Genomic DNA, 72,089 nt, shown 5'->3' on the forward strand with positions numbered 1-72,089 from the left:
TGACAACACAGTACTGAAACACAGGAATAATTGCCCCAGAGGGGAGTAGGAACTGATGGACAGAAGGGAAGGAGGTCTAGTAGTGGGAAGAGGTATTCTTTGGGGCCACTTCGTCAACATCTTGATGCACCCATTTATCCCTGTGCTCAATAGCTACAAATGATCATCAAGGTTTGCCTGCTTTAGCAACAAACATGTTCTAGGATTTTTGGGGTGCTCAGGAGAAAGTTGGTGACAGATTTTAATAGGGCCTGTTGAAACTGGACAAGGGGTAATGGTTTTAAACTAAAAGAGGGTAAATTCAGGCCTGATATAACAATGAAATTTTTTACAATGAGGGTGGTGAAACATTGGAACAGGTTGCTCAGAGAGGCTGGAGATGCCCAATTGCCAAAAACATTCAAGGTCACTTTGGAAGAGGCATTGAGCAACCTAATCTAGCTGAAGATATCCCTACTTATTACCGGTTTGTTGGACTAGATGACCCTTAACGGTCCCTCCCAACCCAAACCATTCCATGATCCTATGGTTTCCGGGATAGGTTGTCACTAGATGGCACCAGCACAAGCGATTTCACAGAGTTTTGTGGGCGAGAGGCAGGATCACTGCATGCCTTGATGCTGTGGGCTCTGTCTGTTTTGGTGATGGTAGTGAGTGGGTGGGAAAGTGAGGACTCAAATGGCAAGGGAACAAATTTTCTTACACTTGCTAATATAGCAGGATTATTTATGGAGCCAGAGTCACCCCCTGAGGCCAGGCACTGCTGTCAGCTGAGCTCCTGGAATGCCAATTTGACTACAACTTAGTCCTGCCCACCTCTGTTCTGAGAGGGTGGCAAGTAATCTGGAGAAATGTATGATGATATTACACATATAATTTGAGGATATACACAGGGAAAGTGTTACTGGCTTCCCTTCTAAAGAGAAGCTGATTTACAGTGCCTAGAAATCATGTGATGCTTAGCAGAGGTGCAATAGTATTTTAAGTACCTGAATATCATGTAAAGGAGATAATGATGTGATTGATTGCACAGACATGTGAGAAACTAATCTGTGCACTAAAAGCTCTCCTGTAATCCATCATAAACAAAACTTATTCTGGACATTCAAAGAGCTAACCTAAAATATTTCTCTCAATAGTTTATGATAATTTTTTTACTTCATAGATTAATTTTCTGTCAGTTCTCCATCCATAAAAAATTTATTTTCTTTCGTAAAATCATTTTCTTGGAGAAAGCCAGCATTCAATGAAGGTTTGATATTTTGTGGCTTCTTGAATTGGAAAAAGGACCTTTTTTACTCCTGGGGCTAGGGTTTTAGGATGGGACATACAGCTCTTACTTATGACTGAGACAAGCTCTTGGAATTGGCACATTTGTTCAATAAAGCAGTTTTATGCCTTTTTTTGATCTAGTCATGTTTTCCTCTGAATTCTGAACATACTTGTGAGTTTTACTGATAGCGAATTATGTAAAGGTGAACTAGCTGTAATAATATCATTTTAATTTCTTCGTTTGCTTTTAATGACGCTGGCAATCTACTAGTATGGAATGGAGTAAAAGCTTTTCTATCAGGAATTTCAGATAGCTGCATTATTACTATAGCAAAGTCAGAAATAAACTGACTTTCATAATCACAGATGATCAAAACTTTTCTATACTTGCCACATGACATAATAAAACGCACTGGTTTTATAGACTGTCTTTGGACATTCATTATGTAGACTTTCTTAAAGCCTGTGGTGTCAAGATGGTTGTTATTAAAATATATTAGAGGTCTGTGCTTCAGAGTTATCATTCTGAATGCTTATTTGTCCATCTGGAGCTATAGCTCTGACAGAGACAAGATGAAACAAAATCTTTGCTTTAGAACACTTTCAAAGTGATCTAAAATCTATTTCTAAATAAATATAAAATAACACAGCATCTGGGAAATGGGGAAAAAAATACTGTCTGTGCTCTGGGATGGAGAAAATTACTAACTGTGTCGTGTCATTTCTGCAGTGTTTTGCCTTGTAGTGTGTACATGCTGTGCTAGGAGACTTGCCTTTCAGGCAGATCACAGAAAGTGAAAAGAAAGCGGAGGCAGAGGTCAAACTCAGCTGAAATCCCTGCTAGTGCTTCTGAGGTATATGCTGAAAACAGCATGCAAGAGCCAGATTAAGCAGGCAAGAAATTGTCACCCTGTGACAGAGGTTGCTGTTTCTGGAAGAATGCCAGTATTAGTTGATCCAGAGTTGCATTAGGATTTGTGCATGGGTTGAAAGGAATGACATTACCTCACATTTAGAACTTCCTCCAAAAGGATATGTTTTTTCTCTAGCTCCTAATCATATAGAAATGGTGAAGTTTCATTGCTTTTAAGATTTCCTGAAGATTCAATCAATATCACTTTACTTGACCCCCTAAGTAGTAGCATTTTTCTTCAACAAGCAAAATTCAGTCTCTATATGTGTTGCAGATATTTTCAAGTGCCTGCTGCTACCGAAGCTAACGGGTTACTTCTGTTTCTTACTCTTACTGCAATTTCCCAGTCGTATATCCTCCTCTTTTTCCATTTCATCACTTCAGTGCTTACATACACACAGAAAATCCAAAAGGAACAACCTTTCTCTTGAATAGTGAAACCAAAGTGATTGTATATTAGGAGCATAAAGACAAGTGCATCCAGCTCCTGGTAACTGAGATTTGTCTTGGTTAGTAGAGGCATAGAACAAAAGTGATCATGAATTTGCAAATGTAGCACTCAAGGCACCACACCTGGAAGAGAAGACATTTGGACTCCCACCCCCAATTCACTTAATAATTCACCAAATCATAGAACAGTTTGGCTTGGAAGGGACCTTTAAAGGTTATCTGGTCCAGCCTGACCTGGAATGAGCAGAGGCATCTTCAACCAGATCGGGTTGCTAGATTAATATAAAATGCATTATAGGCTTAGACCATTGGGCCAGAGCCCTGCTACTAGTTAAACTGTGCAGACAAAGTGACAGAAATATGGGGTGATTATACCCTATACTCCCTAATTTCCATACCACTGTTCTTGGAAGAGACTGCATCATATAAAAAATGTTTAGGGTGTTTTCTTAGGAACTGGGAATTATGAAGTCATGTTTTTTAGAGAAGGGATTAGCAAAGTCTGTGGCGGCTTCAAAGAAAAATTGCTGAAGTCATGAGCACATTACATCTGCTACCTTCCTTCTGTGACTGCTATTGGTGAAACCACGCTGAGGATAATGGATTTGGTTCTGGAAAACATAATTCAGAGAAAATCTAGGGAAAAAAAATCAACACATGCTTTCTATTCTTTTTAGTTAAAAAAAAAAAAAAAGAGTACTACTGTAACTTCATCTACATAGGAATCAATATGATGAATAATATTTTCATAGAAGGATTTTTGGTCAATCCAGGTAAATACGTAATGAAATCCAACATTGGTAATTTGAAGTCAGACAAATTAAAAACCAGGTGAATATGATTCACTGAGTAGCCACCTGATTAACTAAGCTGTTTGCGAAGGGCTACAGTGGATTTCTTCTACCCTTAGGTAAAGAGGGGATATTTTGATTAAGGTAGATTTAGGCCAAATGGAAGCATATTCTGTAGTTTTTCATAGGGGTGGGTGGATTGATGCCTAAAACCTTCCACCTATCTTCATGACCCAAAGGTGAACAAAATTAACTTATAACTGAGTAGCACATTGTATGTGAATGTGTCAACCTCTTCTTGACAAAGGGTTGATCTACATTCTTGAAAACAGAGGTCCCAAAAACTTAACCCAGGGAGGGTGTCTGAGCTGTGAAGGGCTCTCCCATAATGAAAAGTTCAAGTTACAGTACTTTTTCTGCCACGCTTCTTGCAGGACCTCCAGGCATGGCCTTTTCTGCTTGGCTGAGAAAAGTTGAGTGCCACTTATAAGAAGGATGGGAAAAGGAACTACAGCACATTTCCAGGCCTTCTCTTCTGCTGGGAGACAGAGGAGGCAGTGGCAGAAGAGGTATGGGAAATGAAGACTCAGGGACTCAATTAATATTACAGATTTCGTGATTCTATCAAGAGATAACCAATTTGATACTGGTTGGTCGGTTGGTTTTTTTCATAGAATGACATAATGTTAAACTGCACCTGTACTTGTGATGGCTTCTGCTCCAGGGCTTTCAGGCCCAGTGGTAGCGAATGATTGCATCCTCAGGCTATTCTCCTCTGGAGCAGACTGGGCACAACCGCATTGCGTAGCACCAAACCTCCCACCTTTATTCTCTTGTGCAGTTTTTCATTTCAAAGCAACTGACATAATGCCAGAGCTCTGCCACAACGCACCAGAAGGTTTTATAGCATGTTACTGAGGAAAGCACTGCTGTCTTGGATGTTGCGTAGCCAACTGATAGAGTGACGGAATGTTATGTAGCAAGAGGGAACCAAATGTGGTATGGTTTGGTTTGTGCTTTTCAGAAATGGACTCTTTTGGGAACTGTCCCAAGAACTGTACCTGAGTTTGGTGAAATGATGTTTATGCTGTGTGAGTAGACAGGGTGCAGAAATGAAGTGGGAACTGAGATCTGCCTAATAGGAAAGAAGCAGGAAGTGGTTTTCAGGAGAGCTGATCTTCCTCCCCTCAAGTTCTTCCCTTTCATATTAATAATTGAAGTATTAAATATTCATCAGACCCAGGACATCAACAACATGGGTTCACACATCCACCCTGACTTCTGTAAACGTCAGCATATACAACTGTCAATCTATCTGTCCTTCCCACCTTATTTTTTTAATCAGTTCAGTGATTCATGTTTGCAAATCCTAGAGTTTTAGGAAGTCTAGTTTTGAGTCTTTAATAACTGACTGCTTTTGTCTCACTAGATATCTTCTGTGAGCATGGCAAGAGCTTTTAACACTGGTCTCAATAAACTGCAAAATTTCAAATGGACAAACCAGAAAAAAATAACCCAATTTTTTCTTACTAGAAACTTTGTCTTGCTGATGCCTTTAGCCCATGGCAGTTATGACAACAATACCAGAAAAAGTGCATCTTTTCCATCTGCAGAAGTCCATCTGCAACTACACAATTGCATGGAGCTTTCCACTTCTACTGAGATCAAAGTTATTTCCTAAAGCCCATGATCTAATTTCTTCTACCATACTAGTTTCTGCTTGTAACTTCTTAAGCTGGTGAAGTTTTTAAGCAAACACCAAGAAAATCACGTATGTGATATTAATTACAGTGAGGTAGATGTAATAATTTTTATTTTATATTTTGTAGAAAAAAATCTGTGCAACGTACACTCTTCACCTGGAGTACTGTATTCAGTTTTGGAGCCCTCAGCACAGGAAGGACAAGAATCTGCTTGAGTGAGTCCAGAGGAGGGCCACAAAGATGGTCAGAGGGTTGGAGCACCTATTTGAGGACAGGATGAGAAAGCTGAGATTGTTCAGCCTAGAGAACAGAAGGGTCTGGGGAAACATGGTAGCAGCCTTCCAGTACTTAAAAGGGCCCTATAGGAAAGCTGAGGAGGGGCTCTTCAACAGGGAGTGCAGGGATAGGACAAGAGGAAATAGTTTTGAGCTGAAAGAGGGGAGTTAGTTGCCTTGTTTATTATGTTGTGTCTCGTAAATAATTGTGTGAATAGACACTCAGGAAGAGCTCAATGAGACCTAGAGGAAATTATTAAATTACCTCTCTAAATTACTTGACCACAAAAAAAGCAAAATGAAGTTTAATAGTGACACTTTGCAGTTTTCTAATGATGAAACACTGACGCAACTGCAATTATTCTGAAAACTCTTAAATAAATCTTCTTATTAATATGTCATGTTCATCTTCTAACACATAGACATACACTTCTATCTTCCACAGCTTTCAATTTTCCCATTGGATGTATTTTAACTCTGATCCTTTTTGTTGGTCTTTTAAGGGATTTTCTCAGATTGAGCTTTATCTTTCTTTAAGTTTTGTACCCAAAAATGAATGTAGGACTCCTGCACCATTACTAATGTCGAGAGAGCATATAGGTGCCCCTGAAGTTTAGGTAGTACTAAGAATTTCAAAACACAACCATCTGTATTTATCAATACAACTTTTGTTTAGCAGAGAGGTTTTGGGGAATCAAACAGACATATGTTATTTCTATCAGCCTGTGTGTCATTTACATCCATACTAGGGTATGGTGACTTACTGGGCACCAATATTCGTCTTTCCTCCCCTGAGCACCAGCCTATTGCACAGCTCTTGGATGATACAAAGTGGTCATAGTTGTCTCTAGCCTTGACATAACATTTTGTGAAGTTGAAGTCACAAAACTTTGTTACTGGTGGGGATTTGCTCTCCACCTAAATGAGGATTGTGCAGCTAATTATCTAGGCTCTCTTTACGGTTAGTGAAGAGTAATGGGTATTCCCAGAAGATTATTTAGCATATCTATTTTAAACATCCGCCTTGAGTGGGATGAGTCATCATTGCGAGGTGCCCATGTCTGTCCACTGACTACAGAGGAACCTAGATATCTACTTTACAGCTAGACGGCTAAGTCCTAGATGGCATAGGTTAAATGAGATGAATCATTACTGGTGACTGCAGAAACAGATGGGTCTATACCAGCAATAAGGAGAAGGTTTTGTGTTATGACTTTCTCTTGCAGTTTAACAGTCTTGCCACAGCAGTTATCCATGAAGGGGTCACTCCTCCCAGTCAGCTTCTCTCATTAAAGAGAAGTTCTTTTGTGGCAGCTTGAGGCCCCAGCTAGGTAGGTAGCCAGATGGAAAACTCACCCGTCCTCTCCCTTTGCTGAGCAAAGAAGGTCATCTTTGTTCTTTGCTTTTCAGAAAGGAAGAACATCACAGCAGTTTCGAATCCTGCCCAAGCAAGGACAGCAGACTGGCTGTAGGTCATCAGAGACCATCCATAAGCACTATGGTTGGGCTGGAGAGATCATTATGAAGATACTAAGGACAAAACAGGCATGTTGTAGAGGTGCTGCTATTGCTGTTGAGAGCAATCAGTAACATAGTTCGAATTCACAGAGAATGGTTCCAGATTAAGCACTAAAGGAGTCTAGTATAGGATCAAAGGAAATACAATGGTACTATGGCCATGGCTGCCCCTGCCAGCACCTGCACTCTGTCCAAACTGCCTTGCATAATGCTGGCTTTTGTGTAACATACCAATCATCACTAACTAAAAAGCACAGTGCTATATAAGCCTTTCTGCAAAACACAAGTTCTTGTAGTGTTCTCATAAAGGAACAATTCCCCATATGTTTCTTGACATTTGAAATAATGGATGTTTCCTGGGGAAGGACTATTAATGAACTAAAGAATTTAAATGCCTATAGACAATCCATTACTTAATAATACTCAAACTTCTGAAATGGTCTCCACTGTTATGTGGATGTGGGGATCTCTGGGAATGTCCCTAGTGAATCATAGAACTATAAAATATCTCACATTGGAAGTGATCCCTGAGGATCATCACAACTAACTCCATGCTCCTTGCAGGACTAAACCATATGACTAAGAGAGTTGTTCAAATGCTCCTTGAACTTTGACAAGCTTGGTGCCATGACCACCTCCCTGGGGATCCTGTTCCAGTGAGCAGCCACCCTGTCAGTGAAGAAGTGAAGGTATTAGTGAAGCTAGTTAATTCACTAGCTGTGTCATGTCCTATGGCTCGTTTGTGAACTTGTGATCTCTGTCTACTGGGGACTATCCCGACGAAGATGTCCAACCATGCTCTCTCTCCCACCTCATATTCTCAGAAGGTATCACCCCTTCCTGCAGAGCATTTGGATGAAGTGACAGCTGAGAAGGTTGTATTAGAGATGCTGTGGTTTTATTTTCCCTTGTGGAAAATAAACATTTTCTCATGAAGCAATGGCAGCTCACAAGAATTCAAGAGTTGAAAAACATTTCTTCTTCCTTTTTCCTAGATAGCTATTCATATAAATCTATGCTGCAGTACTACTTCTGCTTAACAAAATTATCATCTGTATTTTCAAGTACAGAATTCAGAATCATGAACAATTACTTTCTAAATTATCTAATTATCTGAATAAGCAGATGATAACATACTAACATTGGCAAAGAAAATATATGCTAACTTTGAACTGAAACGACTGTAGGCTCCCACCTTTGCATTCAATAGGGAAAACCGTTCAGTCCTGTCGGCTGCCTGTTCTTTCTGCTGCCAGCAGTGCTAACAGTTCACTTTGACTCAAGGATCCGTCTGCTAGCCAAGTAGTATAGCTTGGCTTGGAAACTAGAGCCTTCACCTAGCTTACAACTGATGCCCAGCTACTGAGATGATTTGGAGATCCAGTGCTATATCCTTACTGCTGACATTTGTTCCACGTGAACAAGTCGTATGAGGAGCGGCTGAGAGAGCTGGGGTTGTTTAGCCTGGAGAAGAGGAGGCTGAGGGGAGACCTTAATACTCTCTACAACTACCTGAAAGGAGGTTGTGGAGAGGAGGGAGCTGGCCTCTCCTCCCAAGTGACAGGGGACAGGACAAGAGGGAATGGCCTGAAGCTCCGTCAGGGGAGGTTCAGGTTGGATATCAGAAAAAAATTCTTCACAGTAAGAGTCATTGGGTACTGGAACAGGCTGCCCAGGGAGGTGGTCGAGTCGCCTTCCCTGGAGGTGTTTAAGGAACGGGTGGATGAAGTGCTGAGGGACATGGTTTAGGGAGTGTTAGGAATGGTTGGACTCGATGATCCAATGAGTCCTTTCAAACCTTGTGATTCTGTGGTTCTGTGATTCTGTGATGCTACCCACCCAACCTGAGTCTGGTCACTGTAGCACCGAGGAGCCCAACCACACTTACTTCTGAAAGAGTTTAGATTTATCCTAACAGTGATACTCTCCAGGAGCGTAAAACACAGGGAAGCCAGGTACTAACCAATGACATTTTCTATGGTCTTGTATAGTAACTCCGTGCTAATGGTTAAATTGCTTTTGGCTTTATCTTCCCAGCTATACGTGCCTGAGGCAGCATAAGCATTTGTCTTTATGTCAACAAAGAAGCCATTTGCCCCAGTTTCTGCCTTCTGCACATGAACTGAAAAGCCTTCTGGCTCCTGATGCCAGTTTCCATGGGTTCGTAGAGTTCAATAACCTTTTACTGGCTGCACATATTATCATCAAAAGAAACTGTGAGTGTGAGCCTTCACTTGGACATTGATAGGTAATTGCCTGCTTCCTCCCAGCAATGTTCTTCTCTTATGTTCCAGTCACCTACCATTTGTGATCTTAATAACTTTCTCTTCTGCTGTCCTCTCCCATTTTCCCTCAGACAATGCGTGTCTTTTCTTTCACCTCTACCCACATTTTCTTCCCATAGCATAGTGACAGCTTACATCAAGCTGCAAATTTTCCACTTTTTCTTCCTAGCTTTTAAAAGAAGCCTTTGTGTTAAATGAAGGAAATAATTCTGTCACCATGACCTGTAATGAGAACACAAACCACTTTGACTTAACAGTACTACACAGTCGGAAGGATATGTCTTTTTTTTTTTCAATTTTAAGTAACTAAAACCTTGAGAGTTTGAAAAGGAATTGGGGATCAGAAGAGGGAGATCAGGCAAAAGCCTGTGTTGTCTTGCCTACCTTGTTATTCAACATGTTTTCCAGAAGTAAAATATCTGCTACAGTTGCCTTAGTCGAGTATTCCCACCATCAGATTTGGCCAAGCAGTAGGGAGACCACAGCATATGTTCAACAAAGCTACTGCACTCAGCGTCATGACTGTTTTTTCTTTGTGCTAATCTCTACCAAGGGCAAAATACAATCCAGAGCCAAACCTAAGCTCAAAATGTCTTTACAGTTGTAGAAGCAGCAAGCTTACTGTTTAAAATTTTATACCTGTGTTTGATTAAGAAGTAGAGCAAACAGACCTGTGACAACAATATCCCTTCCTTTCTCCTTAGACAGCTGCAGACAGCTCCAATGTGACTTGGTGCCTGCCAAGGACTAAAATTTTCTTCAGTCTAGCTCATGGGTTAGTATGAGAGATGACTAGGTCCCTGCTCCAGGGCCTCCTGGCCAGCCATCAGAGCTCTCAGCAATAATGCCCTGCAACAGGAGAGCAAAAGTGAGTGTTGTGGATACTTAGGAAGGAGAGCAGAGACAGTGATAGCAGTGAATGTAAAACAAGATCAGGTGTGTGCACATCTGTTTTATATTACATTACACCCTGCTAATACAGTTTCTCCTTGCTAGGAAAAAAAAAGTTATAAACAAATAAATATAGCACATGCTGCTTATCACCCCTTACTGCTTAAAGTAATGTTTCCTCTTCTACTAAGATAAGTCTTCTGGTAGAGGCATTTTCCAAGCTATTTCTTTCAGTACCTCATCACTTTTGTCTGGTCTTTAATATGTATTTTTTCTTCACCACAGAAGAAGTGTAATTTAAAATTAAAACAGATATTTTGTTGATGTATCCTATTCAGCATCAAGTAGTTCAAGACTGAAGAGATTAACTGGTGAAAACAGGGCTTGAAGAGAACGAACGTTCACCTGGCCTTGCTTGTGACCCCCCGCACATTCAATGAGACCAAAACGATTCCTGGAAATGTTTTTCTAACCTATTCTTTAAAAGCACTGGAGATTGCAATTCTACAACCACTCTAGGCTGTGTACATCAGCACTTCACCAACCATATGATTAGAAACTCCTCTTTTAAGGTGAGAACTGCATTTCCCATCACTACAATTACTCCCTTTATTCTCATTGTACATAGGGAATAATATACAACTGCCCTCTGTATGAAAACTACTTGGAGACTATTATTGTGCCTTTTAGTCTTTTCCAGACTGAACAATTTCTTCTGGTTCTTCATCACAAGCCCTGTCTCCTAATCCATCAATCTTTTTATTTTTCTCCCAACCCTTTTTTTCTCTATTTATTCCAGGTGGTCTAAATAATTCCCAGAACTAGTTCAGTTCAGCAAAATATAGAGTTCAGCTCTAGATTTAATTCCACATTCAGACACCTAGATTTATTTGTCCATAACGTGTGCCTTCAAAAGTCATGAAAGTGTCTAACCCTCTCATAGTCTATGAAAATCTAGTTAGTCTGGTCAGTGGAGTCCAGAGAGTTATTCAGTTTATCCTAAAGTAGGCATATTTAGTCAAATAAATGGCTTTGAAGGCTCCACTGTGTTCACTGCAGTTGCTGCAACATTGGATGTCTAGTGCTATTTGAGATGCCTCTGAATATCCTGCTCGAAATCCAGCTATTATTCCAGAAGGATACAGTCTCCAATAGTCTCCATGTCACATCACCAGCCCCATCTCTAAGATGTCTTACGACATCTCAATGTGTAGAGATGGTCTCTCAGATGTTTATATTTAGGCAGCTAAACTGAGCTCACTACTGACATGTAAATTCTTACACTGCAAAGTCAAGGTCAGGTACAGATTCAGAACCTTACTGTATAACAGTAAAAGCTACACATGATGCCAGAAGCTGTGCACACAGCCTATAATGATAAATGCAAGGATGTTCATTATGTATTTATGGAAAAATATTGTAGTGCCCATAAGTAGTTAATCTTATCAGAGGAGAAGAATGTTTGAGGTTTGTTGCTGTTTCTTTTTTTTTCTTTTCATTCTGGATGTGATATGTGAATTCTGACATCCTGTGTAAAACTATGCTGTAAGCAGAAAGGGACTCCAGAATCTAAAATTGTATTATTATTATTTTTTATTAACTTATTATTATTATTATCATTATTATTATTATTATTAAATGAGGAGGCAAATATGTTTGCTGGTGCAATAAAATGCAGTATTACCTGACTTTTCCATCTTTTACCTAACAAAATGTCAGATGCTTTCAAACCCTCTTCTTCTTGCTGCGCAAATATATACATGAGTTGAATGATTGCTTGCAGCTTCTGTGTTTTCACTTTAAAGATGCCATGTATATAAATTGATGGCCTGTCAAAGTTTCATTCAATATGGAGAAATTCATTTCTCCAAGGGCTGGAAAGTGGAATTGGGAAGACCATTTGTGCTAGTGGTGCATATGATGTAATGGATGAGTGAAAGTTACTACTCAATAAAAAGTAATTTTATCTGGGCTGGAAAATCCCTCCTTATATAATTTCATTTTCATGTGAGAAAGTGTAGACAAGATGACTAAAACAGGGAGAACAGAAAGGAGTGTTGGAGCTATGACAATCTCAAACTACTAAAAAGCCTGCAGAGCCCCTCTAAAACTACTGTAGATGCTCTGCTAAGTAGGAAGAGCCCTCCAAGGGTAGGAGGGAAGGAAGGTGATTTAGTAAGCAAACTGTTGCTGGATTATCTGGGTGAAAATTCTTGCTTTACTAACAGGGTATCAACTCTTCCACACAGATTTCATTTCTTTGCTTCACTCTGGATATTGGTTTGGGGCAGTTCAGGTAAAATCAACTGTTTTCTAGGAAAATTATGCTGTTTTGTGGGACCAGGGACCTGCAGTCAGCCTAAAGTAACAGGGCAGACCCCACAGCAGTCAGGCTTCTCACCAGTTTTGCTCGCTCTCTCCCTCTAAGGGTTGTTGCAAGTAATTTGTCCTCACCTTTTCTCCCTATTTGACCCAAAAAAAGTCAGTCTCATTCCTGTTCATCCTTCTGAGTGTATACAGCACTAGCAGTTAGCCAGGCAGTTCAGGTGGGTATCACTTTACCTCACCTTAAAGGACTCATTTCAAAACAAAACATCTGTCATGAAAAGCTAAGCTGTATTGACATTTGAGCTGATGCTCAAACACTAGACAAAAAAGGTAAGACACAGAATAATGGCTAAACGTTTGCTGAAGTAAAAAGGTTTTTCCACGTACTAGGAAGCCAATCAATAAAATTTGGCTCCATATTCCAAGGTGTCCATGCGTGCACTTGCTTTTCAGTCCTTGGCTGCCTATTTGATAACCCTCCCTACCTGATACATTGTGCAGTATTGTTGGTTAGCTCTAAGAAGAAACTTGATGTGGAAATGCTCAGTGAGACCGATTATATTCCCACTGGTTTAGCATGTTCTCCCGAGGCACAGTGAGCTAGACTTTGAATAGTGTTTCAGCTGTTATTACCTCTTTCCTTTTTTTTTCCTTCTTGACAGATGAATAACAAATACATAGTGGTGTCATAGTTCATTCTGTAAGCATCACAAGGCTAGAGCCTGTCTACCAACAATGATATTTCTTCTGTTTGTGACTAAATCAATGTAATGAATGTGTTAAATTTCTAGCCTATGATAGTAGACTCAATACCTGGGAATTAACACTGTCTTCAATCATTTTGCCATTCTATCTAGAAGTACATTAGCTATAAACTGCAAAAATGAGGGATATAATATAAAATTGAAAGCTGACAGATTAAAAGACACTTTGCTCCTTTAATTTTTTTTGTACAATTAATTCCACTTTTCTTCCTTTTTCTGCCCACCCTTTTCCTCAAGATACTCTAACGTTTACCCTGGGGGTAGTAAAATTCAATATATCAAATCTGCACTAATATGCCTACATGTATATTTAAATACAAACCTTCGCTTGCAAGTCAAGATACTCAAGAGAAATTAAAATATAACATTTTCTGATGCTGATATTTTGTTATCCTGATAATGCTGTCCTGTATTTTTTAAAGTTTATATACTGTTCTACTAATTTTGACTTTTAATGCCACAGTGGGAATTCACAGCTGTGCAGCAGGTCCTCAAGAGTCTGGAATAAGCAGCAGGAACAGCAGACACTGTAATGACCCTCTGCAAGAGATGTTATTGTTTGTCCCTGTGCTAACCTGGGTTTTGTGGTCAACACAGGGTGCAACAGCAGGGTCATCTTGAGCAGGTCACACAGGAACAAGTCCAGGTGGGTTTTGAGTATCTGCAGAGGAGGAGACTGCACAACCTTCCCGGGCAGCCTTTTCCAGCGCTCTGTCATGCTCACAGTAAAGAAGTTTTTCCTCATGTTCAGATGGAAGTGCCTGTGTTCTAGTTTGTGCCTGTTGCCTCTTCTCCTGTTGCTGGGCATCACTGAAAAGAACCTAGCCTCATCCTCTTGACACTCGCACTTTAGATATTTAAAAGCATTGATAAGATCCCCTCCCAGTTTTATCTTCTCCAGGCTAAACAGACCCGGCTCACTCAGCATCTCCTCATGAGAGAGATGCTCCAGACCCTTATCATCTTTGTGGCCTTACCTTTCTCGATCTGGGGCGCCCAGAACTGGGCACAGGACTCCAGACACAGCTTCACTAGGGCAGAGTAGAGGGGGAGGACAACCTCTCTCTGCCTGCTAACCACACTCTTCTTAATGCACACCAGGATACCTTTGGCCTTCCTGGCCACAAAGACACATTACTGGCTCATAGTCAACTTTTTGTCCACCAGGACTCCCAGGTCATTCTCCACAGAGCTTCTTTCTGTTAGGGGTTAGGTTAACCCCTAACCTGTACTGGTACATGGAGTTATTCCTCCTCAGGTGCTAAACCGGCTTGTAAGATTCCAAAATAAAAAGGCTTGTATGTTTCAAGTGACACAAGTCATCATAGTTCATCTGAGGATTCATGATTTCTCAAAGGCTTTTAAGGTTTTCCATTATGGAATGAACACTCAAAACTGTTTAAGCTTATCATTGTTGCTTGAAAAAGAAATATTTCATATGCTCCAGTTGAGAACAGACTTCTCTATTCCAAAGCCATAAAAACATGTCCCAGCCAGACTGTAAAATTCAGTAAATCATCCTCTGCTCTTCTTTACCAAGCAATTTGGGATCCACGAGTGAAAAAAGCTACAGAAGTTAGCATTGTGGCAATTACTGTTCTTAAGACTGAATTCAATTTGTATAGAAGAGGCAGTTTTTTAAGCAAAGCTGTGGCTAAATAGAAGTGAGTTCGTATTATCCCTTAAAGCATTTCTTACTATAATTTAGCAAGATATCAACAGCTGAGGCCATTAACTGTGGAAGAACATGTTATTTTTGATCAAGAACATTGCTTTCATTTCAGTATAAAGAAAATAAACTTTTTCCATTATTTCCAAAATTTTTAGTCACTCTGTAATCTCAAAATAGCTCCCAACAATTTTCTGAAAAGAAAACCAAGCATGTCCTAAATTAGCAAGAACATAGAGATTTATTTTGTATTTTTTAACAGGGAGTGGACTTGTCATACTTCCATCAGATTATACAAAATGTCCCTAACATTACTATTCTTAATTAAAGAATTCATTAAATTAAACATAACTGACAATTCTATGACTGGTCCCCTTACTTTTGCCAATGAATTCTCAAGTCCATCTTCTGTTATGCACAGCTTCTCTTTTCTTCTGGCTAAAGTCTCACTTTTGTCATCATTAGAAGAACCATTTACTAATAAGATCATTTTCTTAGTGTGGGCAGATATCTGTTCCTGGTTTAGCTTTCAGCAGTGTGACAACGTTCATCTTACTGTGCTTTACAGCAAGAATCTTTCCAAAAGTTTGTTACATTCAGATGTATTAAAGATTATAATTCTGTTAACTCCTAATTCGTTGGCCTAGCAACAATTTGTCTTTTTGGACACGTTTTTGTAGAGGAAAAGCAAGCTATTTTTACTGTGTCATTTATCCTCTCTGGTATTAGAAAAACATTTGAACACCTTAATATTATGTCAACTCATGTCCTATACTCTGGTACACAAAGATCACACATACTTAGCAAGTAAGTACTAAACTAAACAGAAATTAAGGAAAAAATGACTCAGGCAGCGATAACAGTTCTACCAGGACAGATACATATTCTCAGAGAACTGTAAGAATTGTTTCTTATTTTCCATATCATATAAATACTTCTAATACTTAACGTGTAACTGAATAAAAAAAGGCTTTCAGAAGCAGATAAGTGAGAGTGTGAGCACACAAATGAAATGTTAACATCTCACCAACAAAACAGCACAGATAATCATCATAAGGAAACTGCAAGATAGACACTGCACTGTGTCTATCCCTGTACAGTGCTGCTTCTTTAACCAATTTTGGATATTACTGTTCTCTTCCTACTATTAGTTTTACTTATTCCCTGTGATTATTTGATGTTACCTTGGGAAATCAGATGTGAGAAATGCAATTCGGCTGCCCAAACCCAGATCTTCAATGTCCTTAGACATCCCAACACCAGACCTGCGGTGCTGCAGGAGATATTCCAGTCCTTCGCCCACCTGCAACAGAGGACACATGTTAGACCATGCACTAAGACCAGCTCCAATGGCAGTAGATACCTGCATTTAGGGAACTTAATTGAATCCAACAACTCCACGGGCTTCAAAAGCTCTGTCTTTATTGTATGACGTATTAGTACTTCAAACAGCTACTCTGGCATTTTCTGCAATGAGAAAATAGGGTTTTACCTCTTTCTATTTCTATTGCTTTAAAAATACCTGTTTCTAGACCTATTTTTACTTATAGATGCAGTTCTGGTCTTTTTTTTATCCCTCAATGATGATATACTTCTAGGTTATGCACGTATATTGACCACACTAGACAACTCTGAAAAGTGCTGCTACAATAATTAATACCAATGATTTTTATAAGAAACTTTAAAGCTTGTTTATGAGGAGTTTTCAGGAACTGCAGCATGTTCAGGCAGAGGAGATTTCTTCAGGCTGAACGCCTTTGGATGAGAAATCTTCCAGCTAAGCAATGCTAAAGTGTATATTGTGCCAGCTTTGTAGTTAGGCAGAGTAACTCCATCTGCAGTGTCCTAAGTCTGTTCATAAACACTAAATTCACATGGAAGAAAGCAGTTTCAGTAACATGCAACTAAATTGGAATCTGGAGGAGCTAAGGGATGGCTTTATGATACACATTGCCTTAAAGACACCACAAATGGTTTCAGAAAAATTATGCAAAATGTATAATTACAGCATTCTTTAATGTATATTTCTCATTCTTTATTTAGCAACAACTAAACAAGAAATTGGATTTCTAAGTGATTCTTCCTCTTTGTCTGAATAAACCCCCTAATCCTTGCACAAAGGATCAAAAGTGAAATGTAAAATATATTCAGTCTTTTCTAGGTCAATTCATACCCTGCTCTTATTTAAAAAAATAACACAATTTCTATAGCAGCATTCCAGGATATTCCAATTTACAATCACTGCTACTTCAAATTTTTAGCCATTTTATTCTGATGCCTTTAAGGAGTGATTTTCTGATAATCAGTTTATTGTTTATTTTCATTAGTTGCTTGTTGATTCAAGGAGCATCAGCAATTTATTTAATAAGTGAAACTGGAACAGAGTAAAATGTTACATTTACTTTTATTTGAAGTATTATTTTCCTGGGGGTGGGGGCTAAGGTGTAGATCTTAAAAATCCCAGTAAAAAATATTATTTTAATTCTGACAAAAATAAGCTGAAGAAATCTAGAGATCACTCTCATAGAAAACTTAAAATAAACCTCAATTACAATGCCTGTAATACAGTGCCAGCTCAGAGCACTGCTAAGAAACAAGCATCAAGTACTTCACTGCATTTGTAATCATATTGAGTCAATGAAAACAGACGAAAAAACAAGCAAACAAATCTCACTCTTAGGATAACAGACAAAACACAGGAGTAAAATAATCAACTTTTCCTCTTTAATGCATTAATGTAGAAATTAATGCATAACAGGACAGCCCATCTGTGTTCTGTTTCTAATGGTAAACATTTTAAGTAAAGATGAATCTCATTAAACTCAATTGTCCAATAATGTAAAATGGAAAATAGTATTTTACTAACAAGGACTTATGAATATTTGTTATCTCAAAGTGAAAGGGAGCTTCATGCATTGTATCTGGATTGGCACTGTTTAGTCATAACCACTACAGAGCATCCCACACAGTTTGCAATTACCAGGAAGCTGTAATCACCACGGATACTAGCATTCTCATCATTCTTTAACACTAACCAACATGCTGCCTATGACGAGTTAATTTCGCACTAAGTATCTCTTATGCAGATGCTGAGGGTGGGTCAGGAACATAGTGATGTTACTAGAAAGGAATAGGACAATGCTTTCATTCACTAGGTGTCTGCTCATGAACAGTTCCTATTATAGAAGTTACTAATGAAAACTTCTTGATCACTGTAGCAAAATTCCAACTTAAAAGCCTTCTTTTACTCTCAAAAGATGTTAATGTATAATTTGGTAGAACACATTTACTATGAGAGAGGAGGAAAACAGGTAAATGTCTTATCAGACAAGACAGCAGTTTTATGCTCTTTCTCTTTGATTCCTATTTGAATAGTAGTAAGACTTTCGAAGTTCTAGTGTCTTTCTCAGGAGTTGCTAGGAAACTTGCTCAGATACTTAATGTCATTTGATTTGGAGTAAACTGTCAGAAAATGGTGAGCGTTTCCCCTATTTCTCTTACCTTTTGTTTGGTTGGCAGTGTAATCTTGATTTAATTGCATGCCCAAGCATTCCTTCAGTCTATTAAGTGCTTAAGTACTCCAGCAAAACATAGAATCATAGAATCATTAAGATTGGAAAAGACGTCTAAGGTCCAACCACCAGCCCACCACCGTGCCTACTAAACCATGTCATGAAATGCCACGTCTGCACATTTTCCAAACACCTCTGATGAAGGAGACGCCACCACTTCCCTGGGCAGCCTCTTCTAATGCTTCGCCACTCTGTCGGTGAAGAATTTTCCTAATACCCAATCTAAATCTCCCCTGGTGCAACCTGAGGCCATTTCCTCTTGTCCTATTGCTTGTTGCTTGGGAGGAGAGACCAACACCTGACTCACTTAAAACCTTCTTTCAGCTAGTAGTAGAGAGCAACGAGGTATCCCTAGGAGAGATGACACAACAGATCTCTGCTACAATACATTACATCCATTAGGGATAATGTTCTGTACTGCAGCAAAATGCGTTAATAGTATTGCATTATAATGTTATAGCAGGGCTACTGAGGCATGTCACAACTCAGCACAGTTCATTATTTTGTTATTTTGTGATTGTGATTTGGTGCTACGTACATTAAGGTATGTAGCAAGATAAGCACAATTTTACAGATACTTTTCTAGACAGATTAGGTACTTCTTAGGAGTAAAAAAATACTGTCAGCTGAAAGGCTTTTCTTCTCTTGCATTTTGTGTTTTCTTTCTGAAATCCTACATACTTGTCATATTCTTGTTTTGAGGCTTGAATGACAATCAACATTTTCTACAAGATAACAAGGGAGGAGTGCAAAATAACACTACAGAAAAAGACATGTTAACATTTCCTCCAAGACATCATTACTCATTAAGACCTTCACAGCATTCAGAACTATTTTGACAGAAGAAATCTGTGCTCCCTCCTTTTTTTTCATGTATGAATTAAAATTGCAGTTAGTGCATCTGTAGAAAAATCACCACCTAATATACTAATGTCTGTCCAGAGATATTTTTTCTCTCTCCCTTGCAATTGACTAAATAGTTTCAACTATTCTGTGGTGTCAAGGAGACCAGTGACATTTCATTACAGCATCATCTCATTTCATTGTTTAAGTCTGTAGCTAATACTAGATAACGAGGCACAACATCAAATTCATTCTTGCAGGTGCAGAGTAACTTGGAGCATTCTGGTTTGTTGGAAAATGCTGGAGTCCTCTTCTTTGTCTCTTTTCAGAAAGTGTATCAAGTTGTTTCGCTATATTGCAGGCTACACCCATGGGAGCAGAGATGCCTTTTTACTCTTCCTGTTGATTAAAGAAAGATCGATACCTAAAAGCGAAGACACTTAAAGTGATGATATGAACATTCAGCTCTGCAGTTACAGGTGTTACAGTTTCTCACAGAACTGCCTTGTGCCTCCATTCCTAAAGTAGGTCTAACTTAGAAGGTAGGAGTCTTACATTTCAAGATCTTATTTTTCAGTGAATCATCTTCCATATAAGCAAATTAGTATGAATGACTGGAAACAAGGCAGTTAGTAGACATCAAAAGAAAATCAAGGACAGCCATAGAAGATTCCCTGGTGCTACAATATTGCTTACTGCTTGAAAAATTATAGAAAATCAGACTTATTGCTTTCCTAATGAAATCAGTAGTATAAAGATATAGATGTCACCAGTTCCCCTAAGTGCTCAAAACACAAATAGCATTGAATTCGCACTTAGATATCCTTGTAAAATTATAGCAAATTCTTTGGTGTCTCATTTTTTTTTAAGAAATGCATGGATAAGGGAGAGCTTATATTTCTTCCCTCTCCCTCTCCCTCTCCCTCTCCCTCTCCCTTTCCCTCTCCCTCTTATTATTTACCTTTCGCTTTTTCCCTTTTCCTTTTTTTCTTTTTCCTTTTCTTTATAGTTTTCCTTTTCACTTTTTTTTTGGTTTTTTTCCCTTTCAGAGGCAAACCCATCATTAGGGCCCTGTACATCTTTCTGCTTCCAGGAAATTAAGCAGTCTCTTGACTCTAACACTCTTTGCAGTGGCTTTATATAGCCTCCACTTAGCAGTAGACTAGTCTATAAAATTCCAAATATAGAAGATAAAAATCCATAATAATAAAAAAAGAGATATGAAAGACTCAAAAAACAACAAAGCTTAGAATAAAATTACTAATAACAGAATAAGTTTAATGAAGCCCTAAAAATTTGTAATTGCAATGATGATGCTATTACACATTATTTTTATTACTGAAAAATCTGGAAGAAGACTGGGAAAAAAACCACACAAAACAGAATAAGTGAATAATTTATTATCACAGTAGCACTGTACATATCTGGATCTATATTTCTATACAGGTATTGGTATAGCTTGTTGGATCTGGACGATTCTTTAAAGTGCAAAGATTTATATACTGCTTTACAGTAACATGATTTAATATAATTATAAACAGAAATAAATGCTCCAAAATGTTTTGGGGTAAGTCAAAGTCTTCTACTAAGTAACGAAATATTATTATGACAACACTAAGAGAAAGATGAAAAGCAATTCAACAACTTTAATCTTACTGTGCCCACTTTTCTCCAGTTAAAGAAAGAAAAATACTATTAAAATAAAAAAAAAGAGAGCTAGAGAAGAAAATGAAGATGGAAGTCAATGCTTGTAGGACACTGCAAAAGGAAAGGAATGAAGAATGTCATTTAGAATTCCTTGCTTGATTTATCTGCAATATTCATAAGTATGTGTTTATCCAAAATATTTGTCTTGGATCAGGCAGTTAACTAAATTAGATAAGATCTCAAGAAGGGACAGCTGAGAATTGTTCACAGGGCATAGCTGGTAATCAAATTTGTCTCTGCTATTTTTCTTGGGACACATTTCCTCTCTCTGTACTTCTCTGCACTTTCCTCTCTCTGTACAGCACTGGAAAGATGAGAGGACCATGGCTAAGCAGTACATGTAACAAGCAGACCCAACACTTTAGAATTTGAAGTTAACAATAATATTAAGTGTTAGTATAATATTTCTCAGCTCCAGCAAAAGGATGATTGCATCTGAGCATACCTTCACTTCTTTGGGCAGATGCACACAAAGGTTTCTGTCCAGTCCATTTTACTTGAGGATAAGTGAGGAAGTAGGTGACTTATGCAATGCCAGGTCAAAGCTGAAAAACAAGATAGGACTGAAACAAGATCAGAACTGTTAAAAACCCCAAGGGTGAGAAGGCGACCTGGCTTCAAATTATCACAGAAGACCATGGAAATCACAGGAGAAGTTGAAATATGGCAATAAGGAGGAGCAGGTTTCAAGAGCACCTCAAATAGTGTGTTCAGTTTTGGGCCCCTCTCTACAAAAAGGACATTGAGTTGCTGGGCCATGTCCAGAGGAGGGCAATAAAGCTTGTGATGGGTCTGGAGAACAAGTCTTATGAGGAGTGGTTGAGGGAACTAGGATTGTTCAGCCTGGAAAAGAGAAGGCTGAGGGAAGACCTTATCGCTCTCTACAACTACCTGAAAGGAGTTGTAGCGGGGTGTGTGCTGTTCTCTTTTCCCAAGTGACCAGCAATACGACAAGAAGAAATGGCCTCAAGTTGTGCCTAGGCAGGTTTAGAAGGGATATTAGAAAAAGTTTCTTTAGCAAAATAGTGGAGCATTGGAACAGGCTGCACAGGGAAACAGTGGAGTCTCCATTCCTGGAGGTGCTCAAAAAGTGTGCAGACACGGCACTTTGGGACATGGTTCAGTAGGCATGGTGGTGTTGGGCCAACAGTTGGACTGGATGATCTTGGAGATCTTTTCCAACCTTAATGATTCTATAAGAGCTTCATTGTAATTTTAGTATGGTTTTTTTCAGAGCACTCAAGCCAGTCACACATTCCCCCACTTTGGGGGCACATGAAACTTTGAGACAATACTGGCTTTGCCCATAACAGGAAGAAATTAAATATTCCTCACAAAACTAGATGATTCATACAGCCTGGATCAAATATTGGCTTCTTGTCCTAAGCACTGGGACTGCAGTCTTGTTCGGTGCTTCTGTAAACTGCACCAAATCAAAACAGGATTCCTAAAACCTCCTCTGGAAATATAATAAATATGCAGGCAGCATTTGACCCCAAACTTTGATACTACAGGGAATTTATACTGAGCTGCTTGTTCTGAGTTGTCTATGTTATCTCCAGAGCATCTAAATATTAGAACTTGTCACAATATTTAGAGAGAAAGATACCCTTGATGTATTTACCTCTATACATGTTAGGCAGTTTGGATCCACAGCCTGAGATTCTCACTAAAATCAGACCTCTCTCTAACTGACCCATGGGAATTTGCTTGCCTTCTTTGGAAGCCGCTGCTTCTTAGCAGTAACTTTTTGACTAATAGACCTGAATATCTCATGACACCAGAAATTACTGTTTTTTTCACCCAAATCCCATTACTTGAAATTCATTAAAATCCATGTTGTGTTTATTTATACTCATAATTTCCCTGAAGAAAGGCCATCAGCTCATGGCAACTGCACTGTCTGACAACACAGAGTGGATGCTTACTTAGGCAGTTACTCCCCTGCATAGCTGTAGATGCAATAGGCAGCTATACAGCCATATACACTGTGGGATGTAGTCTTAAAATTAGGGATAGATCACTAATTAAGATAAAAACTCTGTGATATTGCTGTAAGTGGAAAACAGCCAACGCTATTTTTATTAAATTCACAGATCTTATAAAATAATCCTTTTTCATCTAGCATCTTTAACACATGTCTTGAATATATTTTATACCATGTATTCTCACTCCATTACAAAAATGCAGACTGCTGTTTGTTCCTGCATTTGGAAATGTGTTCAGTCTTTTCCTGCCTAATGGTCTTAGATGTTTACTTTACAAACCAAAGCAGATATAAAGCTAAGTAGACTTTTTAACTGCAAGGGTCAGTCACATTCCTTGTGTATGACACAGGCAGAGCTGCTTCCCCAGTTTGGGACTCAGAAAGCCACCAACCATACCAAAGTCTCCTTAGATAGTCAACAGAAGTTCTCGATTTTCTGTCAGCTGACATGACAGAAACCTGAAAAGTCCTCCTTTTGGCTGCTTTTTGTGGGACCTCGAGTCTGATAGACTCCTGTTTGAAAATGATGTTACTAATTTGTGCAGCCTGCTGAGTCTTATGTATGAGCTCAGTTCTCCACGCATCTCTGGGACATCAAAAACTTAAGCACATTGACAGAAACTACGAAATACGAAACTCAAACATTTCATTTTAAGGTGGAGGGAAGTAATTCATGCGGTAGCTCTGCGACTAGATCCCTTTTTAAGACCAGTTCTTCAACTTAAATACATACCATCAGCTTTCTAATAGAAAAAAATAGCCTGCACTGGAGCACTTCCTGATGCTGTAGTTGTGCAAAAGGAATAAACACAAAATATTTACTACTGAAGTAAACTTACTTCCCATTCCATTCTTACTGGAGTAGGCCTGACCATTTATAACAAGTGCATTGGTTTTGTGTCACAAGTTTTGCTACTGGGGAGAACTACAGGAGTAGCTTCTGTGAGAAGTTGCTAGAAGTTTCCTCTTATGACCAACAGAACCAATGCAAATCAGCTCCTATATGAACCCACCACTGGCTGGAGACGAGCACATCAGTTATGGTAGTAGCATGTCTGTGATAACGTATTTAAGAAGGAGGAGAAAAGAACCTGTGCATCACAATTTCTGCTGGAGAGAGGGATGAGAATATGTGAGATCAAAAATTCTGTGAACACCAAGGTCAGTAAAGAACGTGGGGGTGGAGGTGCTCCAGACACTGGTGCAGAGATTTCCCTGCAGCCCATGATTAAGACCATGGTAAGGGCAGACTGTCCCCTGCAGCCAATGGAGGACCCTATGCTAGAGCAGGTGAGTGACTAAAAGAGGCTGTGATCCCATGTTGGAGCAGGTTTGCTGGCAGGTCTTGTGACCCCATAGGGAACCCACAGTGGAGTGGTCTGTATCTGAAGGACTGCACTCCATGGAAAGGGAACCACACTGGAGCAAATCATGAACTGCAGCCTGTGGGAAAGACTCACATTCGAGAAGTTCATGGACAGTTGTCTCCTGTGGAAGAGACCCTATGCTGGAGCAGAGGAAGAGTGTGAGAAGTCCTCCATCTGAGGAGGAAGGAGCAGCAGAACTAACATGTGATAAACTGACTGCAAACCCCATTCCTTGTCCCCCTGTGCCACCGGTGAGGAGCAGGTGGAGAATTTGGGAGTGAAGTAGAGACAAAGAAGAATGGAGGGGTTGAAAAAGGTGTTTTTAAGATTTTGTTTTTATTTTTCTCATTATCCTGCTCTGACTTGATTGGTAATAAAGTAAATTAATTTTCCCTGAGCCAAGTCTATTTTGCCCATGATGGCAATTGGTGAATAGTCTCTTCCTGTCCTTATCTTGACCCACGAGAACGGCATTATATTTTCTTTCCTGTCTGTCTTAGGAGGGGAGTTATAAAGCAGCTTTGGGTGGAACCGCATGTCTAGCCAGGGCTAACCCAACACAACAAGATAATTAAATACCTACGGGACTAAATAATGAAAAGGATATTTGGAGATACTCATTTGATTAATCGTAAGGAAATGTAACATCACATTTTTTTAACCACTGTAAAAAAGTAAATACTTGGATGTCAAAACTAGTCAGAAATCAAATAGAAGAAGCCAAGTGGCTAGAAGACAGTAAAATCAGTAAAGCAAACAAAGTTGTTTCACCCTCAAATATTTGTTATGAATCAATATTAATTATTGAAATGTGAGTAATTAAGCTGAGTGACTACATTATTTTGCACCTTTCTATGAGTCTGTCACTAAACAACAGCTGAGTCAAGGGCTAATTCAGTACTGAAAAAGGATTTCCCCCAACTTTTCCTGCAGGGGGAAGCTCTTCAGCAGTAAATGGGAGCCTGGCACAGGATATCTGCTTGTTTGGGTTTTTTTTCAGATAAGCAGAACAAGTCATTACACTACTTTTTAAATGAAAAGCGTCTCCCCTCTCACAACCTGACAGAAACCACAACAGAAAAATCCACAGATAAAGATGCCTGAATTTAGGTGTCTGTATGTAGATATCTACCTGTGTGAATTAGATTACTAAGCTCCCATCATAACCAACACAGATTTAGGGTTCAGCTCAGTTGCATATAAATTGGTATCTAAGTGAGTTCAAGGTGCCAAGGCTATCCCACTTGGCCTCCAGTGGACGTTTGTGCATGATTTGTGAAGCTTATCCACAATACCTATGCAGAGCTGGTAGACAGGATACAAGACTTACAGGAGACCTGCAGTCTTCTGGAGAAGCACTCAGAGGCCAGGTATGACATGATACTGCAGAGTATTCTAAATGCGTACATACAACCAAGGAATCCCACCTGAACTGTTTGCCTTGTATGACAAAAATTCTTTTTCTTCATTGTCTGGCAGTACCTGAACAACTTCTTGCTCCCCAAATATGGTACCTATAGCAAGACGTTGAATAAAATTGTAAGGAATACATGCACCTATAGCCCTAAATTAATGAAGATGGCTCTGTCCAAGTAAATGTATCATCTATATAGCTGGCACAGTTAACACTGTTAATTTTGGTGCTGGCTAAGTTAAAATGATATGCTGCCCCTTCCTTCTGTCCTTTCCACACTGAGAAAGCAAAACAGCTAAACTACTGCAAAATTTCCTGGTGTAGAAAGCCCACGGGTGTGCTTGTACAGGGCTGTGTTTTAAACTGATTTCTGCTGCCAGTAAGAGGTACTGAAATAAAGATTTGCAGCTCAAGGGAATTAACTGAAATGATGTTGACTCTATTGCTAGCACATGAACAGCATAACATTTTCCACTCAAAATTAGGTGCCATATGATGATGATGATCTGTGTTTGACCTTCCTGTGTGGGCATGATCATCTAAATTCCGCATCTGTTTGTCCGAAAGTAAAGGGCAGCTCCTAGCACAGACACCTCTACACACGGCTGTCACAATAGCCTGAAACAGATATAATGAATTTAATTTGTTGAGGGATCAAGTAACTTCAAGACAATTTGCAGCATGAGCTTGCTCTGGAGGGCAAGGCTTAGTGTTAATTTCTTCTCTCATAACTGAGAATTCCAGAATCATTAGCCTCAATAATTAGAAAAATATATATGAAAAGATAAGGGATGAGAGAGCTTTCAGAGCCAATTGCATGTTTGGTTGTTGCCTTAATATCACTATGTTTGTAAATTATCTCTAGACACTGAGCAACACTGCATTTGTTTTTCAGCACAGCTTTCCTGGTCTCAGCTTTCTAATCTGGAATATTTTTATAGTATGAGAATAGCAAGGGTGACCATCCACTTAGCCATATGAGGTAAGACCAACATCATTCACAAGTTTTCACTCTCCTTTATATGAGTCTTCCCTGTGCTTGTATGTCATACTGGTGATCAAAATCCTTAACCTTTTAGTCACACATTGCAGATATTTAGAATAAACTGGTAACAGAAAGCAAGATTGAGAAGGAAATTTTTCTCTTCTCTCTCCCAGTCCTGTCTTTAAGCATCCTAAGCCTAAGAATCAAAAAGAAATGATCCAATAGGATCAAGAGGACACATCCCATATATATGATTCCTGATCACAGGCATAGAGTATTTAACTTTATCTTACTTTTGAGTTCTGTCCGGTGGAAGTAAAGGCAGTAAATCGTAGATAAGATGATTTCTCAAGTATCCTCTCTTTCTGAAAGAAGATACAATATGGGGCTTAGTCATGAAATTACAACAGGAAAACTATCTCCTTTTCATGCATGCAGCCTGTAGGTTGTCTGTCAAAAAAAGGAAATTGTGTTGCAAGTAATAAGTACACGTTAGTTACAATCTAATATGGTGGATACTTACCAAATGGAAGGTTTTTCCTTAAGACTGAAAGCAATGGGATCCTTGAACCCACCATCAGCCAAGATGTTTTTGTTCCCACCCCTGAGCTTCTCAGGTGACAGAGACTTTTTTTCTCCCTGGCATACATTACAGTTCACTTAATCACAGTGATGAATCACAAAATCATAGAATGATAGTATCATAGAATGGTTTGAGTTAGAAGTGACCTTAAAGATTTTCTAGTTCCAACCCTCCTGACACGGGCAGGAACATCATCTACTGGATCAGGTTGCTCAAAGCCCCATCCTACCTGGATGAGCACCTCCAGGGACGAGTTGTCCATGAATATCCCGGCAACATATGTCAGTGCCTCAAGACCCTCACAGTAACAATTTTCTTCCTAATTAGCTAGTCTAAGTCTCCTTTCTTTCAGCTTAAAACCATTCACCTTCATCCCATCCTTGCACTTCTTCATAAAGGGCCCTGCCCCAGTGTTCTTGCAGGTCCCCTTTAAGTACTGGAAGGCTGCTATAACGTCTCTCCAGAGTCTTCTTTTCTCTAGGCTGAACAACCCCAACTTTCCTCATACACAAATAATGGCATTTTTTAAGTGCTGGGATTGTCTGTGAGTGATTTTACCAACACCAGGTACACTGGAAGGAGAGTTGCAAGCACTTTGCTGACCAGGTGCTGCTCTGGAAGAGCATTGCATGGAGTCCAGGCACACTTCGGCCGTGCCCAGCGGAGCAGGTGGCAGCTGTTCATCTGTCAGTGAAATCACTGAAATGTATTCCACTGTTCTCCTCCTCATGAAACCCTTCTTATATACCCAATCCCACTTCGTAACTAATGAGCTTAATGGCTGAGGTGGATTGAATCCCTGCAGGAGGCCTTTAAGTGCATCTCTCTGTCCATTGAGTGGGCACTTGAGGAAGACAGCTTCACCAAGCACTGAAAACTGAAATAGAAATATATAGCACCATCCTGTGATACACACCTTTCTCTCTGCAACCACGCTGTTCTCACCTTGAACATGGTCCAAAATGACTACCTAAAACTAAGAACAGGATTGGCTACTTGGCAATTGCAAGTTTCAGAACCTGAGATTTAGAATTATAGAATCATAGGGTGCTTTTGTTTGGAAGAGGCCTTTACAGGTGATCTAGTCCCACCCTCTGCAGAAGCAGGGACATATTCACCTCAATCAGGTTGCTCAGAGTTCCATCCAATCTGACGTTGAATATTTCCAGGGATGGGGACTCCACTGCCTCCCTGGGCAGCTTGTGCCAGTATTTCACCACCCTCATTGTGAAGTTTCTTCCTCACATCCAGCCTAAAACTACCCTCCCTTAGATTTAAACCATTACTCCTTGTCCAGTCACAACAGGCCTCACTAAAAAGCCTGTCTCTATTTAAAGCACCTTCCTTCAGGCGGCCTGTTTTAAGAGAGATTTACTGGATTTGCTGCCAGAGGCAGATTGACTAGAAAACTCCTGGGATTTTTGTGCTATAGATCAGGCTGGTTTTGGATTATCTTCTCCTTCCTTTAATTTAACAATAATATTGATAAATTTGCTTAAATTTATAAAATTTATTACATTTGCTTCCAGAATGGAGGAAGATCAACATTTGATCTCTAAAAGCAGAGCTCCTCACTGGACTTAAAAGGCTGGTGAACAGGACCAAATACAAGGACAATAAGTTAAGTGCTACTTCTATTTTTTTTTCACATTCATTGCACAGTAAATAGTTTTATCAGTGCAGTATATGAGATTATCTTGACAATTTGCACATTTGCATCACGTAGGTCTTTTTATTATTACCGGTTTGTAGGCTTACTACCAGTGCAGCTGAAGGAAATTCTGTGAAGGTCACATAAACCACCCTAGGACCACTTCTTCCCCCACATCTATGGTAGTTCAAGTACTTCACAAACAATTTTGCTGAGTCTCTTGTTAACTCTACCACAGAGGTTCTGATTCACGTGTCTTTTCCACTGGTATTTTATCTTTTCCACCTGAGAATTTCCTGTGAGGAAAGATGCCACTGCAGAAAAATTCACTAGCTACTGCGTCACCTTTCTACTCATCTTTCCACATAGTAGGGAAGGCAAAAAATAGGTAAGGAGTAGGGGAACATTTTCACAGCAACATTTTTACTTGGCTTTGGATCTGCTGTAATATTATCTAGAGGAGCAGCCACTCCTTCCTCCAGTCTTTACTTCTTGTGAGCTGAAGATGCAAAGCACTTCATTGTTTTGAGAACTTCAAGAATGGGAAAAAATAGGTCACACTGAGTGTAAAAGAAGAATATAGCTAGAGCTGGCATGAAAGAATTCATTCTATCTGTGTAAGGAAGATGATAATTGTATATAGAGAAGATAACGTTTTAGAGAATTGCTTCATCTCATTATTCTATTGAACCATATCCAGATCATTACAGTCCTGTCTAAAGAGAAATCCTTGTAGCTTGAAATGACAGGAAATTTTAAACAAGAAACTATTAATAGGTTATCAAAGAGATGAAGATGGGCTCTGTTTAGGCTACGCTGTGACTACAGCTCCGAGTGGAGGGAAGACAGTGGGTTAAAATTAGCAGTGTGTGTCTTTCACACATACCATCTCCTTTCATTCAGGCATACAGAGTTGCTGGTGAAGGAGCTAAATTATCTCTTGGAACAGATGAGAACAAATCCCTATTGCCCTGAGCTTACAACAGTCACAATAAATGCACAATGTCTTGTGTAGCAGTCTCAGTACCCTGACAATATCATGATATTCCCTTCATTTATTGCCACATTTTATTGCTGAGATTCTTGGCTGCTGGCAATCTAGGAACACTAATGGAAATGCGGAGTTCTGTCCTGGTCCTACAGTGCTAATTCCCAAGCCTTTCATTTTGTATTTGAACAGTTTTTTTCCTGGTTAATTAACTTCATTCAATTTTTTCAGTTACTTAATTCAAATTTCCAAAAGCCTTCAAAACTGCCAGTAACAAAATCAATTTTATTAGACAAATGGTTTGAGAAGATACCACATCTTTCAGGAGACAGCAGTGAGGTTGATAGATAAGTCCATCAAAGTTGGAAATAACAATACAGGACAAATCAAAAAGGTTTGTATAAATGCTTTGCTGAGGAGAAAAGTATCATAAAGGAAACATAAAATCAAGCTCTCATGAACCATATCCACATAAATTTGTGTAATGCATTTCCAAAACACTGTAATGTGAGTGTGTATTTATTATCCCATAGGATTTCCTGTAAAACAGCGTAAGTCCCCGAAGCAATGGGCCCTTTTATTATGGAGGCAGGGACAGGCCTTTGGAATACAGTAAGGATTAGAAAGAGAATAAATTACACCTACATTCCATCAAGATACTCAACCTACCAGAGAAACATATTATGGGATAGGACAGTTCTGCCACGAACAGTGGAGCTAAAAGTATTGGCACCACTGCCAAACGAAGAGTCTGTGATGGCTTTATAAAGAGCAATTTCTATTTAAACAGTAAGCTAAGGAGAGTCCCACTTTCCTTCCTACTATTAAAAAATCATGTTGCACTTCCCAGGGCATAGAAGTTTCTCACATAAACCATTAAAAATCTGCATCAAAAATGCTGTCAACATTGTGTCAGAGAAAAGAGTTATTTGATTTCATGGTAGAATTGTGCACATGAAGATACTTCACCCTCGAGGAAAGCCAGACTGTTAAATTTTAAAATGAGAATTTCCTTTCAGGCGTGCTGTGTTTCCTTGTAAACACGCTAGACCACTTCACTAGCTCGCTAACTACCTAACTGTATTTTTCTAGAGGCATTTAATTTAAAAGTTCTGTCAAGCAATGACATGACGCTTGAGTGTTTTATTATGTACAACACCCTTTCAACAAACAGCATCCTAACTCACCTTGTAGAATCAAGCAATGTAGTGAGTTAAATAATAAATACTAGCAGCCTGAGTCAGAAATTAAACAATAAAAACTAAATGAAAGAAATGTTAAAGATCTAAGTGAGGGAGGTTGTCTTTGAGCCCTTGTAATTAAATACTCAGTCACCTGAAGGAACATGTGTGACTTCAAGGAAATTCTGCTTTTCTCATCCTTAATGACATACTGTATTGATGAGATGAACTTATAAGTAGGAATTTTCTGAAAGTATGAAAGGGAATCAGAGACATAACATGAAGAAATGTCATCTAGCCACCAGTGGCTCAGAACGCTATCCCCCCATCAAGCAGCTAAATGACACTTTCCTTGTGCTGCCTACTGTGAATAAAGATACCAACTGCAGGTGCAATGTCAATATTTACATTCAGGATACTTCAGAAGTAAGGTGCACAGGGTCAAGTATTAAATAAAGACATGAGGTTTGTCTGGCACCTTGTTGTCGATAGCTGACAGCTTTGCCCTGTCAACATAAAGGAACAACAGGCAAACCTCTAGAAATCCACACAAGAAACACTGTCTCCACTCTGAAAGCCAAAAGAACAAATCCAGTTCCAGATTTGAGGCTTTAAACTAAAGAGAATCAATCTTTAAAAAGAGAGTAGATTTCTCTGAACTCCATTGGGCTGCAGACCAGCAACCTTATCATTCAGTAGGTTTAAGAATGACTCCTTCACAACTGTTGCTATTAAAATAAAGTAAATGATCAATATTGTGTAGAAATAGTACTTCTGCTCTTTCACATCTCTTTGTAGGGGGAAGCCTAAAACATACTGAAAACAATCTAACTTTTACACAAAGAACTTTAATCTACAAACACATGTAATCAATTAAGGCTGAATATCTGATTTGAGACAACCTTAAAAGCTTCAAATCATGCTCAAATATTATTTAAATTTAGAGGATCTAACAAGACTATTTATTTAATCTTTAGATTTGCCTGTTGCTATAACGATAACATATGATGGTGTGGTTTTAACTTTTCTGCACCTATTTGCAGACTGCTAAATAGAAAATGCACTTAGTGATGCATTTTCCAGTGAGATGTTTTCTCTGCTACTTGAACTACATCATTAAAAAAGGAGCATTGCAAAATTTTAAAACATTTATAGCAGAATTCAGTGAAGTTCACCATCAGACACCACAATGTCAGCCTCCAGAAATACTGTCTTTTTGTAAAACTGTAGCATTTTCTGTTTCTACCTCTAGGCAGATGCTCAACTTTCATATTCTTCCTTTCTTCCACTTTCTCCTCCTAATCTACTCCATCCCAGGTTGACAGGATCCTCTGAGTAGATGCAGCTGCAGTTTTTTCCAAGGCCATGCTGTCTGGAAATTTGGATGACCGTGGAGACTCATTCTGCCTTTAATACTTAAAACCCAATTATTGCCTTTCATCTCTATCCCACAGTTTCTACGAAATCTCTCTGCTCAGATCATCCCCTTGGTTGACAGCAAATCATTGCATATCACACTGATCTATTAAGATTACTGGAACAGCTGAGTTCTGCTCTTGATCCTTTCACAGGACTGAAATGTGCTGGGAGGGAGTCTGCCCTATGTGACCACTGATCTTGAACAGCCAAGATGGAAATGCACACTGATCTGTACATTTCAGTGTTTTCAAATCCATGAAAAAAGATTTCTCATGAAGAATTCAATGAGAGTTCTGCTTGCTGGATTTCTGTTTCTGGATTCACAGAAAGAAATTGTAACTATCAGAAGTCAAATGGATGAAAGCTGATAGCCATAGTTTCGTATGCATCTCCTTATTTGATGTTTGAACGCATCTTATATCACAGTGCACAATCGCATCCTGCTGTTAGAGCTACTGCTTAAACAAACACATTACCTGCTTTATTGCATGGTTGGAAGCAAAAGGAATAAGTTAGTAGCTATAAGTTTGGTAGTGCATTCCGAAGACACTGCTTGAGTTTTAAAGGCTTCACATTTTTTGCCTGATTTTTGACTTGCCTTAGCCTCTTCTCATGTCACACAGCTGGTTTCTCACTTTTCTCAGGATATATGAGGGATCCTTGGTCCTCTTCAGTTCTACAAGAAAAAACTGGTGTCATGTACCTTGTTCTGGCCTGTATTGCACCAAATGATGTCATCGACATACAAAAGCTTAGGACACATGACAAGGTAAGTAATTTGTAAAAACAAAAGCTTAGGACACATGACGAGGTAAGTAATTTGTAAAAACTAGAAACAAATGGCATCTTATTTGTTATCATACTAAGAAAAAAGTCAGACCTGGCAAAGATTAATTTCATCTTTTATACCTAACTACAACAAAATGGAAATGCATCTTAGAAAGGAGAGACAGTTAGAAAGGGGTTCTGTGATGCAGTGAAAGACCAAGTTTTGCTCTTTCGATACCCTTTCACCTTCCTATTGCCCTGGAGATTTATTCTTGTGAGGGTTGAAAGTAATAGTGAAAAGATGGAAATTTTGGTTAGCACAGAAGGCAGATCAAATGTGGGAATTCTCCTTCTAACTAGAAAGGAATTAAACTCTTACACTGTTGCTCTTGCTATGCATAAATTACACACAGTTTCTAAGTATATTCATCTCCTTTTAGATTTCTTAGGTTATTGTTACATTTGAGAGAGGCTCTGAATCTTTGAGTCTGCTCAAAAGAGTAGGAGCAAGAGGGCTTCCACATCAAACAACGGAAATCCTCATGACAAAAATTTTTTGCTTAATTTCAACTACTCAGCAGACATTTGGAACATCTGTGTGAGGTGTAGGTAGCCTCAGTGACTTCAGTGCAACCCCACAAATAAAAAAGCATGGTTTTAGCAGATGAAATCATTGACATATAGAAAACAAACAGGGATGTAAATAGGTCTCAATTTGTTTCTCACTGAAAGCATAGAGATGGCCAGATATGGAGGAGAAAAGAGAATTGTTCCATCTGGAGGACAAAAGTAAAAACTAGAACTGACCAAGAACTACAAAAATATTCTCAGGTCCAGATTTACCACACTGCCGGAAGACCTTAACTTCTGCTTGTTAACATTGCAAAGTGAAGTACATGTGATGTGCCTGTGATTTCTAGGCAGCAATACACTCAGAGGAGGACTTGTAGCTGCAACTCCCCCCAGGATGCCTGTTGTCCAGGAGACTCAGACAAATGACAATCACACAGCAGATATGCAGTAAGTTCAATATATCTATGACAAACCGGCCCTGATTCACACCCTGTGCAGTCAGTCTGCACTTCTGCATATCAGTTAACCCATCTTCTCCATACCGTGCTATGTTGATGCTTTGCATGTGCACAGTGAATCTCGTAAGACCCATATTGATGTCCTTTCTGAGTCTGTGAGCAGCTGTTACGAAAGCTAAAACATCCCACAAAAGCCTCTGAGCAATAAAATTTTAGGATATCCAGGAAGGGAAATTCTCACCCTCCCTGTGATCCTATAAGATTGTGCAGTAAGGAAGGAAAGAGCTAAGCTACCAGAAAGAGGGAAGTAAAAGGAAACTTCATGCAGAGTTTAGACCACAGACTTCAGTGGAGCAGGAGCTAAGCTCCAAGTGCAGCTCTCTCAAAGCTTCATATATTTTACATTGCATTTTCTGTATCTGAAGACAAAAAGTGTCTGGCAGTTGGAGTGAGAGCTCTGTCTTTCACCCGCTGACTAAGTGGTCAGATCTTGTCTGCTTGTGCAAACTAGATCATTAAACTTTTTTTATTTATCTATTTTAAACTCACTCTCACATATCATTCTCTGTCCTATCCAAATTATATTGCATGCAACATGATAAGATGGATGCAGAGTCTCTTTATGTAATCTGAATGACTAATAAAAAAGCACTTACTCTCTACAGTGTCTTGTAGGTGACAAGTAAAATTGCAACTCTAATTGTAACGCATCTGCAAAGGAGGGAGAACTTATTCTTTGTCTTACAGATTCAAGAAACTACTACTAATGTTTAGTTAATGTTTCAGAATTCTTTGTTGCTCCAAAGTGCTAAATTAGTGTGACACTGCAGTGTTTCTGTGAAACCTTTTCATGCAATTTTAGCTAAACTGTAACACCATCTTTGGCTTGTATTTGGCCAGCACAGAGAATTTGTATAGCTTACTGTGTCACATGAACACAATAACAAGCTTGTATCAAGAACAGTGCTGCTTCTTTCTTCTGAAGAATTAGCGCAATGTCATTTCTTGATAACTACGAATTATTAGACCTGCAATTTTCTCATTGTGTTTATTCCCAATTGCTTCTTAATCCCTTGCACTGCTGCTGTTCTTTTTTAATGGAATAATGGTTTAATCTTCCACACTTTAGGTTCCAGCTAACAATGACATTTCTTTAAGGAAATTAATAGCTTTGAGTTCTGCATCTCAGGTAATAAAAACCTTAGCAACCTGAGATTTCTGGTATTAACTTCAGTTACATTTTCTATTCCTGAGGGAAAAAAAAAGATGATTCATGTTCATGTGAACATTCTGAAGTTTCTAAACAGTGTTTACCATGTATAGATAAGTCATTATATTTCCAATTTTTTGGAGTTTCTCAAAGACCATTATACCATGACACAAATTACAGTAACTCCAGTGTTATTGCTTTTTTCCAGGAGATGTTGTGATTGCAATGGAATTGTCATTATTTTGGCTGGCCATTAGCAATCTAACTGACATAAATTATGAAGATATATCTCCTTGAAGAATCACTTACATGTAAATTCTTTACTCAATACTTTAGTAGGTTCACCGAGGAAAGGCAAAAAAAGCCAATTTCTTGACCTACAAGGGATCTGTAGAGCTCTCCAGTAGCTGAAATATGTTTCATGGACCCTCACATAATCCTTTCCACGTGCAACAGGAGAAGGAAAAACATCCACAAGGAGCCTTCTCTGTCTTATCACTTACATATCACTGCATAACCAGCCAAACTCTTGGACACAGAAGCTTGGCACCACTTCTAAATCTTAACCTCACCCTTCTATAACCCATGGGAGGTACAGCTTGAAGGAAGACCCAATAGGGATTAAATACATCTGATCCTTAGGGAGAAATTATATGAGATTATTACTAGTTTCTCGTGGCACCTGGGATTCCAGGTCTGTATACTTTGTTATGAAGCCCACAGTCTGCTGTCACAGTAAGCCCCAATGTCTCAGCTTTTATTCTAACAAAATAAAGAGCAAAATCTTCAAAAAGCAGAAATCAGAACACGAAAATTTACCAAGCATTTTTTTCCTATGAATTTGAATCTTAAGGTTGATTGGAAGTTAAGATAAAATGGTTTTGTTCCTATTTAAAGCATTCACTTTTTTTTCCCTAATGGATTCACTGCTGTCTAGTAATATATATACTTGTTCTGAAGCTTTTCTGTTGTTGAGGGCTAGTACAGGGTCTCCTTTCTCAGACATCTGTAAGTCTTACAGATGACTATTTTCCACAGCTTTTCACTCAAATCCAGCTGAAATGGTCATTGAGCTCAATGTTCAGAAGTTAAGGACAACCAGAGAGTGTAAGCCTGATTTTTTAAGAATAAAGGTAAGAATAATAGCATTGTTTAATGTTGTATAAAAAACTGTGAAAATAGCGATACTATCAGCCAATTAAAATGTTTCCATGAGTAGCAGAAAAGTCAATAATTAGGAACTTTATTTCCTTTCAGGTTGTGTTAGCAGGAGAAAAAAAAAGATACTTTCCTTGCAAATTTCAAACAGATTCTTCTTTCCTCTTCAGATGTTCTCACTGTGAAGAACAAAATGTTTAACTTTCTTTTTATCTCTTCTGTAGTGCAATTATGCATTTAGAGGAAAAATAAAACCACCTTTGGTTCTCTGAAAACTTATATTTTTATGACAAGTATAGGACGTTGAATCGAATACAAAATTGATTAAAAAGGAAAGAATGGTACTGACGATGACATTTATTTGGTTCATTAGAATCTTATTCTGTGTGGTTGATCATTGAGCTGTCAGTTTATAGCAACAGAAAATTTGGCCTGATCCTCTAGCTGAAGAGTGTATTAATTGCTTATCATAAAAGCCAGTATCTTAATTTTATTCACAATGACGGGAAAATGTTGACTTTCAGAAGACTTCGTAATTAAGCATTAACAACAGAGGTTTCCTTTGCAGCTAAAAATTAAAATGTCTTACCACATCTGGGAACATTCTGAAAGCAGTTAAATCTTTTATCTGTAGTTGGTGATGATATAGGTAATAAAATTTACATAAGAAAAATCTTTTAGATGTTTTGATACTTTTCAAGTTTCTGCTTAAATGTCCAGCTATACATGACTACATGCTCACCAGCAGAAGAGCATCAATCTCAGATGATTTACTAGATTACAGAATTGTGCAATACCATCTCACTCCCTGCAATATCTATCACTGAATCTGAGTAGTATTCAATAATTATACAATTCTTTTCTCTGTTCTAGTGTCATTAGTTCTACCAAAAAGACTGTGACATTCATAGAAATGCCATTTCCGTTACTTCACAGTTCTGCAATATATTGCAAATTGCAGCCAGCAGTTTTCTGGAAATGTCAGATTTCCTGTTTCTGCAACATATTGTAGCAGGCTGAATTACAATGCCAGAGATGGGAAAAGCTGGCCTGTTTCTCATATGTGGAAAAAAAATCCATTGCTAGAAGCAACTAGACACTTGTCTGATAATCTGTAAAATATCTTCACAGTTATTAGTTCGTTTGAAATAGAGAAGAAACCTGTGATTCAGATCAAAATATTTCACAACCAGGAAAGATTTCTTGGATGTAACATAGTTGGACTGACTGTGTTCAGTACTTTTTGTTCTAATAACAGTATTTCCTTTTGGTTGACTATTAACATTTACAATAATTTCCCATTTTATTTCTATATGGCTCAGAGAGTTGGATGCTTAGTTATTTGAGTGTAAAGACCTGTAAGAAGCCTATAAAGGTGGCCTTCAGTTGTTCTATCCTTTCTTCTGCAATGACAGGATTCAATAAAGCAATAACTTGGTTAGAGATCCATATACCCACCCTAGTCTTTGCCTGTCTCTCCAGCCTCTAGTCAGATACTGAATTGTATCTTTGTGTCCATTAGGTACTGTGCCAGAAACACCAATGAAATGCAGAAATAGAACAGGAATTGATGTACTACTCTTCCACAGTTAAATTTTCATGGAGCTGGGGGGGGGGGGGGAAACCCTGTTAATAATTAACAAAACAACCAAAGGGAAAAACTTGAAGACATATTGTTTGTAAGACAAACGCTAGCAGGAACGCTTGAGCCTGGCTGTGTGGCTAAAATGACTAAATATTAACCAGCATGTAAGTATCATTCAACTCTTGAGATTGCTCCAACCTTTATTAGATGACTAGCTTTGGGGTCAAACATCCTTTAATTCTGTAGAAAGAAGCATAGGCTTGCCACAAAGTCCTCCCTGATGTTTCTGGAATTACAAGCGGAAGGATTGGGAGGTTCATAAGTCTTGTTACAATAACAGTGCTATTGCAAAGGAAAAAAAATCCATAATTCTACACAACCCATCCAATACTAAGGCCTCTGCCCTGAAATTAGTAGATTTTTTTTCAGATTGTAATAAAATATTGAGGTGAATTATTTAAAGACTGTGTGATTTTTACATGGAAGGCTTGAAAATAAAGAAAGTAACTGTCTTGTGACATCCTAGATAAGCAGTGAGGTGAAAGAACAGGACTTAAGCTAAAGATTTACTAAAAATAAGAGACCATCATATAGAAATCTTACGAGTGATTTTATGAGTGAGCAACAGAATATCACTGCACTTGCCTGACTGGACTTTCTTATGTCTTGGAAATAATGTTTATGAAAACTATCATACTGTTTCAGATAGTTATAGTTAACTCTACATTCAACACACCTCTTCTTTCTATCCTACACTGCTCCAAGACAACTTCTTCCTTAGAGTTTGTCTGACCTTGAAGATACAACATTGTTTCCATCAATGTCTTTTGATCCTGAACAGCATCTGTCAAACTAAACAAGTTAAGCTCCATAAATCTGAAACAGCAGCTCTAGCTTTTCAGATACACAGGATCTCATTCACTCTGAAAAACAGGATTATACCTAATACAGCTTTGCATCAAGCTAAAAATAAAAAAGCTCAAAGATATCCATTCTTTTACCTTCTGATAGTACAACTGAGCAACAAGCTTATTAATTTTACAGATAAGAATCACTCAGGGGCTGACCATTGAAGTCAAAGAAAAGTCTCTCTGTAACATCATGTGCTCTTGGGGCAGATGCCTACCCACTCTTGCAAAACAGTGTATTCCCTATATAGATGCCTTCTATTATCGAAAACTAACTCATACAACTCTACATCTGTGTCCACCTGACATCAGGGAAGAAAAAAATCCAAAATGCTAGGATGAATTTGAATGGTTGTGAAACAGTGAAATAAATGAACTTTAAATTTCTGTGTCAATGCTAGCAGTAACTCAATACCAGTTGAGAGGAAGACTTAAGGTTCACAGCAATACACATAACTGGAATCAGTGCCCACTGATACATGGAAGTTTGAGGGGGAAGTTAATTGGAGCAATAAAACAATTGAATGCTGATTCAAAAAGAGAGAAAGTCTGTTCATTCAGCTCATGTCCAGAATGCTTAACAGTTACTTAACTGTGATACATGATGATAAAACCTGGGAATTAAAAAGATATGACTACTGACTCCCTCACATTTATCAGCATCTCTGCTGTATTATACAGACTTTGCTCCTCCAGTAGGTCTCATAGCATTAGTCAATGTATTTGCCACTGTTTTACCACAGACTATTCAACTGCTGTTGAAGCAAGTCAAATATTTATGTTTCTTGTCTGTTTGGTGTGCAATGTCATTTGAAATTATTTTGATGATCACCCATTTCAATGCCAATTTTCCTTCCCTTTGCATCGAGTATCCCCAGATTCTGGTTCTCATTATGACTGGTCATGACTATTCTTGTGTTAGAGAACTATGAACTGGAGTCACCAAAGAGTTTGTCTGGAGATTTCACAGTGGGCTTATGCATGCAAAGTTCATTGAAGTCATATTTTAAACAAAGAGACAAAGAAGACAGGGAGAATGCAATATCTCACCCATGTATGTAGACAAAAATAAAGTATGAAATAACCATCATAAAACTGGAAAGAAAGTAGAACTATGAGTTAAATCCATCTCTCATGGATTTTAATCCATTATCTTAACCATAATGTTATCTTTACTCCAAATCTGATATTCACAATTTCTACTTTCATCTGAACAGGCAGCCTTTCTGCAAGAAGATCTGTAGAGAGTCATAATCTGCCAAAAGTCCTGCACTGTTATCTTTTTCAGTTTGGATGTGGTTTTCCTGGGTTTGTGCATCCTTGAAGGTTACCCAAAGATGGTGTGTTTTTTTCTAAGGTAAAAGGTATTTGAAAAGTAAAAATTCCAGTTCCTGAGAATGTTCTGGAAAAGCCAATTGCAATTCAAACCTGTTTCTGTGGAGACTTCATGAAGCATGGCTCTTCTGGCTATTTATGGCTTCCTAAATATATTTTTCATTTCTGGGATAAGAGAGATCATGCTCAATTCTAGTATGATTGCTTATTTCTGGAAATAAACTCTGTGAAATCTACAGCCAGTTTAATATTCATCATCCCATCTGCTTACCAACACAGTTTTCCTTGAACATGTTGTTCCATTGCTCATGTCCATTCACAGGCTTGCACCAGCTTGGACACATCTCAGGCACAGCTTGAGGAATCTGTGTTCTCTCCCATGACACAGTCTCTTAGTGGATCTGACTGACATTTGCTGTCTGTGGGAGTACATCTTCTCCACCAGAAGAGCTTTTATGATGACTACCTGTCATGGATCAGTGAAACAGAACAGGACACAGAGTCTTCCAGCCAGCTCCAACAGACCCACTGCAGGGAACAGCTGAAATCATCAGCCAAGGTTGTGGTGCCTCTGTGAAAGCATTTTTAAGAAATGGCAAAAACAATGGACAAGCGAGCAGTGAGATAAACAGTAGGAAAAACAGCCTTCCAAGAACTACGGTCAGATAAGAAGGTAGTGGAGATGTTCCATGGTGCAGCCTTTGTAGGAGTCATGGGTTAAAGCCCGTGTAGGATCCACATCAGAGCAGATTTTTTTCCTGCAGTCCATGGAGAGCCCACACTGAAGCACAGGAAAAAAAATGAGGAGAAAGGAGCAGCAGACAGAAACTGCTATGTACTGACCATAACTCACCACTCCCATCCCCCCTCAAAGGGGTTGATGGAGTCTAGGAAAATGAAGAGGAAAAAACCAGGAGAAGTCTGGCCAGGAGGCTGCCTAGAGGAGAAGGACCTGGGGGTGTTTGTTGACAGCCAACTGAACATGAGCCAGCAGTGGGCCCAAGTGGCCAAGAAGGCCAATGGCATCTTGGCTTGTATGAGAAATGGTGTGACCAGCAGGTCCAGGGAGGTTATTCTCCCTATGTACTCAGCACTGGTGAGACCACACCTTGAGTATTGTGTTCAGTTCTGGGCCCCTCACCACAAGAAGGATGTTGAGGCTCTGGAGCGTGTCCAGAGAAGAGCAACGAAGCTGGTGAGGGGGCTGGAGAACGAGTCTTATGAGGAGCAGCTGAGACAGCTGGGGTTGTTTAGCCTGGAGAGGAGGAGGCTGAGGGGAGACCTTATTGCTCTCTACAACTACCTGAAAGGAGGTTGTGGAGAGGAGGGAGCTGGCCTTTTCTCCCAAGTGACAGGGGACAGGACAAGGGGGAATGGCCTGAAGTTCTGCCAGGGGAGGCTCAGGCTGGACATCAGGAAAAAATTTTTCATGGCGAGGGTCATTGGGCACTGGAATAGGCTGCCCAGGGAGATGGTTGAGTCACCTTCCCTGGAGGTGTTTAAGGGACAGGTGGGTGGGATGCTGAGGGGCATGGTTTAGGCAGTGTTAGGAATGGTTGGACTCAATGACCCAGTGGGTCCCTTCCAACCTAGTGATTCTATGACTCTATAATTCTATGAAAGGTGTAATTTTAATGTTTTTTTTTTGTTTCCCACTACCTGAATTAGTAATTAAATACGTATTTTAATTGGCAGTAAGTTAAGTTTTTCTTCCCCAGGTTGAGACTGTTTTACCCACAATGGTAATTGGTAAGCAATCTCCCTGTCTTTGACTCAACCCATGAATTTTTCATTACTGTCCTTCCTATTTCTTCCTTCCATCCTGCTGAGGAAGGGGCAAGTGGCTGAGGAAGTATTTGCTTGCTAGCCCATACAAAGCCACCACAGAAGGAACAATAACGGGACCAAAAGAGACTGAGGGCATCACCAATGTCCATGAAGTCCCTGAAGGAGCAGATCGTTAAAAAAAGACACTCAAATTATCCTAAGAACTGAACAATGGCCTCTGTCAAATTAAAATCTAGAGAATCAAAATCAAGAAGGCATTGTTTACTGCCAGGTAGGCTCAGGTTGAAAGTCTTTTTAAGGCCAAATCTGATGATTACATTAATCCTGAACACGTGAACAAGACACAAGCCATGTTTGTTAGACTTTCTGTACCGTATAGAGGGCAGGCACATCTGATCAACATCCTGTTTCTGGCACAGCCTATCACCATTGTTTCTTCTTCCAGAAGCCAAAAAATATCATCCAATAAGACAGGAATGAATTATCCATTGTTTCTGCAACACAGAACCAAAAGCCTGTTGAATGAGATGTCCATGATTACAGGCTGGGCAGAGGATAGACAGTAGTCTTGAAAAGAAAGATTTGCAGGTAGTGGTGGATGAGAAGATCAACATGAGCCAACAGTGTGTGACCAGCAGCTGGAGGGAGGTGATTCTCCCCCTCTACTTACACTCCTGTGAGACCTCACCAGGAGCACACTGTTCACTGCTGGCATCCTCAGCACAGGAAGGACAGGGATCTATTAGAGAAAGTCCAGAGGAGGACCACAAGGATGATTAGAGAACCTCCCATACAAGGAGAGGCTGAGAGAGATGGGATTGTTCAGCCTAGAGAAAAGTAGGCTCTGGGGAGACTTTCTAGCAGTCTTTCAATACTTACAAGGGGCTTACAGGAAAGCTGGAGAGGCGCTCTTTATTGGGGAGTGCAGGGATAGAATGAGGGATAATGGTTGTAAAACGAAAGAGGGGAGATTCAGAAAAGAATTTTTTAGAAGGAATTTTTTCCTGTGAGGGTGAGGAGGCACCAGAACAGGTTGCCCAGAGAAGTCATGGATGCCCCATCCTTGGAGGTCTTCAAGGCCAGGCTGGAAGGGTGGGGGGGTTGGAATTGAATGAGATTTGTGGTCTCTTTCAGCTGAAACCATTCTATCATTCTATGATTCTCTGAAACTAGCACAATGGGGACAGGATACAACAAACAGTCTCGCAAACAGAACTCGAATATCTTTGAGGCCTCTTCAATATACTATTAAAACCAACAGTGAACCATAGCTTCCAACATTTAATTGCTTTCGGAAGGCTCTTAGACAAGACGCTGATGAATGTCTCACGGGGCCTCTGTAATATAATGTTGTTGTTAATTCTATGTTTAAATATTTCAAAGATGTTCAGCAAAAAGATTAAGTATTTCAATGGTAATAGGTAATTTATTTGTTCTGAAGGTACTTTAATTTGGTTGTATTCTAATTTCAGACTCCTGTCAGCCATAGATTTCTTTGGGATACCAGTAAGACAAATAAAGCTCTTGACCAAATGAGACTTATAAATCAAAATGTGTGTAATAAACTGCAGGCTTTTGCTACCAGTTTTCCTCAGCATTAGAAAGAATAACTTTGAGGTTTGCTTCTGGGAAACACTAACTAGAATTTAAATAAAGAGATAAACTATAGCTCCCAGAGAAGGAACTTTTCTAAAGTAAAGGGAATGATTGGCAATGTCTGAATTTTTGTTACATCAATAATAATAATAATTTGGATCAGAGAGACTTTTATTATCATGTATTTAATGAATAAAATACATCGCTTATTTGCACTGGTAAAGGGATGGCATCCGCTATCCTTATATAGATTAATATAAATCTCATTCTCCACATTTTTCAGTTTTTATTGACACAGTGAATAGAATAAGGTATTGTTCATAATAGGGGTTACTTTATAATTAGGAGTGGAACTAATTTTCTGAAGAATAAACCACAAAAAATAACGATGATTGCAAATGTTCAGAAAGATGAAAATGTTTGATTGCTTTGGGAAAAAAACAATCACTATGTTTGAAAAGAATAACAGGATAATCAAGCAAGTCATGTTTTACTATTTCTAGCACAGAAGGCAATTTATGGATCATCAAACTATTATTTGTGGAAGAAAAAGGAAAAAAATACTTTTATCTGGAGACAATAATCTTGATTCTGTTTTACAATAAAAGTATGTGCAAGCAAGTTTATATTTTTGCCTTTTTTACTGTAGGTATCATTTTAGAATCCCAACTTACTGCTTACAAATATTATTTGCATGTAGCAGTTCAATAAACAGACATCTGGCTGCTAAGTCTGCCTGCTCTTTTAGAGATGCTAAATGAAGCTTTGAGAACTAGTAAATATATGGTTATTATACTTACAAAATCCATAACATGCCAGGTCCTCAGAGTTCGTAAGATTTATCATTTGCGAATAATTGCTTTTGAAGTGGAGGTCAGGAACTGAAGCCAGAAATGAATTGATGCTGGCAATAGTTTGCAAACAAGACTCTCTTGTCGTGCTAACTTGATTGTCCCGGTTGTTATTTCCTTTGGCTTCCTTTTAATATCGTTCTATTAAAGCAACAACAGAGAAAAGACTGATTGGGTTTGCGGAGAGATATTTTCTCATATGAATCCAACATCTTAAGAAAACAGTCTAGGGTATTCAAAATTTTTCACATACATCTGGGGATGCAACTTTATATTCACAGGCATAGTGTGGTTCTACGTGTTCAATAGATCATAGAATAATAGAATCATAGAATGGTTTGGGCTGGAAGGAACCATAAAAATCAGCTGGTTCCAACACCCCTGCCATGGGCAGGGACACTTTCCACTAGAACAGGTTGCTCAAAGATTCATCCAGCCTGGCCTTGAACACCTCTAGCGATGGGGCACCCACGACTTCTCTGGGCAACCTGCGCCAGTGCCTCACCACTCTCACAGGAAAACATGTCCTCCTAATACCTAACCTAAATCTCCCCCCTTTCATCTTAAAAAGGATATGTGAGATTAGATATGTGAGAAATTATTGTAGCATTTCATTTCATTAGAAAATTCAGAAGCAGAATGGCTATAAAGTACTGCCCTCTAAATTCATTCATTTCAGTCATCTATTAGCTAGATGTTTATAAAACAACTGTGGTTACTGAACATAAAAAAGTGAGATGGTAAGCTTTCATTCTTTATTGTTGATCTTTTAGGCAAAACTAAACCTTTGAGAAAACATCAACTCCAGGAAATACCAATGGTCATTCCAGTAAAAGGAAACAAAAAGTATCTAGAGAAAATCACTTCTGATATATACCCGAAGTCTAGTTCTAAGCAAAGAGGAACATATGGAACTAAGAATTCCTTGTTTGCCCCATCAGTATGTTAGCAGTGTAGTTATCCAAATCATTGGTCTAGTTTCTATGCTGTACATTCAGATCAAATTATACAGAAAAATGTTATAAATTCTATGCTTATGATTATTATACTATCAAAGTTACTATTAGCAACTTCTTTCCACTGGAACTATGCTCACCCTCCTAATGGCTGTTTGGGTTGAGTTGATAGTACCAATCTTCTTCCTTCATCAGAATGTGTTTTACAGCATGTCACTACCTCCCTGAAGTCTCATAAGGAGAGGTCCATGTTAATGGAATATTTTCCTTCTCAGTCTTGGTGTCCAACTGGAGTTACTTTTATGTTTTCTCAACAAGGTCACCTTCCAGCTAAAGTCTGAAATTTGTCCAGTAGCATCCTTTAGCCCAGTCTAGCACAAATGATTTTTAACTAGTCCCACCATGACTACCCAGGTTTTTCAGACCTTTGCCACACACAGTGTTCCCAGACATAAAACTCCAAGCAGCCAGGGAAGAGTCATTTCACAACTAGACAGTTACTAAAGCAAGTTAAGGCAAATTTCAGCCAAGGCAAGCAGAAAAAGACCAAGATCCTGCACTGCCAGGTCAACACAAAGCCTGTGGCCTTTCATGAGCAGTGGTAAAAATCAGGTTTACTGTGCTACAACAAAGGGAAACAGTTGGAACAACAAGAAAAATCAATAGTAGAAAGAGCATGCAAAAGCGATTACAGAAAGGGGTTTAGTTTCTCTGAAAAAGGAGAGGTTCATGTAACAGTGTGGCCACAACCAAGTCACGTCATTTGGAATTAATGAATCACTTGAGGTACTGTGTTTAAACAGGAATCCTTCAAAAAAGGTTGAATGATTTTGTAAAGATGATGCCAAAGCATTGTAGAGTCTTTCAAAGTGTGTTTGCAATAAAGATTCCATAGAACTGATGACAAACCGGTGCTCTACAATATGCACAGTTTGTTGGGAATAAAATAATGAGCTTTTTTGGTTTTTTTCTAAAATACGTCAATGCTTTTGGAGTAACAAAGTATTATATTAGAAGCCGTGGATTGAGAAAGGATTTTTCATTACACAGGGGCTTAAAAAATAATTAGAATTTTGCAATGACTTGTTGCAGTTCAAAGATTAGAGTTACAGAAAACTAATTAAGAATATTTTACAGGGGCAACGAAGTAATTTCATGCAGGCCTTTAGCCTCCCTATATTTTAATATCCTTCTTGCATTAATTTCTCACAGTAGACCCTGAGAGTTCAGTGATCTGCATCTGCTTACAGGAGCTCTCACTGGCATGAAGGCAGATTAAATACAATACTCCAACAAATAACTTTAATATTTCAAGACAGTGGTGTTTGTTAAACCTGCGATTAAACATGATAGGAAAGTTTATATTATAGATGTATTTTGTTATAAAATGCCAATTTGCCAAAGTGGAATCTTTAAATAAAAACAGCCTTTTTGATTAGATGCTTTAGAAAAATGTTTCAATATCTAAATCCCTCCAAATAAGTATTTTTTTTATTTTAAAAGCATTTTCTTTTTAGGATTATACTGGGTCATATTGAAAAAAAAAACCAAAAAGCATGAATTACTTATTTTACAATGTAATGAAAAAGAATAATGAAAATCAAAACAAAAGAAGTGTTGATTTATATTCATTGAACATCTTTAGACTGATGATTCATGAATATTTTTTGGCACTTTGAATATTTAAATCCCTATCCAGAATGGGAGCTTCCTGTGAAAAGAAAATATTTTCCTCCCAGTTCTGTTTATGATTGTCCATTGGGAGACTGAACTGTATATTTCTCTGGAGAAAAAAAAAAAATAGGGAAAGATGTTTTCTGAGTTCAGTTATTACTAAAATTTTAACTATCTGCTTTTCTCATCACAATGCGTAATTGCAATGAAATATCTCATTGTGGTGAGAAACCCAGCCAAACCACACCACTCTCGCCAACAGTGATCAGCTTTGATCATTTCTGTCATCTGCTGCAAGGATCTGCTTCTGATTCATCTCTCAGTTTGAGCCACTGGATTAAAGACCAGGAAATTTGGCTAAATCTTCACTTTCTCAATCTGCTTTTTGCTACCTACGTGTCTATATTACACGTGCATGTCAAGTCATGAAGTTTATGCTGTTTCTCAGGCAGCTGAGGTGAAGATGGATACAGGAACACAGTTTTGACTGAGCACATGCCTGTAGTTCCTCTACTGAGAGTGTAATGTATTCTGAACACTACAGACAGTTTCCCATGTTGATGTACTTCTTTAATGTATTGTCACACAAAAAAAAAAAAAAAAGAGAGAAGGAGCGAAAATAAAAACCAAACTTTGGTTGAATGAAGTTGCCAGATCTGGAATACACTGCTCAGCAAACATCATCAGGTTCCAGATCAGCTGGAGAAATACAGGAATTACAAAATTGCAGACGGTCTCCACTTTCAGATTCTTCCCAAAGAAGGAAAACACTTGGATTTGAGCAGGTCTGTATGGAGGGGGCTTCTTGCTGACACAGACATACTTCTTGAGACAAAGGGCGGCAGCTACAGGAAGAAGGTTTGCCAGATGAGGCCAGTTTGGGAAGCAACTCTGGTCTTTAAAAGCCACGTTCAACAGACTACACCAAATTGCTGCCAGTGAAGTTCTGCTCCAATCTAAAATGCACAAAGAAAGAAAAGCTCTTTCTCCCATATAAGTTCTCTAGAACAAGTGAAATTTATTCTACACCCTTGATGAGGCATCTCATCATGCCAGGCTTAAAATGAGAGTCTCCTATGTCTCTTCATCAATTAATATAAGTGCCAAGTAATCATTTCTCCTTATTTGATAAAAGTCAAGTAGCTTTATTTAAATGCCAGCAATCAACCTGCTTCCTGCTATTTCCTTCCTCACAACACAATTTTGATTCTGGCACAGCTACTTTCCATCTCTTAATTGCCCAGAATTCCTCCACCCTCCCCTCATTCTCTTGGAAAAATGAATTTTTTTTAATTTTTTTTTTCCAAAATAATCAAAATATCTCCTTTTTGTCTTATTAAGTGGTGAACTAATTTGGCTTGTTCTACCCTCCTGCAGAATCAGTAGCCCTGTGGATCTTAAGCCTCCTTGAACAGCAATGTGAAGAAGAGGAACTAGATACCCACAGTTGGTGTCTTTCTCATAGCTTGAAGTATGTTCTAATACATAAGCTCCTTTGGCTTTCCTCAGTGGAGTGTATTGTCACCCTAACCATAGCTCACCACTTTACATGCATTCAACAAAGCTTCCTGCGATGAAGGTACATAAAATACGGATCTCATATTTCAGAATGATACACAAGTTCAGGGCCTGTACAATTTTTAATTCTGGAGAATAGGAGCCATCTGTCTTGTAGCTGTACACATTACCTAAGCCAAAGTATGTCCTATAGAGCCAGCAATGTGTGCTCACAGCCCAGAAAGCCAACTGTATCCTGGGATGCATCAAAAGAAGCATGGCTAGCAGGTCAAGGGTGGTGATTTTGCCCCTCTACTCTGATCTCACAAGACCTCAGCTGGAGTACTGCATCCAGCTCTGGAGCCCTCAGCACAGACAGGACATGGAGCTGTTGGAGTGGAGAGTAATGAAAAATTACCTGAGGGCTGGAACACAGGCTGAGAGAGTTGGGGTTGTTCAGCCCGAAGAAGGCTCCAGGTAGACCTTAGAGTTGTCTTCCAGTACCTAAAGAAGGCCTATAGGAAAGATGGAGACAGAATTTCTAGTGAGGCCTGTTGTGACCAGACAAGGAGTAATGGTTTAAAACGAAGGGGAGGGAAAGAATTAGGCTGCATGTAAGGAAGAAATTTTTCACAATGAGAGTGGTGAAACAGTGGAGCAGGTTGCCCAGGGAGTTAGTGGGGGCCCTATCCCTGGAAATATTCAAGGTCAGGTTGGATGGAGCTCTGAGCAACGTGATTGATTTAAAGATATCCCTGGTCCTACAGAGGGTCGGGACTAGATGACCTATAAAGGCGCCTTCCAAACAAAAGCATTCTATGATTCTATAATTGCATGAGTCCATGATTATATTGCATTCTAAGGAAAGGAGCAGATTTTCCACCACTTAAAAGGCAATTATGGTCATGATTTATCAACAACATCTTCACTGTGAGAAAACGAACTTTGCCTTTCAGAAAAGAAATAGACCGCGATGCCAGTCAGCAAACACCAATCTGACTTTGACATTCTCTGACACCACTCATAACCAAAAGAAATCCCAGCAGCCAAGTTCTGCTGATGTTGTGATGGCTTACGCCTGTCTTCTGCTGCAGGGGCTAACTTTCTCCAATGGATTTTTATCCAGGATGCATCCACCTTATATGATACTACACCATACACAGATACCTTGAACTGGTATTTCTGGAAATAGCAAGCCTGGAATTTGAGGCAGGAATGAACGGTTACCTCTGGGCTAGTTTTTGTCACTCAGGCTAGTCTCTCTGTGTATTCCCAGCAGTGCTGTGTAGACAGAGGCAACACAGACCTCCACCTGATGCTGAACTGTACAGTGCAGACAGTTCCAAATGCAAGTAACGTATAGCATTGTCTGCAACATATTACCTGCTCATTACTGTCCCTCATGCACCAAATGTTAAATGGAAATGGAGAGCAGTTATTAAACCACAACGTACATATTTTTCAGAAGAAGAAAAAGTTGAAGAATCAGCAATAATTATTTCTTGCTGACCAATACAATAATCAGCCTTGAAAAGTCATATTCAACCTCCAAGATACACACATGGCCTAATATATATGTTCCTTTGGTTGTGTAAAGTACATCATATGCCTTTAAAATGCAAACTTTCTTTAGTTTTTTTAAAATATCAGAATTATTTTCCACAGTACAGTTGTGTGGCTATTAAAGAGCCTTCACAAACATAGTTTTGCAAAAAATCTTTTTACTGAAATATTCTTAGACTTATCTATTTAAAAAAATCTAACATGTGAAAATGATCTTCAGATTTGTAGCCAAATGTCCACAATATATAGAAAAGATGTGGAGGAGGAGGGAGGCTGAATACATACAGAGAAAAATATATATCAGTTGTACTTTAAATTCAAATTCCACTAGGATAAAAAATACCATTCTCTTTTTATTGTGGTGAATATTCACAGAGCTTAAATCTTCACCTAGTTCCTGGTATTGTCAGCAAGAGAGACAGCAAATTTGCAGGCCTTTGAAGATCTCACATACAGCTCTTAGAGGGGAACAGGATCAAGCCAGTGAACGGGAGGTAATGTCTCAGGTATAAAATCAACTCTCTGAATACAACTTGCAGAGAGTTTCTGAAAAGCATCCAACTGGTAACATTTTGATCACAAATGTCCAGAGTTTCCAGAGGCTTTGCCAACATCAAAACCAGTATTTCCCAAAGATGTACAAAGATAATTTCACACTACTGAGAGTCAAAGAGCATGTAGTGAGAGGAAAAGTCTGGTTGTTTTATGAACTGTACCTTTGTAGCATCAGTCCTAACATGTTAACCTGATAACTTTGTCTACAAAAATAGAAGGAAAGAGCTATGCAATTTTTTTTTTCATTTCTGTGTTGTTATTGTAATTGCAAGGAACAAGAAATTCACAAGAGTTCTGCATAAAAAAGTAATCCATTAAGTCTGTTCCAAGAATATCTGGAACTGAGTGATCACAACCAGCATTTGGTTGACATATTTAATAATGAGAAGCTTATACCTAGAAAATATTTTTGATAAGCTGAGCTTCAAATTTAAAAGACTAATAACTTCTTTGATTAAGTGCTAAAAGAGTGGGGGGTTTTTTGCAAATTGTTTAGAAATATAAAACCCTGGCAATTAAAGCATTTACTTGAAGCAAATTTTTGTTGTAGGTTTCCTCAATACTATGGATTTTTCCACTATATGACTTGTGAAATATGCATGATATGATCTGAAACACTGGTGATTCACATGTCCTATTACCCAACCAGATACAAGCCTAGGCTAATTTTATAGAGGTAAATTCTTATCTTATTGAACCACCTGTTTTTATTACAAGGTTCCCAATGGTGACAAAAAGTTTCTCTTCCTTAGAAAGATACTTAGGAAAGATTCAAGTAATCATTCCATGCCACATCAACCTTCTCTATTTATCAGACAAAAATGAGCAGATAAGAAACAATATATAATAGGGTTTTTTTCCTTCCTAGAACTAGCTAAGAATTAAGAAAGGAAATCTACAAAGAAGTGTTTGGAGAACAATTTAGATGACTGAAAATCTGAGAGTTTGATGTTGGCCATCCAAATTAAGTGAGGGACTATGTTCTTCAGGAAGTACCTGAAAAGCTCATACATTGATATAAGAACACCAAATACCTTGTTCCACACCTTGATTCTCCCAATTGTCTATGGGAGAAAGCACACATGGGTTTGGGCTTGATGAGAGGAGACTGTGCCCCTGAATCAGCACTAGCATAAAGGATTCCATTGTCGTGTGTGTGCCAATGCAGGTGACCAATGCCTTGGTATGCCCACAATATCAGTAGCAAACACAGAGCAAGTGGCCATTGTTCTGAAGTTTGCTAGCTGGCTTCAAAGACCTTGGAATCACTAACAGTGCTTGTGGGAATGTAGGAGCTTGTAGCAAAGAGAAATAAGAAGATAAGGGGTGCATCTCTAGCACTAGTCATTACTCTTTATCTCTGTAGTCATGGAAACTTCAGTAGTGGTATTATATTGGGGTAGCTGTTAACGGGGCAGACAAGGGTATATAAGCTGTATTTTCACTCAATAAACTTGATTTCATTTGTACCACAATTGGAGTCCGTGCCCCCACTGACACAATTCTATCAGTCATGCTTGTATTGCATTTTCCATCCCAAGAAATGCCAACGTACTTCATAAAACAAGATCGTATGCTGCCAAAATAGCATACAAATACATTTCTGAAACAAATAGTTCTCTTTTGGAGTGAAAGATCGAGACCCAATTCACATTACAGTTTTTCAGTTATAATAATACCAGATAAAATATGGATGATATATACCCAGTAACCAGTTTACTTACGCTAGCAGCCCCCCAGGGACCTGTACTCCTATGCCAACGAAAGCTCTATATCATAGCCTCTATCCTTCGGGAGGGTGGTGTCAATCCGCTAGTGGGAAAGAGTTTCTTCTGTCAGTTTATAGCATTTCTTTTGGCTTGCATCAAAAAAATGTTATGGTCAGGAGAACTAAGTAAGTGATCATGTCCCTCTATTTGGTGCAAGTGAGGCTGCACCTTGAATACTGTGTTCAGTTTTGCACCCCTCAGTGCAGGAAAGATATTGAGCTTCTGGAGCACGTCCAGAGAAAAGCAACAAAGCTGGTGAAGGTGAAAGAGCATAGGTATTATCACAAGTGGCTGAAGGAACTGGAATTGTTCAGCCTGGAGAAGAGAAGGCTGAGGGATGACTTTATGGCTCTCTACAGCTCCCTGAAAGGAGGTTGTAGCAAGGTGGATGGTGGTTTCTTCAATTAACAAGTGGTAGGATGAGAAGAAATGGCTTTACTTGCACCAGGGGAGGCTTAGATTGGATATTAGGAAAAATTTCTTTACTGAAAGAGTGGTGAAGCATTGGAACAGGCTGCCCAGGGAAGTGGTAGAGTCCCCAGTCCTAGAGGTGTTCAAAAAGCATGTAGATGTAGCACTTCAGGGCATGGTTTAGTAGGCATATTGATATTGTGTTGATGGTTGGACTGGATGATCTTAGAAACCTTAATGATTCTATGATTCTCTATGATGGGGCTGTTACTCACCAAGGACTAGTGTAATAGAGCTCAGCCAGAAGCATGGAAAATTCCAGTTCTGAAGTTATTGATTTGATCAAGTTGTATGCTAGTGATATTTTGAGAACCATGAGTAAGGAGGGAATCGGGGCAAAAGCTGAAATTCAGCCTCTATTATTGAGCATCTTGTCTATTTGCATTGCAAAAATAGGCTGATTCTTGCAAATACCTTCTTCCACCGAGCATCACAGAAAAAAAGTATGCAGAGACTGACTGGTATAACGCATCACAGTGTAATTATTAATCTTGAAATTGATAGAATTATTAGAAGTAAAATGCTAATTTCTACCTGAGAGGAACAACTTAACACTGCAACTATATATCAAGGGCTGTGGTAAAATCTTCATCACTGACTGCTTTTTAAATCGAGACTGCATGTTTATCCAAAAGTTATACTCTAGTTCCAGTAGGAATTAATTCAATATCTTATAGACTGTGTTCTGCAGATCAGACAGTGTAACTGCAAAAGTCCTATTACAATCAGTCAATCTATGAATTGAATTTTATGGTATATATTTCATATAAATTGTTTTATCTAAATAATGGAGTCAGAATGAGTAATTTTAGATTCTATTAAATGCTAGAAGAAAACCAAAGGGTTAAAAATACAGTAGAAAACATAAGCTGAATAATAAAAAGGAAAGGGTCTTGAAATTCTTAACACAATAATACCAAAATCTATTGCCTAATAAGAAAGCAGCTAACGTTGGGTCAAGCAGACCTAAGCTTTCCTCTTCAGGTGAGCACTCTCTAAGTAAAAAGCCACACCATTTTTTCTGCTTTGGGTTTTGTATTTGTGGCTTCACAATAATTAGGTTTTAATGGAGAAAAGAGGAATGTGAATCATCTTCTTCAGTTCCTAAGACTATTTTATGGAACTTGGTGTCACTGCTTCCTGCTCTCAAGCAGAGGAGGTCAAATTGGTCCAGAGATAGTCCTTCACTTCTACACATTTTTTAAATGGTAGCTCTCTTGGCTGCTGTGATTTGTGATGGACACTGAAGAGTGTCAACTATATTCTAACTCCCATTAGAAATAATGCAGGGCAGCGAATGTCTTAAAATGGGATATCTTAACTATGTCAAGGACATGCCCTGGCCATTGAAACAAAGAAAATTAGAATCTATTATTCAAATAAATAAGTTTCTATTAATTCTGCTAAATGATTGGGTCTGCAGTCATGCTTTTTTTGAGAAAGCTGGGGAGGAACTTTTTACAAAGGCTTGTAGTGATTATAGGAGGAGGAATGGCTTTAAATTGGAAGTGGAAAGATTTAGGTTAGATATTAGGAAAAAATCCTTCACAATGGAGGTGGTAAGATACTGGCATGGGTTGCCCAGGAAAGTTGTGGATGCCCCATCTCTGGAGGTGTTCAGTGCCAGGTTGGATGGGGCCTTGGGCAGCCTGATCTAATAGAAGAGAACGTTTTCACATTGCAGTTCTCATTGTCTCTACTTTCACAGTGTTGTGTATGAACGGAGGAAGAAAGAAGCAAAGCTTTCCTTTTTCTGGAAAACACACAGATGTCTCAAGGAGAAGAATGAAGTACTTAAGAAACTGAAATTCACCCAGAGGCTACACTGTCTTCACCACATGGTTAATGGAAGAGACGGGTATTAATTTAGGGCCGCTTCTTGTAAAAGTAAAAAGGGAAAAGAAAAAAATCAATAGACTCCCCAAACATTGGTCAGCATATATCAAACAGCTCTGGAACTGCTATAATTACACCCCAAGTACTTTCTCCCAAAAGAAAAGCAAAGCATAGAGTGTCAACAGCAGTGCAATCATATCCTGTTCCCAGCATAGTCATGTAACTTTCTCTAATTCCCCTTTTTCTCCAGAAACACTCGCAAGAATAACACTTGCTTTGAGGAAAGTCTGGTAACCACTTTAATTGATAATGAGTTATAATCAGAAGACAGCTGGGTCCTTATAGCCCTTGCATGACCACTGCAGCTTAGTGCATAAGTGCTGCTGAATTCCCCCAAATCCATTCTAAACCATGTAAAAGTAAGTATACTCCAAATAGTATAGCCATCCACCGTATATTATACAGGTAAACTAAATAAATGATCTCAAATAAATTTGTGCATATCCACAAACAAAGCTGTGTGGATTTTATTTAACTTGTTTATTGTAGTAAACGACAGCATTTTCTGAGTACAAACTATGCCAACATAGGACTTATCTTTATACAAACTCGGTGAAATTAGTGGCGTTGCAGATAATTTTCTCTCTGCTTTTTGTTTTGCTTCTATTTTATTTCATTTTATTCTATTTTATTTTATTTTATTTTATTTTATTTTATTTTACTTTATTTCTTTTAGTTTGTTAAATTTGGAGTGAGACTATTAGACCCTGTGGACTAAGCCTGGACGTTTCATTGCGTCCCAGGGTGAGGTGCTCTGGTACTCTGCTTTGCCAGCTCAGCTGTTTGGTAGGTTCCTACAGCCAAAATCAATGAAGAGCTGTGGGAACCTGAGGTAACCCCTGAAAACTGCCAGAGCCATTTGTGTAAAAACTATCTGATGACAGCCCTTGGCCTGTTTTCATTTTGCCTGTACTAGCGTGAATCAGAGGAAACCCTGCTGAGTTTAACAAACTTTTCAGAAGAGACTCTGGGCCACTGCAGGAAGATCAGGATGTACAAGATCCACATTTTGCAAAAGCTGTGCAAAAATAATTCCTTGCCTCTGTCTCTAAACGAATTACCATCGATTCAGGTATATGTCTGACCCCTTGTCCCCAGTGTGTCTCTCTCTGGGCTACAAGATTCGACCTTATGCATAAAAATTGCTATGCTAGGTCAGATCATCAGCAAAGTATTAAAATTCCTACTCTATTCGAATCCCCTAAGCAGCCAGTTATACATCCAGCCTTCTCCTGGCTGATTTTTAAACTGATACCCAGTGTTGACTCTGTACACTAGGGCACACAACTCAGGCTTTTCACTCCAACACTTCATTTTTCATTATCTGTGTGTATATTTTGTCCTTTTTCTAAACTGCACTAACCCAATTATATCAGAGAGAGGCAGAGAAGATTAATTTTGCACATTGATTGTTCTGTGAAAAAAAGATCAGTTATAAATATCTCGTTTTCCAACTCTGCTGGAATTCCCTAGCCCTTTATATATCAGCAGAGAGTAATTGCAACACTTTCTGTACGATTTATTTTTTCTATGAGATCTTTTGAGTTTCTTCTTTACGTTAATGAAATTCTTCAGATTGCCTTCATATAGAGGTTTTCACTGCTTTTAATATTTTTTGTTGTGCATTCCCAAATCTCTATTTATTTTGTCTACATCTGTATGCATGTTTGAGACAAGGTTACAGTAAAATATTGCTCAGCAGAGCACCACAAAGGGAAATAGAGTGGCTTAAAGTGTTCTTCTCAGGTGAAGGAAACACCTTGATATTTATCATATCTGGCACTCTATTACATAGAGGGAACATCTGTTGGCAAGAATCCACAGATGAGGTTATACAGCATTGCATTAGCAAAGAATTTATACAGCGTGAGCTATTTGGCCAAAAATTGGAAACGAAAGATAAAACCCAAGAGAAGTTTTCTTTCCTTGCAGTTGTGTTTATTTTTATCTTATTTGTTACAGTATGAACAGGAATCAGACTCTTACTCTGAAAAGCATCAGCCTGTCAGTGTTTCAGAGGCATTTGGACAATGCCCTTAATACCACGCTTTATCGTTTGGTCAGTCCTAAAGTGGTCAGGCAGTTTGACTAGATGGTCATTGCAGGTCCCTTCCAACCAAAATAGTCTATCCTATTCCACTTTGGAAAAAAAATAAAATTAAATATTCATCTAAATAGGTGTGATGCAAAAATGTTTCCAGTGACTGCAGGAGGTATCTGAGTGTTTTGTACTAGCTCTCAGCTGAGGGCTTGGCATGTACCTGTTACAGGACTTCTCTGCTTATATTTTGCTCAAGCCATTGTTTGCTCAAGGGTCTGTGCCAGCTCCATAATTATCCATGATTAGAAATGACACTGTCTCAGTAGTTAACAAATGAGAACTAGAAAATACAAGAATTGGGGTTTTATTACTTTATATTAGGAGCAAAGAATAAAAATACTTTCTCCACTGAAGTCTGTAAAAGTAATTTAAAAGGATAAACCTCAGTGACTTCACTACTTTTTTTATGAAGTACAAGTGTCTTAAAACAAAATAAATTTAAAAATCCAAACAGCTCATAAAAAATGCAATTATATTTCAATTACCCTTGGGGAATACATTGAGAATAATATATTGATTCCACAGGCTTTGGCTCAAAAGAAACCCAGAATAGTGAGAAATCCTGGCATTTGCTGCATGTGAAGGTAAGTGGCAAAGCCATTTTCATTTCAAAACAATGATACTTGATTTTTGGGTTTTTTTTAAGATTACTTGAAGTTTTCTTCTCCTTTATCGTTACTTGGAGAACCGAGTTGTCATCTGAGCCTTTTTTTCGACTTGCTTTGAACTTCATACCAAGGCCATCTCCCCTTTAAGCAGCATCTTTAGTCCCAGGTGAGACTGTTGCCCAGTTTCTTTACCTTTGTGGCAAGTAGTGGTCCCAAAGCATGGTCTGCCTCAGCATTCCATGTCGTGGAAAAAAGAATATTATTAAGATCTTTCACAGATTGTTTCCTATTTAAATATTTGCTGGAGATAGGGACAGGCTTGTTTTCCAGGAGATTGTTGTGCCTTTCAGTCAATGTCTCATTCATAATTTTATTACTTTGTGCAGTGTGGAACATCATTGGAAAGGTCTGAACAAAACTCATCACATGTCAAAGAGTCCCTGCAAGGATTCTAAGGGCTGCTATTTCTAACCTAAAAAAGCCTCTGTTATCGTGTTGATTGATAGCTGACTGAACATGAGCCAGCAGTGTGCCCAGGCAGCCAAGAAGGCCAGTGACAACTTGGCTTGTGTAAGAAACGGCATGACCAACAGGTCCAGGAGGGTTATTCTGCCCCTGTACTTGGCACTGGTGAGACAGCACCTCGAATACTGTGTTCGGTTCTGGGCCTCTTGCTCCAAGAAGGATGTTGAGGCTTGTCCAGAGAAGAGCAACAAAGTTGGTGAAGGAGCTAGAGAACAATCCTTATGAGGAGCGGCTGAGGGAACTGGGGTTGTTTAGCCTTGAGAAGAGGAGGCTGAGGGGAGACCTCATTGCTCTCTACAACTACCTGAAAGGAGGCTGCAGAGAGGAGGGTGCTGGCCTCTTCTCCCGAGTGACAGGTGATAGGGCAAGGGGGGATGGCCTCAGGCTGTGTCAGGGGAAGTTCAGGCTGGATATCAGGAAAAAAATTTTCATAGAAAGGGTCATTGGGCACTGGAACAGTGCCCAGGAAGGTGGTTGAGTCACCATCCCTGGAGGTATTTAAAAGACAGGTAGATGAGGTGCCCAGGGACATGGTTTAGTGACAGATAGGAATGGTTGGACTCGATGATCCAAGTGGTCTTTTCCAACCTGGTGATTCTATGAAGAAGGCATTTTAGTTTCAGCTGTCCTTAGCAGAACAAAAGACAGTCAAGACTGTTGGAGCCCACCTACCTGCACTAGGGTTACAGTGTCTGGACGTGTCTGGACGCTTGGAGATCCTTGCCTACCAGTCAATACAGCTATATAAAATACTGCTAATAAATTGGGTCAGCAGTCAATTCTTGGCTCTGAGTCTTCATAGTGTAGGCTGGCTCACATTAATATATGTCTACATATTTTCTAATAAGTGTCTATATCAGAGCTAGTCACTTCAGTGGTTTTCTGTGCTCACTGTAGAGATGTATGGTTACCTGAATGTGGCTCGTCCCATCCCACAGTAAAGGTCTAAGGTAGGTGAGAGAATGGGGTAAGCATTTTTATTACTTTAATCTATTATAAACCTTTACTTTAGGATAAGCTGAGTCAGACCAAGATGAGCATCTGTCTGCTAATCATAAAGGGAGTCGAGGAAAACTGGTTTTGGCATATGCAATTAAGTTATCTGAATCCCATTCTGATGGTGAAAAACAATATTTGAAGCATATATTGCATGGACTGAGGTCATTTGCAGTTAGGAGCAGCACAGAAAGGAACAGACAGCTTAAAATGCTGCCCTAGGATCTGGGGAGTGAGGAGACATGTGGCATGGACTCAGAGACCCAGCAAAGGAAGTGGATTTTATCGTAGAGCCACAGGTTGAACCCAACATCTATTATACTTCCTTCCCTTGCAAAAAAACTGTTAGGAACCCTCAACCTGCAACCATGGTTTACTAAGCCACATTGGTGGTACTAGGGTTAGGTTCTTACCAACCAAAAATTCAAGGGGATTGAACCAAGGTTATCCCCTACCTTGGGTGAACGCTTCAAACTCCTCCCAGACAGAGGCAAGTGTGGAAGGGATGTTACTGGCAGTACGTATGCTGGGATCCTTCCTTCCTTGCTCAAAATGAAAAGAATATATATATTGCAAATTTTACCCTCACTAATTCTAAAGAACCAATAAAGTATTCTTCGGTGAACTAAGTAAAATAAAAAAATGTCATTTAACCCTAGCCTAAAGCCATAGACACACTATTTTCCCCAAAGGCTATGAGTGCTCATCAGGGACTCCTAGAAAAAAGACACTACTTCTGTCTTAGGCAAGCTTTAGATTTGTGTTCACTCACTTTTAAGCCATAAGCTTTCAGAACTACTGTTAGATATGATATATATTATAATACAAGATGATAGTGATTCTTATAATTAGGAATATCAAAGAGGCCCAGTGAGAGGCCTCGTTTTAATCATTTGCAAGCTTTTGAAAGTTTCATTTGTAACTCTTTTTTCACAGAGATCAATATTTTATGGAAGACTGAGAAAAAGGGACTCTATCACTTCTGACTCTAAAGCTACAGAAAAAATATTTTTACTGATTTCACAACATTTCTGAACCATTGTGTGCCAATGTAGTTGTACATGGAGAACAAACTTGTTCAGTGTTCTGGTATAATTAGGTACTGTGATAATAACTGAAAGTTCACAATATACGTGAGAGAATCTGATCCATAAAAAAGAACTACTTACTCATGTGTAGGATCAAAAGCCTCAAGACTGGAGTTTCTTGGCAACATCAGAAAGGTGTAGAGGAAAATCAACAAGAATAGCTTACTGAATTTACTCACTGAGATTATTTGAGTCTTAGTTGGGTTAAAATGCAGTTATTCTTTGAGTTAGAGAAAAAATAAAATATTTAAAGTAATGCCAGAAAATGAAAGGACAGGACACACATGTGGCTAGGATCTATGAGTCGATTAGCATGATGAGGAAACACAGTAAGAAACTGCTGTATGAGGTGAGTGCATAAGTCTAACCGACTGTGTTATAGATGCTGAAACTGCAGAGGCAGCAGACAAGCTGGAAGAGTGTAGAGGCTGCTTCCAAGTAAGCACACATATCGAGGTGGAGAGCAGAGCTAAAATTGCTTGATCTGAGGTTAAACAAAGCAGTAGGAAGCTGATAGCCTCTGCCCTTGGCAACACAAGTGTACTTACTTCAAGTAGCTTCCCCAAAGCTTCATGCAACCAGATGATGGAGCTGCTGAATTACTGGGTTTCAACAGCCCTCAGTGAGATGAAGTTGAGGAGGGGAATAGTGGACTTAATTTTGTTAGCAACATAGCACTAAACAAGAAATTAAGTGAGTGCTCCTCAGTTCTTATGAAGTATTATTACAGTGTTTTTTTCCATAGTTTATTCTTTGTTTTCAAATATTTCCTTAGCCTCTTGCACTTGATGCTTGTGAGTAAGAATAATTTGTAAGGGCAGCCCAGCCTTGGAACTCGTCCACTAAGGGTATTCCCACTACAGCTTCCCCATCACATAGTTTCCAAGGGTTTTGCCAAAAATTGAGATGATTTCTTCTGAGGGAGAGTTAAATCCAGCCCCTCTCTTTCTAACAGACTTGGCAGAAGAATTGCAGTTGGAACTATTAAACAGAAAAGCACTAGGCACACTATGTCCAAAGCAGGGAGAAAGCTATAAAAACAACCACCAGTGAAAAGCACACCAGAAACTTTAAAACAAAACAAAACCCACCAAACTGGCCAAAAGACTTGCTAGAAGATTTACACGCAGATACAATTAGTGTTACTAAATGCAATAAAGGAATGGCTGATATCAGCAAAAACAAAAACCAAAGGAAATCTCAATACTGAACATATATAAATGTTCAGTCTCTAACTTAATATCAAGTTTATGCAATTGATTCTCACAAATAATAAGAATTATTACTTACCAAAACTTGAACTTTGCATTCACATGAATAACCATAACCCTATGAATTCTCTGGGAAACCTTCTGTTCTCTATGGAGCAAGAACATCGTCCCTTGAGACAGTACTCACAGCTACTGGTAGATTTAGTCAAGTCACCAAACCGTACCTGCCAACCAGAATTCAATTCATTTTACTATATCCTTGTTAAGTCTATTCAAAGTTCACCTTGATTTTCTTGACTTTTTTGTATGTTTTTTTTTTTAAAAATACATAATCTAAAGCATATGTGTGAAAATTATTTGGTTCTACCCCAAAGGAAGAATAATTCAAATCAGTTGAGTTGCCACCTGGCAAACACGAAATTTCAAATACAAATCCCATTGATCTGATTTGGAGTTGACTTTAATGGAATTCATTTGGCTTACAGGAGAATCAGTAATAATTTCAGGCTTTTCAGAGCCACTCCACTGTGACCGGCTTAGGTGGATTGTGAATGTAATTTGAAGCCCCTTTTATCTGACAGGATGATGTAGAGTCCTAGATTTGGTATTATATTTTCTTTGTTATTAGAAAAGGATATTCAGCTCACACACACAGCTCCTGAAAGTCCACATCAAGCTTCTCCCTGCTGTTAGCATATAATCAATATAAACCATTACTCTGGAGTTTCCCATTGAGTAGTGTTTATTGCTCACACTATCTAAAGCATTTTCAGGAGTGGCAGGCAGGAAGCTGCTGGTATAGCTTCAGGGCTCCCACAACTCACTCAGGTGCCAAAGAAAGCAAGTTTGCAGGCATTTTTTCAATAGTGTCTCCTTTTTCAGTCTCAATGATCTGACTATCAATAAGGAATGTATTTTTATCCAGGCAGCTCCTCTCAAATAAACAAAACCATTGAGCAGATATACTTTGAATTTTAGCATTACAGAGGGATGATTTCTAATAATTCTCCTTTCTGGACTTTTTTTCCCCCTTTTCTCATTACTGTGGTAATGGTCTTCCTATTGCCTGTCACCTAAAAGAATTCAATCTGAATGCTGCTGACTTATGACGATTCTTTATCAAGCCTATAAGCCATGTGGGATACAGATGTCCTATTGACTTCAGTTAGACTTAACATGTGAAAGCAGTGATGCACCTGTGGTAGAACTCAGATTCCAGTTAAACTCATAGATTGCACCTACCCTACTTAATTGAATTAAAAGAATGACAGAAAGTAAATTTAAGCACTGAATCCCTGCCTGTCCCCAGTGTTAGTTCACTCACTCAACCTGGACTGCTCAAGCAACTCACTGCAAGAGGGGCTTGTCTCAAGCAAAGCAAATGAAGGAAACTTCTCTGGGCAACCAGAGATGCTCGTTTTGTGGTAGAGTTCAAGTTCAGGTTGGATGAGGCTTTGAGAAATATGAGTCAGCAGAAGGTGTCCCTGCCCATAGCAGGGAGATTGGAACTACATGATATTTAAGGTCCTTTCCAAGCCAAACCATCCCATGATTCTATGAACATCAATGCAACTCTAAGTTGAGGCTAGGGTTTGATCAGAATAGATATAGCCATAGGATCCACAGACAATGCCTGAGGGCAGATGAATTTCTCCAAACCTGAACTGCACGTATCAACAGATTGAGTAGTAATGTAACTCTAGTCTATGCTCAGTTGAGTAAAATAGCCTCACAGCTCCTGAAACAAGCACAAGGCTCTGATGGTACCCTGATAAATAAGCTCTAACATGTCATAGAATTACATACACTCTTGTAAGGTTTTTTTCTGTGGAACAATAAATGGTGATTTATTTTATTTTCACAGTGGCTCTTCCTTGACAGACGAAGCGTTGACTGACACCCTCAAATTCACCCTCAACTTTAAGTAGCCCACAGCCTGGTGACCAGGGCACTGTCCTTTCCATTGAGGTAAAGACACTGAATATGATTTTCCAAAGCCTGGTAGTTGCTCTGTCATATGAAAAATAGTACCAAACCAACGTATTTAGAAAAAGCAGCTGGTGAGATTATGTTTCGTGCAGTGCTGCCTACAGCATCCCTCCTTCTTCCAAGGGGTCTAGAAAATAATTTCATGGAAAATTACAAGGAAAGGAAGTTGAAAGACCTAGGAATAATGGCAGTAAGTGTGATGTTTATGGAAAATTTTCATTGAATATAAAATGAAGGAATTCCAGTCTTTATCAAATCTGCGGAAAGCCAGGACCCCTCTGTCAAAAAAAAAAAAAAACTTATAAATTACTCCCATCTGGGTTTTATGAAGATCCAACTTTCTCGTCGCATAAAGAAAAAAATACCTTAGAGATCTTTGCTATAGTAGAATACAATCCACTAATAGCTTTGAATAGAGATTGTTCCTGAATAAAGGTATGGAAAATAGATTGTACTTTAAAAGCATTTTTCCATATTTTGATGTACAAATTCAGAAATGGATGGCAAATAGAGTCTCCATTTTAGTCTAGGTTTATTGAAGTGTTCTACATACTGTTAATATTTCCTCTGATAAGCCTTAGTTTTTTCCTAGAAATACATTTGTGTCCATATCCTCAGAACAGCAATCAATATAGGAGTTTTACTTTGTACAATTGCAAAATATTTTAAAGGAAAAACAAATGATGTCTGGGTTTTCCAGTTTTTCCAAGTTTAGGTGCTTTACTGAGATTCCTGCTTAGGAGTGTAGCTGTTCTGTTCTTTGTTTATGGCCAATAGAAAAAGACTGGCACTTAGGAGATCCTAAATTCACATAAGAACAAAATTGCTCTCTTAAATAGGCTATTTTGCACCATGACAGCTACAAGATGCCCTTGACAATGGTGTGTGAGCTCAAGCTAGATATCTAAGTCCCCAATTCTTATGAATCACGATGACACATAATTCATTGCATCTTATTTAGGGAAGATTATGAGAAAGAGTCTGCCTCTGCAATCAGTGTCTCTTCAAATGTTCACGTGAAAGATGGCTGTGATTACTCATGCTTCTACATTATATTATTCTGTAAATTACTCTTACTCAAAATTGAATATTATGGTTCTGCAATATAATTGTTTATAACAAATACAGAATCATATCATTCTAATGCTGAAAAAGTTTAAATATTACAGTATTTAATATTGTCACCATATTACTTCACATTAAAAATAATGGCTCTAGTTGAGTTAGAAACAAAAGAACATTAAATGCTATATCACGATACCACACTTTTTGGAAAAACTGTAGGTTGCCATAACAGTTTTAGAGGCTGGATATTTACATAACATTGAGGAATGTACAAGATCTACAAAAATTATTCCCCAAAATAATTTCTAAATCAATCACAAGCATTCTGACTATGGAAAAATATAAATATAGGGACCATTGCCAATTACAAGATGGCAAGAAAAGAATACAATAAAATTATGATCAGAATTTCGAGAGTTTCAGTTAATGATGAGACTCTTATTACAATACACTTCTGCTTGACCTCTGTTCCCTTCTGTAGTTGAGACTTATTCTATTTGTCATAAATAAATATTACAATTTTTCACTAGCTGACAAGACACTAGGTAAGGAAGGACACATTTTGCATAAAGAAATGCTTGTGGGTGGATTGTGTTATTTATGTTCTTGTGCAGAAGCATAATGTGTTCCTCATTGACTTCAGCAGAAGTGCAATGAAATTAATGTCCAGTGTTTTACGGAAATGCAAAATAATTTCCAAACACTAGAAGGTGAAGATGAGGAGATCAGGAGAAAATAAGAGGTCAGCTAAAGACAGTGTCACTTCATGCAGTTAGTCAAAAATCTCTGAAATGTCTTCTAATGAATTCTCTCAGTCTGTGCCCAACTGTCTTAGCAACAAAGACAGTCTCTTCATTAAGAAAACTTAATTATTTGAGTTTGAGAAACATACTGAGATTGATAAAGGCTGCCAGAGATATTTAGATTTTATCAAAAGCTAATATAATTTTTATAAGTGAAAAAAAGTCCAAAGAAAAATGACCCCCAAACTTTCTGAACTGACCAGAGGATGCAAAGAGGAGATGAATCCTCAAAAATGTTTTCTAAAGTTTTCCTTAGCAAGATCCTGTAAAGGTGATTATCACAACAACTCTGTATTAGAAGCAGATGCAAAGTTAACCTTAAGCTATAGAGATGTTTGATCGATTCCACAGACAATTAGGCAGTTCAGGGGCCTAGTTTAGATGTGTAGTCATGCTAAGATTTTATGGAGTAAGTAGAGAAAGAGACACTATCAGAGAGAATCCCAGATATTAAGTAATAATAATACTTACTTAGACAAGTTGTGTGCTTGCCCATACATCTCTTTCACATCTTTAGGGCCTTCTTAGGCTCATTTACCTTCTAAAACTCTGTGATTCTGTGAGATATCTGCTTGACATAATTTTATGCTCAATGCCTCTTACTCTATATATAGTGTAAGACAACTTTCCTTATCAATGGGTGTTATTGCTCGTTAGCCAGGCTACGGTGCCTCACTTAGGTTTGAAGGAGTTTATCATTCCCACTGAAGACGCTGATGTTCCAGACTGACCCTTTCTGGGCTGAGGCCCAAGGGCTGACAATACTTCTGAAAGGGTCATTGTTTCAGGGCATATAGAGAGTATCATCCCTATGAACTATTATCAGTTCCATTCAGTGTTAGATTGAGTCTTACTGAAAGTAGATTTCATTGTTATATTTCATGTCCTGAAACCTGCATGTATAGAAATACATGTATCTCCAACATCTTTCCTGCACAGCAACACTCTGGAAGCAATCTCTGTGCTACCCAAATTGTTCCTCACTTCCACAAAACCCCAAAGAATCCACCTCATGCTCTGTCCTCTCTGAATTTCCCAACAAAAGACCAGGCTGGAAAGCAAGAGAAAAAATCCTACTATAAAGTACTTGTTAACTACTGAAGTTTTGGTCTTTGAGAAGGTAGAAGGCAGTTACAGAGAGGGGTTTTTTTTGCAAATAGCACAGCATTCATTTCACATCTTTCTGAATCTCATGCCACACTTTCTACGAGTCTGACATTTGGCAGGACCACAGGTAATCTCACCAGTCTTCTTCACCCCTTCCCAACGTCTCACCTCACTGACACACTATTGCGCTGTCTCCCTGCTGATAAGTCAGCTGCAGCTCACCTTTATCTTAGACCCTTGGATCATGTCCTGCAAGGCAATTTCATTGTTTACATGGATGAGCAAAGAAATAGACATCAATCAGTAACTGGCTTAGGACAGTTCTTCATTCAAAATTTTCCAGAGGTGGTCACGCACTCTTACCAATCAGATCCATCTCTGAAATTGAATGCTTTGTTAGGGCTATTTTTCCAGCATTAAACACAACTCAAACAAGATCAGGAAACACCCTCCTCAGCTTCAGCTGGCAGAAGTCTACTTGCATTGTACATCTTTAACAGTCTTATAATTCATTAACATCAAAAATCCCATTTTGTATTGATTTAATAAAATCCCACAAGATCAGCTACACTTCTGTTTTGATTACTTATTATAGGAAGAAGCCAAACCATAATAATTACTTCTTTCTGAATTTTATAAAACTCCATTTCGTCTTTTTTTAATTTTAGCATGTGTACCTTTTAGCTAAAATGGCTAAAGAATGATAAAATTATCATTGTATCACAACCTATTTTTCAGTATACATTAATCTTTTCAGTACTATGTCATTTCAAAAATGCCTTTTAAAAGAAAAGTATCCTGTAAGAATAGTTCTACTACTTTTCTGTCAATTAAGCTCTGCACATGAATGGTTATTGCTCTAATTAAGCAGGAATAGTAGCTATTTTTAAGTTTGATGCATGCTGTGAAGCTATAATTAACGTTACACAATGTGTACATTTATTTATCTTCAACTAAAACTGGGAAAAATGTGCTTTCTATTTTCATTGTGCATGTAAACATATTGCTTATGTCGGTGAATAATCTGAGTAAAACCAGAAACGGATTGCCCTGTCACCATGTCATCCTACAGCCAAATTTCTTATGATTATAAAACCATTATTACATATTCCTCCTGCAGTCCAAAAACACCTACACTCAGATGAAAATTAAACTCCTGCTGAATTGATTCCCACATATCCTCTGCCTATTCTTGGTGTTTATAAATGTCCATGACTCTTAAAAAGGAATCCTCCATTTTTATCGCAACTTTCACGCGATCCTTCTACAGTGCTGGTTCAATAACGTCATTCTTGGGCAATCAAAGGTTGTGAAAGGTGTCAAGAGAACGGTGACACAGGCAGTTTCTGGTGCTGCTCCAGAGACTATCCTTTATAGCTCTAGGAGATTTCCAAAATGCACATGCAGATACAAGTTAACAGGTGAAGGGAAGAAAGGAAAAGGCCTCAAGTTGCAACAGGGGAGGTTTAGATTGGATTTTAGGAAAAATTTCTTTACTGAAAGAATGGTAAAGTATTGGAAGAGGCTGCCTAGGGAAGTGGTGAAGTTTCCATCTCTGAACATATTCGAAAAACGTGTAGATGTGGTACTTCCGGACATGGTTTAGTAGGCACAGTGGTATTGGGCTGGAGGTTGAACTGGGCAACATCAGAGGTTTTTTCCAACTTCAATGATTCTAAAAAGAAACACTGAAATAATTTCACATACTGACATTCAGCTCAGAAGTCAGTTATGAACATGGGGCTTGAATTTAAGTGGACTAAGTACGTTGAAAATTTACCTAATACCCTTAAAAATGAGCTATAGCCACCACCTCATAGACAAGAACACTCTCCAGTCATCCTCCTTTTTCTGTTTCCCACTTCCAAAGTGGGATGCAAGAGCTGACCTGACCTTATATCCCTGAAGGATTTTCCTGAAAAGAAAACATTTTCAGCTAAACAAATTTTCTTCCCAATTCCTTGCAGGGCTGTACCAGCAAACAACAGCAGAGCAGATATGGTATTTACATATGAGTTCAAAGTGGTAGGCAGTCAGGCTACAGGAAAAATAAATGTTTCCAAATTGAAGGCCAGTTTATGGCCTGAGATAAAAATATGCTTGTATGATGATTTCCAAAAGCACAGTGCATTAGTATACCTGAGGGCAGAACACGACCCTGAATTTTAAACAGTCCTCAACTCTATGTTCCTTGAATATTTTCTTGTGCTATATCATGTTATCTTTGCTTAGTTTATCACTGATGAAAAAAAGCACAAAGTATTTTATTAGTCAGAATAATAAAATTTGCTAGCAAAATTGATAATTCAGTGCAGTCTTGAAAAAAGTGAGGATGAGGTATGTTTCTGCCCCCCCCCCCCCCCCGCATGGACCCACACAATTGTGATAAAAGCAACTTAGGGAAATAGCTTCAAGATAATGGTTTCTTATGGGGTAGCTCATATTCTGAAGGACAAGTGGGAATGGCTCTGCCCAACATTTGTTTCCTCTAAGCCTTAAGGAAAAGGAAAGAAATAAAAATCATATGAGAAGTACTGGTCCAGTCCTTGCACCTGAAAGGTGTAAGAAAGGCAGGCCTGGTATGGATGCCTTTTATGAGATGTCCTTCAGGGAGTGCAGGGATAGGACAAAGGCAATGATTTTAAGATAAAAAGAGGGAGATTTAGATGAGACATTAGGAAGAAATGTTTTCCTGTGAGGGTGGTGAGGCACTGGCACAGGTTGCCCAGAGAAGTCATGAAGGCCCCATCCCTAGAGGTTTTCAAAGTCAGGTTGCATGAGGCTTTGGGCAACCCAATCCAGTGGAAGGCGTCCTTGCCTATGGCAAGGGGTTTGGAATTTGGTGATCTTCACGGTCCCTTCTAACACAAATAAATCTGTGATTCTATGAATTATAATAGAAAAAATACCCTTCAGACATCCCTCCTACCTAGCAAAGATCATTATTAAGAATAGTTACTCCTGGGGACCAACATGAATAAACAAATTAAAAACCTGTCACTATACCGTCACATCTCAGAATTAATGTTCCTGTAATAGTACCACAAAAATCACTAACTTTTACCTTTGCATCTCCTATGGTGTAGTCCATTAATCTAGCATATAATCATAGAATCACCAGGTGGGAAAAGACCTCTTGGATCATCGAGTCCAACTATTCCTATCTGCTACTAAACCATGTCCCTGAGCACCTCGTCTACCCACCTTTTAAATACATCCAGGGATGGTGACTCAACCACCTCCCTGGGCAGCCTGTCCCAGTGCCCAATGACCCTTTCTGTGAAATATTTTTTCCTGATATCCAGTCTGAATCTTCCCTGGTGCAACTTGAGTCCATTCCCCCTTGTCAACAGATGTTCACAGGTAAACCAAACATCTGAAATTTAAGTGTCACTGCACATCAAAAGGGACACAGAGAGAACTGATCAATGATCAAAATACCCATTTATCCAGAAGGAAAACATTTCTCTCCATACAGCTTCTCTAGTACTAACCTCCTAGTCCTCAAAACTATGTGAAACATCTCTCCTGTTTACAAAGTTCCTCCAAAAGATGGTTTGGAGAGCTAAAATTACTAACACTACTCAATATTAGAAACCATCACTTTGATAGAAACACAACCTATTTTTTTCTCACATCCCATCACTTCTAACACCATTTTCTGTGACCATCTGCACACATTAAGGGTACTCATCATAGCAGACCCTCAAAGCACAGCGGTGGGCACTCATCTCAGAGCAAAAACTGCAGCTCCAACTGGGAGGCCTGCACCATCTACCCCAGCAGCAGCTGATGCCTCTGTGCAGACAGAGATGCTGAGAGGAGAGGCTACCGTGCAGACCTCAGACTGCAGGAAGTACCTTGACCGTTCTCTTGGGGCAAGTGGCAGAGCTGCCCGCAAAAGGTGTGCTCAGGTGGAGGAGATCCTGCAGCAGGTGGTTGAGCTGCAGGAGGCAATGAGAAGGCTGAATAGCATCAGGGAGGCCGAGTAGAAGTTAGATAGCTGGTTCCAAGTGCAGTCTGCTGTGGACCCACAGCCAGTCAAGAACTCCATTGGCACACACAGAAGGGAAGTGGGGCAACAATGACGAAGAATGGAAGTTTGCAAAGGCAAAAGCTAGCGGGAGGAAGAGGCTTCCCCTGAAGCCTGAGGTTCTCTTGTAGAACCAATTCACTACTGTGCAGACTGAAGAGGAAACACACCTGTCACATCTGGAGAGACACTGAATCCAGGTAAGGCAGCCCAATCTGCTGCCTGGATAACAACCACAACAAAGAAGAAAAAGTCATGGGTGATAGAAGCTGGAGGCTCTCTTTTGAGAGAGGTCGAGGCACCCATTTGCCAATCTGACCCACTTCTCTGAGAGGTGCACTGCCTACCAGGGGCTTATATCGAGGATGTCACCAAGAGGCTACCAAGCCTTGTACAGCCCACTAACTACTACAGCCAGAAGCAGTCTGAGTGGTATCAAGAAGGATTACAGAGCCCTGAAAGCTGTGGTAAGGAGCTCTGGAGGGCATGTAGTTTTTTCATCAGTCCTTCCAGTCAAAGAGACAGGGTTTGGCAGGACCAGCCAAGTCTGGTGAGATCAACTAGATGATCTTTAAGGTCCCTTCCAACCCAAACCATTCTATGGTTCTATTATTCTATTAAATTTAAAGTTTATAGTTTTTTTCAGATTAATTGCTCTAGCTTGTGTTTAGCTTTAAAGATCTCTGTTTCTGTTACATATTTAAATAAGGACTTATGCTCTTGTAAGTCTGTCTGTTTTTCCAGTTTTAAAAGACATAACTTCTTCCTACAAACTTCAATTCATTTGCACAGGAAGGCATCTACCCGAAGAGGCACTATTCCTTGGAACTATGGTTTTGGGGCAAGCAATTCTTCCTTCTGTTTTGCACGTTCCCTTTTTTTCACATGGACTTGCAACTACACAGTGCACGGCTGCCTTTTTTTTTTTTTTTTAAATGTAAGATTTATAGTCAGTGTTACAACCTGACCTGCTTCAACACATGGCTGCATGAATTCCTCTTAAGAGAATCCCAGATCAACCATTTTTCTGCATTTCAGTGAAAATTTCCATATATGCTAAATTGTGTGCAGTGAGCAAGACGCTTTTATATCAGGCTCCTGGGAACACAAGAGCAAACAGTATTTCCCAACTATGTACTCTGAAGTGCTGTTAAAATCAGGGCATTGTGAAAGAGGATGCACAGATCCTGTCCAGAGGGCATACTCGTTAATCAGAAAACGGTTTTATCTTCAGTGAGCTTGCCTGAGTGAGACTCGAGACCCAGTGTGCCTAGTAGTCAAGTCCCATATGTCGGTGAGACTGTTTTGAACTTCTGCATCAGCAGTGCTGATATCAGTTAATCAACTAGTAATTTTATAAAGATGTTATAAACCTCAGTAATAAACTACACAGAGC

At 38.9% G+C, this 72,089-nt stretch overlaps 1 long non-coding RNA gene across 1 annotated transcript; it reads left to right on the top strand.

Moving 5' to 3' along the window:
- Positions 1 to 26,661: 26,661 nt before the first annotated feature.
- LOC128854192 (uncharacterized) lies at positions 26,662 to 33,319 on the top strand. Its single transcript, XR_008453161.1, has 3 exons — positions 26,662 to 26,731; positions 28,847 to 28,937; positions 32,455 to 33,319. It is a non-coding gene; the product is annotated as an uncharacterized LOC128854192 (long non-coding RNA).
- The last annotated feature ends 38,770 nt before the right edge of the window (positions 33,320 to 72,089 follow it).

This window comes from Cuculus canorus, chromosome 1, assembly GCF_017976375.1.
Source record: "Cuculus canorus isolate bCucCan1 chromosome 1, bCucCan1.pri, whole genome shotgun sequence".
In the NCBI taxonomy this organism is placed as follows: domain Eukaryota; kingdom Metazoa; phylum Chordata; class Aves; order Cuculiformes; family Cuculidae; genus Cuculus; species Cuculus canorus.